Genomic DNA, 72,089 nt, shown 5'->3' on the forward strand with positions numbered 1-72,089 from the left:
ACCCCTGAGAGGAATCTCTATTTGCAGGAGTCAGTTATCAATTCCTTTAGTCTGGTCCTGAGTTCTCCAGAGCAATACGGATTCCAAAAAAGCAGGATCCAGTGAGTATGATCACCAAAAGGAACCTCTTGTCAAATGAGTACTCCTTTAAGGAGAGTCCCAAAGGAATATCTGGGTTATTTTGTTTGCTTGTTTGTTTAGTTTGTGCTGGTTCTGGGGCTTGAACCCAGATGCTGGACCCTGTCCCTGAACAATTTTCTTTCCTGCCCACCTGTCCCCAAAGCTAGTACTCAACTGCTTGAGCCAAAACTCTACTTGTGCTTTTTTGGTGTTTAATTAGAAATGAGTTTGACAGACTAACCTGCCCGGGTTAGCTTTGAACTAAGATAGTAAGAAAGCTAAGTGACATCAACTGAATAGACTTCTCTTTTGAAACAACTAATATTTGATGAAATTTTTTGTAAAGGTAATATTTGACTATTTTTAAAAGTAGAGAATATGTCCAGCAAAGAAGCCATAAAGTAAATAATTCAGCAAAAGTAGGTGCACTGAATCATTTTGGAATTTATTTTAATGCTTGGGAAGATTATTAATCTTGTCATTCCTTTTGGGGAAACAAAGTCATATTTCACTTTATTTGTTGGTCGTGGGGCTTGAACTCTGATCCTGGGTGCTGTCCCTCAGCTCTTCAGGTCAAGTTGAGTGCTCTACTACTTTTTCTGCAGCACCACTTCCGGGTTTCCTGTGCTTAATTGAAGATAAGGGTCTCATAGGCTTTCCTGACCAGGCTGCCTTTCAACCACAATCCTCTGGTCTCAACATCCAGAGTAGCTAGTATTACAGTCGTGAACCACCAGCACCTGGCTCATATTTGCATTTATGTGCTCTGAATGACACTATGTAGACAAGCAATGGAAATTTGAACCAAATGATGCCATTGCAGCTTTTCAGAAAATTTGAGGTAGCAATAATATGTCCTCATAATATGACTCATTAGCTATGGGATCCCTCCATTAGCATCCTCTACCGTCTGTATAGGTGTATTTAGTATCAGGAAATGTTCATAGGAAAATATAGAAAGACAGATTTTTAGAAAGCAAAGGATATCGAGTATGAAAGAACAGCATAGAGAGAGATACATTTATCACACAAAGATTAAGAACTAGCCTAAGAGATTTAGAATGCTAAAGGCAATGAGGAATAACCCTAGTTGAAAACTAGTTCTTCAATAACCAAAATTGTTTTCTAGAACAATTTCTGGTATACCCTAGTTACTATCATTTATTCCTTCCATCTGGAGTTATTTTTTCTCTTGTGTCACAACTGTTAATTAGCCTCTGCCTTTTTGTTGCAGTCATTGACCATAAAGGTTTCCAAATGTCACTTAGATTACCCTTCTCTTTGTGATTAGCAGTGACCACACAAAATCCTGGAATCTTTGAATTTCCAGAATTAATCTTCACCTGACATCTAAGCACATTACTGGCATTAATTGCTGTGACCTAATGACCAAAACTTTTTTTTCAGCACAGTATTATAAGTAAAATACATGAATTAGGGACTATTGTCAGGTTTCAGTTTGGAAGGAGCAATTATATATTCAAAGTAGGGATTCTTTATTTTGCATTTACTAATTTTTTCTTTTTATATTGTGAAAATACTGTACAGAATGGTTACAATTACAGGGGCAAGATGAGTACATTTCTTATCAAGCATTGTATCCTCCTCCTTTGGTTCCCCTTCTGACCCCCTCCCATCCTCCACCTGCCCCCAGACCCAATCCTCCTTCCCAACCCCCCTACCAAAGTTGTAAAGTTCGTTTTTGACATAACGACTTGCATATCTCATTGATGCAATGGGTCCACCTCTATCCCTATTTAAATGACGTGTTTTTTCCCTTCCCCTCCACAAATTATAACATTATCAATTACAGTGAAAGCAAGGGTTATACTCTGGGTGAGGGGCATACAAAACAACAAAGAAATAATTTTATAAATGTGTTAGAAAGAATCACAGGAAAAAAAAAACATTTAAATACATATCTTAGGGTTCATTTCCCTAACAGCAACTTGTCTGATCTTTTCTGCTTGACTCAGACATACACTATTGCAAATAAGGGAAACCCAGGGCTTCCTTCCTTCCTTCCTTCCTTCCTTCCTTCCTTCCTTCCTTTCTTTCTTTCTTTCTCTCTTTTTCTTCCTTTCTTTCTCCCTTTTTCTTTCTTTCTTTCTTTCTTTCTTTCTTTCTTTCTTTCTTTCTTTCTTTCTTTCTTTCTTTCTTTCTTTCTTTCTTTCTGTCTTTCTGTCTTTCTTTCTTTCTTTCTTTCTTTCTTTCTTTCTTTCTTTCTTTCTTTCTTTCTTTCTTTCTTTCTTCCTCTCTTTTTCTTTCTTTCTGTCTTTCTGTCTTTCTTTTTTTGCTCAAGGCTAGCATTCTACAACTTGAGGCACAGCACCACTTCCAGTGTCTTTTTGTTTATGTGGTAATGGGGAATTGAACCCAGGGTTTCATGCATGCTAGGCAATCACCTAACCATGAAGCCACATTCACAAAGCCCTAAATGACTTTCTTAAGATGGCATTATATTTTCATTCCATAACTATATCATAATTTTGGACAGGTGCTAGAAATGATGTAAAAACAATACAATACAATAAGTTCAGGAAGGTTGGATGGAAAATGAATAACCGTCATGGTCTACCCAGGGCACAGAGGGGCTTACGTCATGGAACTGTTTCAATAGTCTGAGCTAGACAGCTCCTGACCCACAGCCCACCTCCTGAATGAGAAGGCTACCTTGGGTTCCAGGCACATAGGGACACTGGGCCACCTCATCCAGAAAACATTCAACCAGTTACTATGCGAGAGACGAAGAAAGAAAATAAGAATTATGCTTAAGTTGGGTGCCAGTGGCTCAGAACTCTAATTCTAGCTACACAGGAGGCTGAGATATGAGGATCACGGTTCATAGCCAGTCCGGGCAGAAACGTCTGTGAGACTCTTATCTTCAAACAACCACCAGAAAACCGGAAGTGCGCTCAAGTGGTAGAGCACTAGCCTTGAGCTGAAGAGCTCAGGAACGGCGCCCAGGCCTAGAGTTCAAGACCCACAACTGACAAGAAGTGGATTCTCACATGAAGTGGACTGAATAGCACCCATTGTCCCAAGGAGCATGGTAGAGAAGTTAGGCTGAGCTTCCTGTGACCTTGAGGTCATAAGTAGGTCACCCAGCTTCTCCATGCATCTGTTTCTCAGCTGCAAAAGTCAACAGAGTGAAGGATCCCCTTCCTCATGGGGATAGGGTAATGATGAGAGCCATGTTTTGTTTCATAATCCCACACCTGTTGCACAATTAATAACAGACCCCACCTGAGCCCTTTCCGGGTATCTTCCTGTCATATGCTCACAGAATTGCTGATAACCTTATCTGAGGTATGCTCCCTCTCTGCCTAGCCATGCTCCACAGAACCCTCTGTATAAATCCCTTGTTTCCTCACAACTGCCCTCTGAGGAGACTGAGGTCTGATGGTTTCGGCACTATCCAGAACTTCAACTGTGGTCAAGAATCTGCTGGCATGGACTAAAAGTTTGGGATAATCTATCTAAACCAATAACTGAGCATGGCACTACATGTTTACCATCCCAACTAGAGAGGACCATGCTTGGTGGAGCATACCTGTCCCAGATAGGAGGATCCCGATCCAGCACAGCCTGAGTATTGAGTCTCTCAGAAATGTCCAAGACAGAAAGGTGGCTCCTCAGAGCCAGGGAGAGGAAACAAGCAGGGGGTCATGGGGACCCCAGCAGAGTGTCTGACCAGCGGCAGGGGTAGTGTTGGGTCAGCCACTCACCTGTGCTGCTCAGAGAAGCTGTTGGCAGCTGTTCCAGGTGGAAAGAGCAGTGATGGAGGTGGCATTGTGGACACATGGGCACAGAGCAGAAGACCAGGGGCAGAGAGGTTTGAATCCCAGCACCGCAAGAAGCGGGGAGGCAGCTGGGGCGCTGGTGGGAGCATCAATTTCCTACTATACTCCAAACTCTCCTCTAGTCTCTTGCTGATCACTCAACCACCTCTACCTTCCTCAACTTCTGGTAGTGTTGTAAACAAACAGAGGGAATCCTGGTGCTCCCCAGCATCATGGAATGTGGGCGTGGTCACCATTCTTGTATCCCATTGGTCAGAAAGGAACATGAAAGAATGGGGGTGTGGCTGGAATCCAGTGATGCAAGCAGTATGGGCAGAGCAAGATGACAGCGGCTCCCCTAGCCTTTTCCCCAGGGAACTCTGTCCAATGCAGTTGGGGACAAAAGGGTAACATGCTTTAGCTGGATGGCTGCACAGATTGTTGTGTATGCCTGTTTGTTGCCAGTCCTGGACCATGAACTCAAGATCTGGACACAGTCTGTGAGCTGCTTTTGCTCAAGGCTGGCCCTCCACACTTGATATGTTGGCACTGAAGTTGGAAAGGGGTCTCAAGGACTTTCTTGGCTTGGGTGACTTTGACCATGATCCTCCTTTCACAGTCTTGTAAGTATCAAGGAGGACTGCTGAGAGCCACTGGTGCCTGCCTAATCATTGGTCTTGCTGATGTTCTTGGACAGACTGGTGAGTACCCTATTCTCGTGGTGAAGTGGTGGGAGCTGGGGCCCACAGTTTGAATCCTGATCCTGCCACCTCCAAATGGCAGGAGATCCTAAGAAACTTGTTCCTATCTATATGATACCCAATGGAATATTATGTATGTCATGATTGAATGGGCAGTTCTTAAATGCTTCTATGATAAAATTATACACAATTATATTATAGGACACTAATCAATTTTAGTTAATACTTTATTAAGCATTTAAACAATCAAATTCATAAAATGGTGACATAATGAAATACCTAAGAATTGGGCCACACATACTATAAAGGTTCCATTATTTTTCTGCCAGGACTGGGATTTGAACTCATGGTCTGGTAACTATGTTGCACTGTGTGGGAAGTGGAAGTTTGCCTCCTTGAAATTCAAGTCAAGAAATTCAAGTCTGTTCCTTAGACCTGATATCGATCCTCAGCACTAGAAAACATTCTATTCATGTACAATTTACATATATGATTTATATTTACATACATATGTTGACTATATTGCACTCAGTGGAGTTATTTTATTTTTTTGTTTTGTTCATGTATTGACCATTTATTTTATTGACTATTATGGCACATAGAACATTGATTACATAAGGACATAGGTCTGCATATATATTCCACTTCATACCTGACACCCAGGACATTCACAGAAAAGGAAAACATGTGTTACCATCAGCTTCTTACTGGCATCTGAACTCATGGCCTACAAGGCCAAATTCATGAATGGGTGAGTGTCAGCATGCCCTCCTGGGGCAAATTGAGCTGACAGACTGTTCACAGGACTTGAGATTGAGCCCAGGAGTTAACAAAATAGGAACAGATTGACATGCAGATGGCAGTAAGCAAATAAATATATATCTTTATAGAGTGCCAGAGATGTCTATATATTATTTAGTTATATAGACTACATTGCTACCAATTCTTGGGTATTTATTATGTGTCCATGTAAGTAATGTAATTGTTTTCTTTCTTAAAAGAAATCAGTGTCCTGAAATTATTGTGTTCCTGTAAGTAATAATAATCTTTTAATGCTTCATATATATTAAATAAAATCAATCAGCCTTCTGAAATCATGCTGTCTAATTTTATAGGAGCACTATTCATGAACAACTCATTCTGTGACACTGACAACATTCCATTGTTATTCCTATGGTTGGAAACCTATTTCTTAGTATCTCCTGCCATTGGATGGTCAGGGCCTATATTGCCACGTGGGCCTAAAGCTTCCCCAATAGTCTGCCAGCCTTCAGCAATGCAAGGTGAAGTACTCTTTGCAACAGTGTATTTCAGACTCAGGAGGGTCACGTGCAAAGGAAGAAAACCTAAAAAGGTCACAGTTTTTCTGTACATTGTTTTCCCTGCAAGGCCTGGGGGTCGAGGATCCCAGGAACAGCTGTGAGTCCAGTGGCTGCACCCCAGCCTAGGGTGATCGAAGCTGAGGCAGAGTTACCACGACCTGAGTTCAAACCCCGTGCTGAGAAAAAGTTTTAAAAAAATTAGCTCCCTGGCTTGCAATTCCAGCTATTTATTCTGCCAGGTGTTGGATTTGAACTAAGGATCAGGGTAAATCTGCAGCAATGTGGATGAAGGGGAAGATCACCGTACTTGAAGAAAAGAAAGTCAAGCCTGTTCACTAGTCCTGAATTCAAGCCCCATCCCTGGAAAAGATACTATTTATATACATTGTAAAGATAGGATTTATACTTACCTATAGATGTTCAGTCCATACATGTTTGGTGTGGTTGTTCCTTGTATTTTTTGTTTTATTCATTTATTTACCATTGATTTTACTATATGAAACCCATTTTGTTTATTACATTGATGACATCCTATCACAGAGCACTAGGTTTGTAGAAATGTACTCCATCATGCTTGACACCTAGAATTCTCAGAGAAAAGGAAAACAAGTTTCACATTCAGCTTCTTACTCGACGATCCACTTGTTAATATTGCTGGGATCTGCACTCAGGTCCTAGAAGGAACAATTGGCCAATAAATCAAGGTGAACACACCAACCTGTGAGCAACCAAGGAGCTAGGTCATTCCCAGGATCTGACATTGATCCCCAGGGTGGTCCAATATAAGTTCATAATTTCATAAGTTCATAATTTAAGCATAGGATCAACATTGACATACATGTGTGGACAACATCTTGTGTTTGGTCCACTTCTCCTTATTTTGTCTCTAATTCATGGAGGTATTGTTTATTTTACTAAGAATGGTGACAGGTATAACTGTGCTGACATGGACGACAACCTGTTCCCATGGTTATAGGGTTGCCTATGCATTCTCCATCCTCTTCTTTCACAGGAGAGGAAAACGTGTGCAACAACTGGCTTCTGACATCAGAATGAATCTTTTGTCAGTGCTGGGATTTGAACTCAGGTCTGGGTAGCTCTTTTGCACTGTGGGAGAATTGATGCTCGCCATCCTTGTAGACTAGAATGTCAGGCCTGGTCCAGGGCCTGATTTGAAGGCTCAGCACTGGACAAAATAATAAGCCCACCTTTTTTAAACATAAGATCTCTCTTTACCTACAGGAGAGGTATGCATCTTGAGTTCATTGTAGTTATTCTTTTTAATTTGTGTCTTATTCATGGATGTATTGTGTATTTTATTGAGTATGGTGACAGATATAACTGTGCTGACATGGATGACAACCTATTTCCATGGCTATAGAGTTGCCTCTATAGCATTCTCCATCTGTGCTGAGACCCAGGACTTTCGCAGGACAGGAAAAAAGGTGGATCAATTGGATTCTCACATCATGTTGAATATTTTGTCAGTGCTGGGATTTGAACTCAAGGGCCAGCAGGCCCAATCAGTGAAAGGGACATGTTGAGAACACCAGCCTGTGAGCCACTAAGGAGCTAGGCCATTCCCAGGATCTGAGATCCAGCCCTGGTGGGGGCCAATATAGCCATAAATTCATAATTAAACAGAGGATCTATGTTTCTAAACATTGGTGGGCGGCATCTTGTGTTCGGTGTAGTCATTCTCTTTATTTTGTGTCTTATTCATTGATGTATTGTGTATTTTCTTGAGTATAGGATGACAGATATAACTTTGGTGAACTGGATGACAACCTATTCCCATGAGTATTGACTTGCCTATACATTCTCCATCCTAGCTGAGACGCAGAACTTGCACAGCCTAGGAAAACAGATGCAACAACTGGCCTCTCACATCAGGGTGAACTTTTGGCAGTGCTGGGATTCGAACTCAGAGCCTACGAGGCCCAACTTCCCAATGGGTTCACATGATCACACCAGACTGTGAGCCACTAAGGAGCTGTGTCATTCCCTGGAACTGAGTTCGAGCCCCAGGGAGGCCTCAATAGTCCTCAATGCATCATTGAAACAAGGGACGTATATTCACATCTGTGTGTGGACTTCATCGTGCATTGAGTGTAGTTATTCTCTTTATTTTGCATGCTATTCATGGATATATTGTGTATTTTCTTGAGTATATAATGACAAGTATACCTTCACTGACATGGATAACAACTTATTCCCATAGCCACAAGGTGGCCCATTTATTCTCCATCCTAGCTGAGACCCATGACTTGCACAGGAAAGAAAAACAGGTGCAACGATTGGCTTTTGACATCAAGATGAATCTTTCGGCAGGCCTGGGATCTGAACTCGGGACCTAGCAGGCCCAACTGGTGAATGGGTCCACATGAGCACACCAGCCTGTGAGCCACGAAGGACCTAGGCCATTCCCAGGACCTGAGATTGAGGCCCCCGGCAGGGGGAAACTGGGGAGGATAATAGTCACCCACTCATAAGCTGAAGGTAGTATGCAAATAAGTACATATTTGTGTAGAGTAGGAGAGATGGTGACTTGTAATGGAATCCATTCTGTGTGACTACCGTTTCTTCGATCTTTCTGGATGCCTCCATTTCATGACTGTGATGATAATTATCATGCTTCATCAGCTCTTCTCTACAAATAATCAATATTCCATGAGTCTTGCCTATCATTTCCTACTCGCATCATGCAGGAACTACTCATTCAGGGATGAGATCGATTGCTTTCCATGACTCCTCATAGGTTCACAAAATAGTATCTCAGGGTCTCCCACAAATCCCTCCTTGTAGGGGGGGGCTGACTTCAAGCCTCAGACCTGGAAAAGTTCATCTTACATACATTTTAAAGTTAGGATTTGTAATTCCGTACAGATGTTCAGTCCATATTGTGTTTGCTGTGGTTATTCATTTTATTTCTTGTTTTACTCATTTATTTACCATTTATTTTATTGACTCTGATGATACATGTACCATTTATTACATTGTTTACATCCCATCACAAAGCATCTAGATTTTAGATGTGTTCTCCATCAAGCCTGGCAGTGCTAGGATCTGAACTCAGTGCCTAGCAGGCTCAATTCAAGAATGAGTGAGTTTGAGCATGGCAGCCTCTAGCCAATAAGGCTGTCAGGTGGTTCCCAGATCAACCCCCAGGTTTGGCCAAAACAGTGATACATGGATAGGCAGATGGTGGTATACAAATAATTATATATTGGTAAAGAGTGTCAGGGCTGTCTATCTATGATTAAATGGCACCTACAACTTTCCTACCAAATCTTAGATATTTATTATACCGCCATTGAAGGAATATTATTCTTTTCATGCTTAATAAACTATTAATTAAGATCAATCAGTATTCTACGATTATTGCATCCAATTTTAGACTAGACCGGTGCATGAACTACACTTTCAGTCAGTATTCCTATGAATAGGAATGACTCTCTTGTAATCTCCTGCCATTGGTGTCAGGACTGGGATTTGAATCCAGGGCCATGTTGACAGGTTGGCCTATGGCTTCCTTGATATCCCACCAGCCATCAGCAATGACAGGTCAAGTATACTTTGCAGCCATATCATTCAGACCTATGATGGTCAACATGCAAAGAAAAAAACAAGTAAAACGCCAGCACTCTGCACCTCGCCACTTTTTGTGCTTTCCAGCTTTTTTTTCTTCCTAAAATCCCTCTGGGCCTAGGATCTCAGGATCGGCTATGGGTCTGGAGACTGCACCCCAGCCTAGGGAGATCCAAGCTGAGGCAGAGTTTCCACGACCTGACTTCAAGCCCCATGTTTGGCCAAAAATTAATTAATTAATTAATCATTTAACTAAATTTTAAAAAATAAAGCTCCCTGGTTTGTAATTTCTGCCAGTTTTCTTTCCTAGCCTGGGATTTAGAATCAGGGTCTTGGTAAATCTTTAGCAATGTGAGGGAAGAGTTGCCACTACATGAGTTCAAAGCCTGTGCCAACCAAAAATGGAAAACTAAGTCACTGACCTTGGCAGGGGGAGGTAGTTATGGAGATGGGAAGGAAAGGATAGTATGGGGAAAACAAAGCAGGAGTCAACAATGCTCAATAGAAAATGTACTCATTACCTTGCTCCTGTAACTGTAACCTATCTGTACATCATTTTTACAATAAAAAACGTATTTAAAAAACGGAAACAATGTAATTCTCAAAGAAGCACTCAGGGAAGGATGTCTGAATAGCTGTACAAAATTCTACACTGCTTTTTTTTTAAATGTTCAGTATGGAACTGAAAAAACATAACTGCTTCCATTAATAAAAATTAAGTCACTATCTTGGAACTGGGGCCAGTATTTCTGCCATTGCTAGGATTTGAGCTCACCATCTAGGTAACTCTTTTGCAGCATGGGTGAAGGCAGAGCTCACTGTCCTTGAGGAAAAGAAATTCAGGCTAGAATTGCCATGTCCTGAATGAAGATCCTGCAAGAGAAAAAAATATTTCTATACATATGTAATATATGATATATATTTACATATGTATGTTAATTTCATATTATGATTTTTATTATTGATTTTGTATTTTATTTTTCTTTGATTCATTTATTGATTATTGTATTTAGTATTATTATATACATATTGTTTTTTACATTTTGCACATATATTATAATATTAAACAATAATTTAGGATATTGACTCATTTTTCATTAATATTTTATTAAGTGTTGAAACACAGTACATAATTAAATGGAAGCATTTGTCACAGTCTTCACATGTTTAGAGTCTGCCCCAAGTATGAGCTTTGTCTTATCTTTGGACATCTTCCCATTGGGATTTCTTTAGAACGTTTATAGTCAGAAACCTTTTCTTGAGGATAGGCAGGTGAGGGATAAAATTGGGAGGGTGGCTTAGAAATGTGGCTTAGTGATAAAGAGCTTGCTCAACATGTATGAATGACTGGGTTTGAATCCTCAGTGCCACATACTCAGAAAAAGCCAGAAGCTGTTGAGTGGCTCAAATGGCTAGACTTGAGAAAAAGAAGCTCAGGGACAGTACCCAGGCCCTAAGATAAAGCCCCAGAAGTGTCTAAAACAATAGGCCAGATGACAGTGGCTCACACCTGGAACCCTAGTTTCTCAGTAGACTGAGAGCTGAAGACCAAAGTTCAAAGACAACCTAGGCAAGGAAAAGCCTGTTAGACTCTTATCTCCAGTGAACCACCAAAAGACCCCATGTGGTGCTGTGGCTAAGGTGATAGAGTGTTAGCCTTGAGCTGAAGGGATCAGGGATAGTGCCCAGGCTTGAGTTCGAGAAATACACCTGGAAAAAAAAATGAGGGTTTATCAAAGTACTTTTCCTAATTACTAATTAGGAGAACATTCTCTGGAAAATGAACACTGATGTACACCAGAATTGGAGTTAGAGCTCCAGGTTCAAGTGTAGCAGATCCATATACCTAGCCTCTCAGACTCCAGCATTGTAACCTTGTGTCCTACAGGGTTCTGAACGGTCCATTGTTGAAAGGCATAATATGCTCGCCAAACACTTTGCGATAAGCATTTGACTTCCATTGTCAATGTCATTACAGTTCTGAACCTACCAGAGCACCAGTAGCTCATGCCCATCACCCTAGCTCCAGAGGTTGAGGTCTCAGGAACACAGGGTGAAGCCAATCAGGGCAGGGAAGTCTATGACACTCTGACTTCCACTTCTGAAAGGTCAGATGTTCAAGAGCTTCTTGTGTTTCCCTTGGTGATGAGAATTTACTTGCACTCTAAATGTTCTTAGAGTTCCTGAGCTTTAGAAGAAGGAAAGAAATATCAATGACCCATCTGGGGTTCAAATGAAGTTCTCAGGATCCAAGCTCTAGCCCTGTTAGCAGGATGAACTCCAGTGTAACACTGTATCTGAAGGACAGAAAACAGTTGCAAAAGCCAGGCTAGGTGCAGAGACCTAGGCCTGCAGGATTAGGAGGCAGAATGTACACACTAAACAGGGAAGTGAGCTGCAAAACCACTTCATTCATTCCAGGAACAACCAGCAATGAAGGGAAACTTGAAATATTTGTTAGAGTTACACCAGGGTCAGGCTTTTCTCAGCCTCTTCAAACAATGACTAATTAACCTTCCTTCCTCAGATGAAGGGAGCCTCAGGCTATCTTTAGGTTACCAATAGAGAGCCAGTTTTGTGGGAGAGAGGGGAGGAACAGAGTAGAAAAACCCTGCTCTCTCGTCTAAGGGAGTTGGTTTTTGACTCTCCATCTGTCAGATTTGAAGCCCTTCTTCTACCTCTGCCAGTCTATTCTCCTTACTTCATTCTCCACTTAATGCAAATCCCCAGACCAACTAGAGGCAGGGCTGTTTCTCTTCTGTCTCCAAGCCCCTGAATTAGAACCTAGCTCTGCCCTCGTGGCTCTGGGACCTTTGGCTACCTTAGAAGTGGGAAAGAGACAGTGTTCCTGCTCTGTAATTGTGTGAAGGTGATGCTGGTGGCCTAGTACACTGCAGAAGGCCTCATGAATGGGAAGTGTTCCCTTCTTTCCTCCTGATATCCAAGACCAGATTTATCTATCAACTTTCTATCTATCTATCTATCTATCTATCTATCTATCTATCTATCTATCTATCTATCTATCTATCTATCTATCATCTATCTATCTATCTGATCTACCTACCTACCTATTTAGGTATCTCTTTGCCAGTTTTTGGGTTGAACTCAAGGTCTGGGCACTGTCTGTAGCACTCTACTGCTTAAGCCACAGCATTAATTCTGGCTTTTTCTCTGTATGTGATACCGAGGAATCGTACCCAGGACTTCTTGCATGCTAGGCAAGCACTCTCTCACTAATCCACATTCCCAGCCCCTTCATATTTTCCTTAATGGTAGTTTTTAAACATAAGTATGCTACCATTTTAAGTCCCCTAGGTTAATTTTCTGAATACTGGTTACTTCTACAAAACCTGATATTCTTTTCCCCTGCCTGATTTGTGACTGGTCCTGCATTGGCCTCATAATTAATGTAAATAAAGGCTGCTAAGAGCTGCTGTGTGCATCATATAATGACACAGGACTGGAAACCTGGAAGAGAAAAGCCATGGGTCTGAAATGAAGAAAATGGTGCAGTATGCACTAGGAGCATATTTGAAAAAATGAATGAGTAAATAAAAGAAAAAGCATTGCATACAGTCTGTTTGTACTCATGGAGGTAATATACACACATTAGTAGGTAGGGCATTGATAAATAAACTTGGCCTTCTCTTTTGAAAATTTTTTGTGGTCATCCCAGGGCTGAAACTCAGGGCCCGATGCGTTCCTTGGCAGTTTTTCCCAAGGCTGAGGTGTTACCACCACCACAGCTCCACTTCCAGCCATCTGGTCATTAATTGGACATAAGCACCTCCCAGGCTTTCCTGCCAGTTCTAGCCTGTGTTTCCTGCTTGGCTTTCTCTCTCAAAGCTGGAACTCTTCCCTCTTGACCACTGCTCCACTTCTAGTTTTCTGGTGGTTTATTTGAGATAAGAGTCTCACAGACTTCCTGCTCAGGCTGACTTTGAATGGCGATTTCCTGAAGAGGCTTCAAGCAGCTTTTCTCAAGGATACACAGAGGAGCTGCTCCACACAAAACCTTATTGTAAATCTCAAGAGGCACTAGAGGAAAAGAGATACATGAAGATGCTTCTAGGGTGTTCTAGATACTTAAGGTTGGAGACACAAAACACTCATAATTATTAGATCATTTTATTGGCAAAAGGAACAATGCAGACATTATGAGAATCATTGCAGCTTTCAGTCCTCTCATCCTGAGACAGTAAATTCACTGCAACTCAATGCTAAGTGACACAACTGGCATGTCCTGCGGATATTTTCTCCCAATTCCTGTGACACTCATTTCTCACTTTTGGATTCAAACCTGTGACCAGAGGGGAAGATGAGGCGAGAAAATCCTTCTCAGTGAAAACAGCCATAAAGATCATTGGGTAGTTAACTTATAAATTCAAGACATTGGAATGACCCTGTTAAGAAGTCAGATTGTCCAGATTAAAAAATGAAGAAGAAAGAAGGTACCAATGGCTGCTGACTGTAATCCCAGCACCTTAGGAGGCTGAGATGTAGAGAATCTTAGTTTGAATCCAGCCAGCATAGGAAAGTCCATGACACTGTTATTTCTAAGAGATCACAGAAAAAACCAAAGTGGGGCTGTGATTCAAGGTTAATGCACTATCCTTGAGCAAAAGGAGCTCAGGGACAATGCCTAGACTCATAGTTCAACCCCAGGAACTGCCCCATCAAGGAGCCTGTACCTGCATATCTTTGTGTATGTATGGACGTATTCCTAGAGGTGAAGCTCCAGAGTAGCTATGATGAACGGCACCAAGCTAGGAAATTTGTATTCAATAAAATGATTTCATAACAGAGACTGCTTTCATGACACTGCATGTTCCAGGGCTCCCTTCTCTGGTCCCAGTAAACCTGTGGGTTTCTCTGCATCCCAGGCCTTGTGGACGAAATCTCATTTCCTGGACAGGCAGAAAAAAGGCCTCATTCCTGTACTGTTGTGTAACAAACAACTGCATCCGGGTCAGATAGTGAGAAGGAGTGCAGGCGGGCTCCGAAGGTCAGGAGAGAAAGGTCACTATGTACTCGCAACTATCTCTCTCCACAGTGCTCTGTTTTGACAGGAAGCTTTCATTTGTGCCACCTCCCATGGCAGGCCAAATACTGTGAACTTATCCTGCCTTTGTGAGACTATATACCAGTGTTCAGATACAGTTCTCAATGTAACTTAAAAGTCCTTCTGGCAGACAACTAGGGCACTGAAGCTCATGAAATGTTTCATTGACGGCAATGTTGGGCCTACGATGCATTTCCTAGGTTTTTGCAAGCTTGGGAAATCCAAGCACATATCTGACATCACAAAGCTTCCTGTCTTCTAGGGCTGGTGAATCTCATCAGGTTTTGAAACTTTTGACCTCTCCTAGTTGGGCCCTGGGTGGCTAGCTCTTGGGGACACTGGGCTAAGGTGTTGACCATGATCTCAGTGAAGAAGCCTGGTACCTTACCATTTTGTGTAACAGCATCACTCATAATCTGTGTGTGTGTGTGTGTGTGTGTGTGTGTGTGTGTGTGTGTGTGTATACGCGCGTGCGCATGTGGGCCCATTCACCATTCTTGGAAGTTGAACTCAGGACCTGAGCACTGTACCTAGATTCTCTTGTACAAAGATAGTCCTCTCTTACTTGAGCCACAGAACCACTTCAGGCTTTTTTTTTTTTTTTATTGATGTGGTCCTGAGAAATCAAACCCAGAGTTTCATATATGCAAAGCACTCTACCCCTAAGGCACATTCCCAGCCCTCTATTTCAGGTTTGTTAGTTTCTTTCTATCATTTTTTATTGTTGTAGTAGTTGATATCTAGGCATGGGTGCTGTCCTTGAGCTATTCAGCTCAAGTCTTGTGCTCTACTACTTGAGCCAAAGCGCCATTTCAGCTTTTCTGGTGGTCCATTGGAGCAAAGTGTCTCAAGGACTTTCCTGCCCAGGCTAGCTTTGAACCATGAACCATGAACCTCAGATCTCATCCTTCTGAGTAGCTAGGATGACAAACATGAGCGTCAAGCAATCAGCTTCCACTTCAGGTTTCTTAGTGGCGAATTGGAGATAGTCTCATGGTACCTTTTTGCCTGGGATAGTTTGGAACCCAGATCCTCAGATCTCAGCATCCTGAGAAGGAAGGATGACAGACTTCAGCTATAGACCCCTAGGCCATGGCTTCTGGTGCAAGGGGCTCCTTGGCTCCACATGGTGGAGTGCTAGCCATGAGCCGAAGAGGTAAGGGTCAGTGCCTAGGCCCCTAGTTCAAGGTTCATGACTGAGAAACTACAAAACAAAACAATTGTCCGCAGGAGACAACTCACTTGTCTTCAGTAATAGATAATTTTGTTCCTGCCATGGGGACCTATCTGAGCCTCAATATTCTTGTCTGCATAATCATCTCAGTTATGGAGCTCTTACAAGGACAAGTTGAAAGAATGTACCCTGTGAAAGACACTGCACATGGCACTCTTTGCATGACTCAGCACACAGCATCTTGTGAGAGTCTCAGCACCCAGCACCCAATGCAGGACTCAGCACACTCCATCTTGTGAAGGACTCAGCATATAGCACCATGGCATGTGCAGGACTCAGCACAGATCACCCTATGGAGGACTCAGCACAAAGCTCTGTTCCACAAGCTATAATTAGAATTAAGGTGGTTTCACATTCTTCGAGGATCATTTCATATCTATTGGTTTAGTGGGGTGTTTTTATTTTGGGGGAGGTTAGTTATGCCGCTTGAGCTCAAAACACGGGGATACTATTCTAATAACATTTGCTCAAGGCTAGTGCTCTACCATTTCAAGCCATATTTCAAAGATTCTAGCAGACTTCCTGCCAGGATTTAAAGCCCCCAAGCAGCCAAGATGTCTGGGGTAAGCCAGGGTAAGCCAAAATGATGGGGGTAACCCATGGAGCTGGGTTACAGCAGTTTACATCTGGCTAAGTCAGGTTAGGTGACAGCTGTCAGCACCAGACTCATAGCTTTCTCTGTGATGAGGTATTTGATGTCCTATCCTTCTATAGTTGCAGTGAGTATATTCTACCTTTTTTTTTTTTTATCTTTTGGCAGTCCTGGGACTTGAGTAAGGGCTTTGACACTGTCCCTAAGTGTTTGTGCTCAAGGCTAGCACTCAGTTGATTGAAAGACAGCAGAACTTCTAGATTTACTTTTTATGTGACACTGAGGGTTCGAACCCAGGGTTTCGTGCTTACTAGTCAAGCACTTAACCAACAAGCCCCAGGAGTGAAAGAGTTATAAATAGATAGAGGTTGCTGTGTATAATTTTCTATACACAAAAGATGTCTGTACATTATTAATTTGTAGATAATATTACTACCAATTTTTAGGTATTAAGTTATGTCTCCATTTAATCATTTGTCTCAGTTAACAATTAATAAAGCATTAATTAAAATTATAAGTACATACATCTGTACATTAATTACATATTTTATAGAATGCGACAGATGTCTATATAATTAAATTATGCATCATGTGTTACTACCAATTATTAGGTATTTATGTTTCCAAGCAATTTTCTTTCTATTAATGCTTAACAAAATATTAAACTTAATCCATGTCCTATAATTAGTGTGTCTAATTTTATCCTAGAATGATTCACTACTAATTCAATCTGTTTTTCATTTATTGTAGTGACAATTCTTCCACCAATGACATTTTTTACATTTATGGCATCCTATTACTAGCATATATATTTGCATCTGAATTATACATCCTGTCACTGAGCACTTTAAAAGAAAAGAAAACATGTGTCATGCTCGGCTTCTTCCTCCTCGATTACATTTTTGGCAGTACTGGGATCTAAATTCAGGGCCTAGAAGGCTCAATTCATGAATGGGTGACTGTCAGCACAGAAGACTCTAGCCAATTCATCGGCCAGGCAGTTCCCAGGCCCTGAGATCGAGCCCCATATGTTGACCACATATTGCACTTAGTGTAGTTATTCGTTTTATTTTTTTTATTAATTTATTTATTATTTATTTTATTGGCTGTTATTACACATGAAATATTTACTCCATATATTACATAAGATATAGATTTGCCTATGTATGAAACTTCATACCTTACACCCAGGACTTTCAAAGAATCAGAAAACATGTGTCACCATGGGATTCTTACTCCATGATTCAATTTTGTGAGTGCTGGCATTAGAACTCAAAGCCTATAAGTCCCAATTCATGAATGGTGAGTGTCAGCACGCCAGCCTGGGGCATATTGAGCTAACAAGCATTTCTAGCACCTGAGATTGAGCCCCAGGGGTTGACAAAATAAGAACAGATTGACATGCAGATGGTAGTACACAAGTAAATATAGACCTTTATAGAGTGCCAGTGATGTCTATACATTATTCCTGTATATAGACTGCATTCCTACCAATTCTTGGGTATTTATTATGCCTCCATGTAATTAGTATTCTTGTTTTCATCTTTAATGAATTATTAATAAAGCAACAACTGTCCCAAAACTATTGCATCCATGTAATTAATACTATTCTTTGAATGTGTAAAAAATATTCATTAAAATCCATTGGTCACCTAAAATCACTCCATGTAATTGTATAGTAGTATTCAGAAACAACTAATTCAACTTTGCCATTCATAATCTTCCATCGGTAATCCTATGAATAGGAACGAGACTCTTAGTATCTCCCTCCATTGGTAGGGGTCAGGACTGTGCTTCAAACACATGGCCTATGTTGCTGTGTTGGCCTAAGGCTTCCCTGGTGGCCCACCAGCCTTCAGCAATGCCAGGTTACCAACATTTTGCAGCCGTGTCATTCAGTCCCAGAATGGTCACTTTGCAAAGAAAACAAATGTAAATCTGGTAAGTTGCCAGTTTTTATTTTTCTGTGTCGCATTATTTATTATTGTTTTCCTGTCAGCATTTGAGGCTCAGGAACCCAGGTTTGGCTTTGGGTCCAGTGGTTGCACCCCAGCCTAGAGTGATCAATGCTGAGGCAAAATTGCCACTACCTGAGATCAAGCCCTGTGCTTGAGAAAATAAAAATACATGCATACATACATATTTAAAATATTTTAATATTTAAAATATTATGAGGCTCCTTAGCCTGGAATTCAGGCCATTGTTTTTGCCAGGCCTGGGATTTGAACTCAGGATGTGGGTAAATCTGTAGCACTGTGGGGGATGGAAAGATCACCGGGCTGGAAGACAAGAAAGTCAGGCCTGTTCCCAGGGCCTGAATTCAAATCCTAGCACTTGAAAAAATAATATTCGTATATATTTGAAATACATGATTCATACTTACATACACATGTTTATTGCATATTGCAGTTAGTGTATTCATTTTATTTTGTGTTTTATTTCTTATGTATTTGAGAGTGAGCATGATTACACATATAACATTTTGCATCCTATTACATAAGACATAGCTTTGCCTATGTATTCTACATCATTCCTGAGACCCAGGACTTTCATCGGTACAGAAAACAAGTGGAACAATTGGCTTTTCGAACAGGATTAAGTTTTTGGCAATTCTCTGACTTGAACTCAGGGCCTAGCAGGCCCACTTCATGAATGGTTAAATGTTAGCACACCAGTCTGATGCAAGTGAAGTTGGCAGGCCAATTTGAGAACCTGAGATCAAGCCCTAGGAATGGCCAATATATAAACAGGTAGATGTTTAGATTGCAGTGTGTGTGTGTGTTTGTTTGTGTGTGTGCGTGCATGTGTGTGTGTATTTACATATGTATATGCATCTATAAATATATACAGAGAGAGACAGATAGACATTTATGTAGAATCTAGTGTATAACCCAATATAAAGGGTGTTGTCTGTACCTTATTTTTATATATTCTATTACTACCAATTATTTGGTATAAAATTATGCTTCCAATTATCATGGTAGAAGAATTAACAAAGTATTAATTAATCAATGACCTATATTTATTGCATACAATCTTATACTGGAATGACTAGCTAGTTAGTAATTCAATTAATAAATTTCAAATATTCTATTAATGTTCCTATAGATAGGAATGAGTTTCCTAGGATCTTCAGCTGTGTGTAGGTGGCAGTCCTAGGATCGATCTCAGGGCCTAGGTGTCTGGTTTGGCTCAGGCTTCACTGACAGCCCCTCAGCCATCATCCATGCAAGGTCACATACAATTTTCAAGCCAAGTCATTGAGACTCAGGAGGGTCACAGTGCTAAGGAAACAAAAGTAAAAACTGTTGTGTAACATTTCCTGGTTTTTCCTCCTCCATTTTTGTTGGTTTAATGTATTTTTGCCAGTGCTGGGAGTTGAACTCTGGTCCTAGGATCCCTGGATCATCTGTGGGTGTAAAAGTTGCACCACAGCCTAGGGTAATCATGGTTTAAGACACAATAAAATGTTTCCTTGAGCAAAAGGAGCTCAGGGAAAATGTCTAGGCTCACAATTCAAGCCCAGGACCTGCCACAAAAAAAAGAGCCAGTAACTCCATGTGTCTGTGTATGTATGCATGCATTTGTGTCAGTGAAGATCCAGAGTTGCTATGAAGAACGGCACCCAGCTAGGAAATTTGCTTTGAATAGAATGATTTCATAGCACAGAGTGCTTTCAAGACAATCCATGTTTCGGGGCTCCCTCAGTGTTCCCAGTGTAGCCTGAGGGGTCTCCATACCCCAGGCTGCCCGAGGAAGTCGGCTTCATTGTTGGAACAGGCAGACAAAAAGTTTCACTTCTGTAAAGCTGCATAACAAACAATTCATCCGGGCAAATTAATGAGGATGAATGTGCGCAGGTTCTGAAGGTCAGGAGAAAAAGCCCTGTTTGTACCCCAAGCTCTCTCTCTCCCCAGTGGTCTGTTTTGATAGGAAACCTTCATTTATGCCACCTTCTGTGGCAGGCCAAGTTCCCTGCACTCATCCTGTCTTTGTAAGACTATATTTCCGTGTTGAAACAAACTGCTACAATTAATTCAAGAGTCCTTCTGGCAGACAATTAGGGAGCTGAACATAATGGAATGATATATTATTGGCAAAGGTGCCTCCATGTGGTGTGTGTGTGTGTGTGTGTGTGTGTGTGTGTGTGTGTGTGTGTGTGTGTGCATACACCATTCCTGGTGTTTGAACTCAGGACCTAACTGAAGAGCTAAAGTAATTCCATTTTAAGTTCAAGCCCCCTGAGCTGTGCTGCCCTCAAAGTAACCCCCAAAGAGAGCTGTGCTGCCAAAGAGAAAAATAGTTCTCAGAAAAACCGCAGGTTGCCACCAACCCTGCCCACCTTTAAAGAACAGAACAGTTGCCCAGGAGTTCCAGCTGAAAAAGGGAAGTGTGATCAGGGTGGACATAAACCCCCTGAACTTGTGAACTTGCTTGTGTGGAAACCCCCTAAACTTGTTTGTTTGATACTATAAAAGCTGTGTCAATTTTATGCTTGGGGCCTCTTAGCATCACCAGTTACCAAGTACACATAGGACCAAGCTCCAGCTTGCAATAAATGACTCTTTGCTGTTTGCATTGATCATGGTCTCTGGTGGTCTGAGAGGGGGCGTCCGAAATCTGAGCACTTTATGTGGGAACTTGTCCGGGATAGCCCCACCATAAGCCACACAGATACCTGATCAGCGAGTCATCCAGCTAGCCGGTAAGAGGGGGTGCAGCTGCTTTATGTTGCGTGTTATGTGTTTGATTTGCAAGTAGGGTTTTAGAGCTGGCAAGAAACGTTGGTAGATGTGCTACAAGGTAGCCAGCAGGAGAGTTGAAGAAATTCCCTGGGCCCTTGGGGAAGCCTTCCCCAGTGGAGTCTCGCTTCACTCTGTCGTCTTTTGGACCATGACTTGTCCGGCCTCTGCTACTCTGGGTTAAGGGTAGATTATCCACCTCCCGGGTAGGGACTCATTGGCCTCCGCCATCCTATGGGACAGGAACTCGTCTGGCCTCCACAACCGTGGCTTAGAGGTGGATTCGAGCTCGAGATCAACATGCATGCTCTCTTTGTCTCATTTGTAGTTGCCATTTTAATTCCTTTCCTTGTTCATTTAACTTTCATTTTCGGATCAGCGGGCATCCTGGAGCCCCCCGATTGGGGTGGCCAGATGCTCCTTTCACCTCAGCCGCTCTCCCGTTTTAATACTTTTGGAATTTTAGGATGACATCAAAGGTTGACTTATTCTCTAGAAGAGGAGGCAGTGGGGGAAGGGAGAACCTGCAGGATCTAGCAATAACTTTGAAAGGGGCCTGCAGGGAAAACTCTAAGCCAGATGAATCTGCCACTGACCACCAAGTGCCACCAGCAAGATCTTAGCCTCGGGCCTTGGCCCAGAGGGTCTGAGTATGGGGAGGAGACTGTCAGTCTGAGGGGATGGCTTCCAGGGTCTTTTTCCCTTGCCCCAAGATGACTGAGAATTCTCCTCCACCTTGGAAGGCCTCTGGATCAACATTTGCAGGAATCTAAAAAAAAAAAAAAGAAAAAAAGAAATCCTCTGGTGGTAAGATGTTGCCCAATTCATGGAGATCTGATTTTGTCTTTGTGGCCACTTGTCTGTCTTGTTTACTTTGGTGTCGTTTCTGTTCTATTTTTGAGGTGGGGAAATTCTGGGTGAGGGTGGCCAGCTCACTCAACAGATTCTGAATTCAGCTTGCTGATTGAGAATGGCGCAGTTCTAGTAGGAATGAACTGAGGGCCCATTAGTCCCCAACTCAGCTTTTGGCTATTGTCTAGTTCTGTTTTAGAATTGGTACCTGTTTTAAGTGTGGATTCTTGGTTTTTGTGTTTATTTATATTTTTGTTATTTATTTGAACATCTCTGAGGAAATAAAAGTTCTAGCCTCTGGCTGGGCTCAGCCACAGACCTGCTAGGCTCGCGTCACTGTGAGATATGTAAGGTTGCTGGACTAGTCTGGTTCCTTTCAGGTCTTGGGCTGAATTTTCTCCTTGTGGAGGCTGCCTGAGCAGAGAGTGTGGAAGGCTATGTACCTGGTTTGGATTTTTCAGCGAGTCCTGACAATGTAACAATTTGTAAAGTGCTCTTGTCTAAAATTGGATAAAATTCAGGCCAGTTTAGTTTTAGGTGACCCCTTCAACCAGCCCTTCTCCAACAGGTGGGATTCAAAAGATCCGTTGATGAATTGCCTTGCTAAACAAGCGAGCCCTGGGAAAATGAAGCTTAACAAAGGTACTTAGTTTAAAAAAATACTGTCTTAAATTTTTTTTAAAAAACTTTGAAAAAATCTATGTAAAACTGATTTTGATTTATGCACGCTTTAAGATCTGTGTGTTTTCTATGTGTTTGTAAACATGTTCAAGATAAAAATTGTCAACATGCTGTAAAAATTGGGTGAATTTAAGTTTAAAATGTAAAAGGTTAAGAGGTTTAGACATTACTAAAAATTTAAAAAACTTTCACATTGTTTTAAATGGCTTTTTAAGGATTCTTTAACATAAAAATTAGAAAATCTGTTATTTTAAATTTTAATATTTTTAAATGCTTTGGCAGTTTGGGATTTAGTTCCCTTGGCTAAAATTTCAGGATAAATATTAAAAATTTAAATGGAAAGGTCAATTTAGCACTGTTACAAAACATGACATGTTCTGTCTGTCTAAAACTGTATTTTATTCAAACCTCCCTACCCCCCAAAAAAGGGAAAATTTAGAAGACTACCTAAGATCTATATTTAGGGGTGAGGCTGAATAGGCAGAAGTGTAGTTAAGCTGGTCATGCGTGGTGGGACCGACCTAGGGGGGGGGGTGCTTCATAGATGGTGGGACTGGCCCTGGGAGGAGTCCACACATGGTAAAAGAGGGCAAGCTGGCACAAACGCAGTTCATCTAACCTTAAAGAGTCAGATTGGGTGCAGGCACATTCCATAGGAGGGGCTGAGTTGCCCATCTTTGTTCTGTCCCTTTTCCCTGCAGATAGACCCTGAAAACATGGTTAAAATGAGTGATGTGATGATCTGATTAGTATTGCTAAAACTGCCCCTTGTATGTGTTAAAATTAAAATTAAAACGGCCTTCAAAAGAGGGTTAAAAAGTTTATTTGTATAATGTAACTTGCTTTCAATGATGTTCTACAATTAGGATGTTTTTAAAAGTTATAAAGGTGTTAAGCCTAGCTTCTTGGCAGAGTAATGGTGATTGTAATTATTTTTTTTCTAGATTATTATTTGTTTTTATTGTGAAAATACTGTACAAAGGAGTTACAATTACATGGGCAAGATAATGAGTACATTTCTTATCAAGCATTGTAACATCCTCCTTTGTTTCCCCTTCCCATCCCATCCTTCCCCTATCCCCCCATTCAAGCCTCCATTCACCCCCCACAAACTTTACAACCAAAGTTGTAAAGTTCGTTTTCGACATAACGACTTGTACATCTCATTGTTGCAATATTTCCACCTGTATCCCTATTTAAACGATTCGTTTTTTCCCTTACCCTCCACAAATTATACTAACATCAAATACAGTGAAAGCAGGGGTTATACAATGGGGGAGGGACATACAAAGCAACAAAGATATCATCTTATAAATGTGTTAGAAACAATCGCATGAAAGAAAACAGCATTTGAGTACATATTTAGGGTTCATTTCCCTAACATAAATTTATCTGAGCTTTTCTGCTTGATTCAGGCATATACTATTTATTGGAAATAAGGAAAACCATGGGACCTATATTTCTTTGGGCCTGGCTTACTTCACTTAATATAATTTTTTCCAAGTCTTTCCATGTACTAACAAATGTGGCAATGTCATTCTTTATGATGGACGCATAGAATTCCATTGTGTGTGTGTGTGTGTGTGTGTGTCGCATTTTCTTGATCCATTCATCTACTGAGGGGCATCAGGGTTGATTCCATATCTTAGCTATGGTAAATAATGCTGCAATAAACAGATCGTGCTGGTACCTTTAGTGTGGTCTTGTTTGTGAACATTTGTGTAAATGCCCAAAAGTTGGATTGCTGGGTCATAGGTGAGCTCTATGTGGAGTCTTTTGAGGAACTTCCATACTCCTTTGCAAAGAGGTTGAACAAGTTTACACTCCCACCAACAGTGCAGTAGGGTTTACTTCTGTCCACATCTCCTCCAGCATCTGTTGTTATTAGAGTTCTTGATTATAGCCATTCTACCTGGGAGGAGGTGGTATCTCAATGTTGTTTTGATTTGCATTTCTTTTATGGCTAGGGAGGTTGAGCATTTCTTAAAGTATGTATTGGCCCTTTTTCATTCCTCTTCAGAGAAGTTTCTCTTTAAGTATTTAGCCCACTTATTTATTGGGCAATTGTTTCTTTGAAGATTTGTTGTTGGGGGATTTAATTTTTTGAGTTCCAGGTATGTTTTAAATATGAGACCCTTGTCCGTTGTTGTATGGCTAGTGAAGATCTTCCCCCAATCCGTGGGCTTTCTATTGATCTTGCAAGCTATGTCCTTTGCTATGCAGAAGCTCTACAATTTCATGCAATCCCATTTTGTCCAACCTTTCTTTAATTTGTTGTCTTTCTGGGTCTCTATTAAGAAAATTTCAGCCTGTGCCAAGGAGACAAAGGGTTTCTCCTATTCCATCCTGTAATGTTTTCAGTGTCTGCTTTGACTCTGATGTCTTTGATCCATTTGGACTTGATTCTCATGCAGCGTGATATATAAGCATCTAGCTTTAGTTTTCTACAAGTAGTTAACCAAGCCAGCACCATTTACTGAAGAGGCTGTCTTTCTTCCATTCTATTTTTTTAGCCCCTTTATTGAAGATTAAATGGCTATAGGTCTGTAGGTTCATTTCTGGGTTTTCAATTCTATTTCATTGCTTCTGAGGTCTGTTCTTGTGCCAGTAGCAAGCTGTTTTGATTACTATGGCTTTATAGTCGAGTTTGAAATTTGGTATTGATATTCCTCCAGCACTGTTCTTTCTGTTGAGGATAGTTTTAGCTATTCGGGTTCTTTTATTGTTCCATATGACTTTTTGGATTGCCTCTTCTATTTCTTTGAAGAATGAGATGGGAATTTCGATAGGTGTTGCATTGAATTTGTAGATAGCCTTGGGAAGTATTGCCATTTTCACGATGTTGATCTTTCCAATCCAGGAGCATGGGAGTTTTTGCCACTTCTAAGTTCTGTTTTGATTTCCTTTTTCGTTTTTAAAGTTTTCATCATTGAGGTCCTTCACTTCTTTGGTTAAGTTAATTCCTAGGTATTTTATTTTTTTGTGGGGCTATTACAAATGGAGTTGCTTTCCTAATTTCAGCAACACTTTACTCATTGTTGGCATACAGAAAAACCATTGATTTTTGGGGGTTAATTTTATACCCTGCTACTTTGCCAAAGTTTTAAATCAACTTGAGTAAATTGGGAGTGGAGTCTATGGGATTCGTTAAATACAAGATCATGTCATCTGCAAAGAGGAAGAGTTTTATTTCTTTTTTCCCTATTTGGATCACCTTTATGTTTGCATCTTGTCTTATTGCTGTAGATAAGAATTCTAATACTAGATTGAAGAGAAGTGGTGATAGTGGACATCCTTGTCTTGTTCCTGAGTTAAGAGGAAATGACTTTAGTTTTTCACCATTAAGTATAATGCTGGCTGTAGGTTTGTCATATATAGCCATTATTGTATTGAGGAATGTTCCATGGATTCCTAATTTTTCCAGAACCTTCATCATAAAGGGGTGCTGGATCTTGTCAAATGCTTTTTTTTTGCATATATTGAGATAATCATGTGGTTCTTATCCTTGCTCTTGCTTATGTGATGAATTATATTAATTGATTTGCGAATATTGACCCAGCTTTGCATCCCTGAAATGAATCCTGTTTGATCGTGGTGTATGATTTTCTGGATGCATTGTTTAAGACGACTGGCCAAAATTTTGTTGAGAAGTTTTGCATCAATGTTCATCAAAGTAATGGGTCTACAGTCCTCTCTCTTTAATGAATCCCTGCCTGGTTTTTGGATGAGGGTTATCATAGCTTCATAGAATGAGTTCAGTAATGAACTTTCTCTTTCAATTTTATTTAAGAGTTGGAGAAATATTGGTGTCGGCTCTGTTTTGAGGGCCTTGTAGAATTCCACTAAAAAACCATCTGGTCCTGGGCTTTTCTTAGATGGGAAGTCTCTTATTGCTGTTTCTATGTCAATCCTTGATATGGGCCTGTTAAAATGATTTAACTTATCTTGGTTCATTTTTGGCATGTCAGTATTTGCTAGGAAAAGTCCCATTTCTGCCAAGTTTTCAAACTTATTAGCATAAAATTTTGAGAAGTATTCCCTTATAATGTTCTGTGTCTTGGTTGTTTCTGTGGTGATGTTTCCATTCTTATCACTGCGTTTATTTATTTGGGTGCGTTCTCTGATAAGATTTGCTAAGGGTCTGTCAATTTTATTAATTTTTTTTGAAGAATCAACTCTTCGGTTTGTTGATTCTTTCTATATTTTTTGGATTCTAATTCATTTAATTCTGATTTAATTTTAATTATTTCTTTCCATCTACTGGATTGGGGTTTATCTTGCTCCTCTTTTTCAAGAAAGCTCAGATGTCTCATTAAATTGTTGGTTTCAGATCTCTCCAATTTGTTGATGTAGGCACTCAGAGCTATAAACTTGCCCCTGAGTATTGCCTTTGCTGTGACCCAGAGAAGCTGGTAATTTGCATGTTCATTGTTGTTGAATATCATGAACATTTGAATTTCCTTTCTCATCTCTTCCATGACCCACTCGTGAATCAGCAGTGTGTTGTTCAGCCTCCATGTGTTACAGGATTTTCTTTGGTGGCTTTTGGTGTTGAGTTCTAATTTTATTCCCTTGTGGTGTGAGAGAATGCAAGATATAACTTCAATGTTTCTGAATTTGGACAAGTTTGCTTTGTGGCCTAAAGTGTGGTCTATTTTGGAAAATATTCCTTGTGCTGCTGAGAAAAACGTATATTCTGATGCTGCTGGGTGGAATATTCCATAGATGTCTGTTAAATCTAGTTGATCTATGCAGTTTTTTAGATCTCCATTTTCTCTGTTGAGTTTTTCTGAGTTTATCTATCTAGTCGGGAAAGTGGTGTGTTAACGTCCCCAACAATTCAAGTCTTTGGAGATATTGGGATTTGGGGGAAAATAGTGTTTTTTGCATAATTTTGGGTGCTCTGTTGTGTGGTGAATTGTGATTGTAATTCTTGCATTAAGAATAAATTCCATATGATTTTAAAAGTTTTAATGTGTATTGGTTTTAAAACAAGCAGCCATGAGACTTCCAGATTTTTCTGTGCATGTGATAGTGTAGAATTGAACCCAAGGCTTCATATATATGGGGCAAACCCTCTACCACTGAGCCCAGGAATGACAAATGTAGAAATACATATGTAGATTGTTACATATATATATATATATATATATGTATGTAAGCACATATATATATGTATAAAACAAGACACAGATGTCTGTATATTATCTAATTTTATATACTATATTACTACCAATTATTGATAAGTTATTCCTTCATTTATTTAAATATCACGGTTAAATACATAACAAAGTATTAATTGAAAATTAGTCAATGTACTATAATTATTGTGTATAATTTTATAATATAATCATAAACTAACTACTAATGTAATTATTACTTTACAACATTCCATTCGTATGGATGTATATCGGAATGTGTTTCTTAGGATCTCCTTCCATTCATAGGTGGCAGTCCTGGGATTCGCACCCCAGGCCTAGGTTGTTGGTTTGGGCTATGGCTTCCCTGATAGCCCACCAAACTTCAGCAGTGCAAGGTCATGTACACTATCTGGGCCGTGTCATTTAGACCCAGGATGGTTGCAATGCAAAGGATAAAACAATGTAATACCACCTTCTGGAACTTCCCAGTTTTGTACTTCTTTTTTTCCCCCTCTGCATTTTTTTTCTTTTTTTTCGGTTTAGGGGCCAGAACTCTGGCTCTGGTGTTGTACCTCAACTCTTCAGCTCAAGGCTATCACTCTACCACTTAAGCCATAGCGCTACTTCTGGCTTTTTTCTGCTTATGTGGTGTTGAGGAATCGAACCCTGGGCTTTATGCATGCAAGGCAATCACTCTATTACTGAGTTTCTTTCCCAGCACTTCTCCTTTTTTGCCAGTCCAAAGATTTGAACTCTGGTAGTAGGATCTCAGGATGGGCTGTGTGTCCAGAGGCTGCACCCCAGCCTAGGATGATCGAAGCTGACGCAGAGTTGTCACAAGCTGAGTTCAAGCCCCAGTCCTGGCCAAAAAAATCAAGGCTCTGGCTTGGAATTTGCACCAATTTTCTTGCAGGCCTGGGATTTGAACTCAAGGTCTGGGTAACTCTGTGTCACTGTTGGGGAGAGTAAGCTTACAGTCGTTGAAGACAAGAATTTCAGCCCAGTTTCCAGGGCCCGAATTCAAGCCCCAGCACTGAAAAAAAAATATTCGTATATGAGATCGATTTACGTACATGGGTTTATTCCATATGATATTTATTACCCTTGTTTTTTATTTTATTTAGTATTATTACATATATAATATTTATTTCATTTATTACATTTTATCACATGGATGTATTTGCATAAGGATTATAGATCATACTGAGACCCAGGACTTTCACAGAGAAGGAAAAACATGTGTCAAAATTGTCTTCTGACTCCACATATAAACTTCTGGCAATGCTGAGATTTTAATTCACAGCTCACGATGCCCAATTCATGAAAGGGTCAGTTGTACTACAAAAGCCTTTGGCAAACTAAGCTGCCAGCCAGTTCTGTGGAACAAGCCATAGTAATGGCTGATAGCTATAGATAAAGATGTGGATATAGATATATAGACAGACAGAGAGAGAGAGTGAGAGATAGATAGATAGATAGATAGATAGATAGATAGATAGATAGATAGATAGATAGATAGATAGATGTGTAGTTTGCAATATATATGAGAGAGAAAATGTGAGGATATGAAATTATACATTTTATGAATTATTATTAAATTATGCCTCCATTTAATGAAGTAGCATTAATGTAAAAGTAGTCAGTATTTTTTAATTAGGAGAATCATACAAAGTAGCTAGAATGGAAGACATAATAAAATATTTTTCATGTGGCATTCTATAAGAGAATCATGAACTAATTGCAAATTTATTTGTTACTTTTATAACAATCCATTAAGCATTCACATGAATAGGAAAGATTTTCTCAAGATCTCCCTCCATTTGTAGGTGGCAATCCTGGCAATCAAATTCCAGGCCTGGGTAGTTTACTTCGAAATGCAAACCATTAGCATGACACTGTGAAGATTTCAGTTTGTCACAATGAAAAAAAGAACAAGAATAAACGAAAGCCAGGTGTTATTTACTCCTGCCTTTAATCCTAGCTCTTCAGGAATCTGTGAGGTAGAGAATGCCAGTTTGAATTCAGCCTGGACAGGAAGTCCACAGCACTCTTATTCGAAGTTATCAAAGGAATAAAAAATCTCCATGAATGGAGCTGTGGCTCAAGGGCAGAGCTCTACCCTTGAGCAAAAGGAGCTCAGGCACAGTGGCTAGGCTCCTAATACAACCCCCGGACCTGCCTAAAAAGAAACAAACAAAAAAATCAAGTGACTCCATGTCTCCCCATATATGTATGGATGTACTTTTATCGGTGAAGGTCCAGAGTCCCTAAGATGAAAGGCACCCAGCTAGGAAATTTGCTTTGAATAGAATGATTTCATAGCAGAGACAGTGCTTTCAAGACAGTGCATGTTCCGCGGCTCCCCTCACTGTTCCCATTGTATCCTGAGGTTTTCTCGGCACCAGGGACTGCTGAAGGAACTCTGCCTCATTGTTGGAACAGGCAGACAAAAGGCCTCACTCTTGTACAGTTGTGTAACAAGCAACTCCATCAAGGCCGATTAGTGAGGAGGAGTGTGGTCGGGCTCTGAAGGCCAGGAGAAAAAGGCCTCTTTGTACCCCAAGCCATCTCTTCTCCCCAGTGCTGTTTTCACAGGAAGCCTTCATTTGTGCCACCACCCATGGCAGGCCAAGTTCCCTGCACTCATCCTGTCTTTTTGTTAGACTATATTCCAGTGCTGAAATAGCCTGCTACAATTAATTCAAGCGTCCTTCTGGTAGACAACAAGGGAGCTTAACCTAATAAAATGCTTCATTATTTGCAATGGTGTATTCCTAGGTTTCTGGAAGCTTGCTAAATCTAAGCACATGTTTAATATCACAATGCTTCCTGTTATTTAGGGCTGGTGAAGCTCATCAGGTTTTGAAACCTTTGACCTCTCCTAGTTAGGCTCTGGATGGCTAGGTTTCAGGGTTGAACACAGGGCCTGGGTGCTGAGCATGACCTCAGAACTGGAGCTCAGTGCTTTAACAGTTGGTTTCAGAGCTTCACTTCTGGTATCTGTGTGTGTGTGTGTGTGTGTGTGTGTGTGTGTGTGTGTGTGTGTGTGTGTGTGTGTGTGCATACACTTGTCCTGGAGCTTGAAATCAAGACCTGAACACTGTACCTGAGTTGATCCAGTACAAGGATAGCACTCTACCACTTAAGCCACACAGGCACTTCAGACTTTTTTCTAGTGATGTGGAACTAAGGAATCAAACCCAGGGATTCATACATGCAAAGCACTCTACCCCTAAGACACATTCCCAGCCCTCAAATTCAGGTTTATTTCTTTCTTCTCTTGGAAGTTGGAGGAATTGATGTCTAGGCCTGGGTGCTGTCCTTGAGCTCTTCAGCTAAAGCCAAGTGATCTATCACTTGAGCTACAGCACCCCTGCAGGTTTTTGGTAGTTCAGTGGAGAGAAACCTTTCAAGGAATTTCCTGCCCAGCCTGGTTTTGGGCTGTGATCATCAGCTCTCAGGCTCCTGAGTAGCTAGGATGACAGGTGCAAATCACTGGCGCCCAGCTTCCATTTCATGTTTCTAAGTGGTGAATAGGAGATAGTAGTCTCTTAGGACCTTTTGTGTCTGGGATAGTTTGGAACCCAGATCGTCAGGTCTCAGCTTCCTCAGTAGGCAGGATGACAGACCTAAGCTGCAGATCCTAGACTGTAACACTCTGTTGCAAGGGGGTTCTTGGCTCCACGTGATAGGGAGCTAGCGATGAGCCCAACAGGGAATGGTCAGTGGCTAGGCCCTGAGTTCAAAGTTCATGACTGAGAAAAATAAACCCAAACAATTGTCTGTAGGAGACAACTCACTAGAGTTAGGAAATACATAATTTTGGCCTTGATATGGGGATATATCTGAGCCTCAAATTTCTCATCTGCACAATCATCTTACTTGTGGAACTCTTATAAGAACCAGATGAAAAAAATGCACAGTGTAAAGGACTCAGCACACAACACATCATAAAGGACTCATCAAATAGCTGTATCCCACACACTGTCATTAGAATTAGAGTGCTTTCATCAGTATCACCATTCTTTCAGAATCACATCACAAACCATACGAAGTTCACATCTAATGATTTTGAGGGGTGGGGTTTTTTTGGAGGAGGTGGAGTCAGCCACAGGGATTGTATTGAAAGTTTGGGGGTACTGTCCTACGATCTTTTGCTCAAGGCTAGAGCTCTACCACTTTGAGCTACAGCTCAGAGTTTTGCTGACTTCCTGCCAGGGCTGGATTTTAAACCCATCAGGGTCAGATCTCAGTCTCCACGTACCTTGGATGACAGGGGTTAATGAGCCAGTGGCATCTGGTTCTGTGGAGCCATTTACCTCTGGCTAAGTCAGGTTAGATGGCAGCTGTCAGCAACAGACTCCTGGCTTGCTCTATGATGAGGTATTTGCAGTGCTATCATTATATAGTTGCAGTAAAAATATTCTATCTTTATTTGGTGCCATTCCTGGGTCTTGAGTAAGAGTCTAGACACAGTCCCTAAGCTTTTATGCTCAAAGCTAGTGCTTTGAGTGGATGATTGTTGTAATTTTTCCTGTGGTATCTCTGATATTATTGATTTGGGTCTCCTCTCTTTTGTTCATTACTCTTGCCAGTGGTCTGTCAGCTTTATTGATATTTTTTTAAACAGCTTTTTGTTTTATTAATTTTATTAATAATTTTCTTTGTATCTCATTAATTTCAGCTATTTCAGTTATCTTTTTCTGTCTAGCAACTTTAGGTTCAATTTTTCTTGCTCCTCTAGCAGTTTTAGTTGCATCATAACATTGTTTACTTGGTCTATGTTTTCTTTTTTTTAATTTTTTAATTTATTTTTATTGTGAAAATACTGTACTGAGGGGTTACAATTACATGGGCAAGATGATGAGTACATTTCTTATCAAGCATTGTAGCCTCCTCCTTTGTTTCCCCTTCACATCCCTTACCATCCTCCCCCTGACCCCCCACCCAATCCCCCCTGCTCCCCCTCTTCCCCCACCAAAGTTGTAAAGTTAGTTTTCGACATAACAACTTGTATATCTCATTGTTGCAATGGGTCCACCTGTATCCTTACTTAAATAATTTGTTTTTCCCCTTCCCCTCCACAAGTTATACCGACATCAAATACAGTAAAAGCAGGGGTTATACTGTGGGGAAGGGACATACAAAGCAACAAAGAAATATTCTTATAAATTTGTTAGAAACAATCGCATGAAAGAAAAAAAAAACATTTGAATACATATCTTAGGGTTCATTTCCCTAACATCACCTTATCTGACCTTTTCTGCTTGACTCAGACATATACTAGATATTGCAAATAAGGGAAACCATGGGACCTATGTTTCTTTGGGCCTGGCTTAATTCACGTAACATAATTTTTTCCAAGTGTTTCCATTTCCTAACAAATGGAGCAATGTCATTCTTTCTGATGGAGCATAGACTTCCATTGTGTATATATACCATATTTTCTTGATCCATTCATCTACTGAGGGGCATCTGGGTTGGTTCCATATCTTAGCTATGGTAAATAATGCTGCAATAATCATACTCGTGCTGGTAGCTTTAGTGTGGTCTTGTTTGTGATCATTTGGGTAAACACCCAGAATTGGGATTGCTGGGGCATAGGGGAGCTCTATGTGGAGTCTTTTGAGGAACCTCCATACTACCTTCTAAACTGGTTGAACAAGTTTACACTCCCACCAACAATGAAGTAAGGTTTCCTTCTGTCCACATCCCCTCCAGCATCTGTTATTATTATAGTTCTTGATTTTAGCCATTCTAACTGGGGTGAGGTGGTATCTCAATGTTGTTTTGATTTGCATTTCTTTTATGGCTAGGGAGGTTGAGCATTTCTTCATGTGTCTATTGGCCATCCATCTTTCTTCTTCAGAGAAGTTTCTGTTTAAGTCTTTAGCTCACTTATTTATTGGGCAGTTGTTTCTTTGAGGATTTGTTATTGGGGGATTTAATTTTTTGAGTTCCAAGTATATTTTAAATGTGAGACCCTTGTCCATTGTATGGCTAGTGAAGTTCTTCTCCCAATCCGTAAGCTTTCTATTGATCTTGATATGCATGCTGAGAGCAATAAATTTGCCCTTCAGGACTCCTTTCACTGGGTCCCTTTCTGATGTATTTTCATTTTCATTGAATTGTAGGAACTTTTTAATTTTTTCTTTAATTTCTTCTGTAACCCATGTATTGTTCCAAGAACGTTGTTTAATTTCCATATGTTTAAGTTTTATCTACTTTATGCCTTGTTATTGAGAACCAGTTTGATTCCAGTATGGTCAGATAGAATACAGGGTACTATGTCGATCCTCTTGTATTTGCTTAAATTCCTTGTATGAACAAACAAATGATCTATTTGAGAAAAAGTTAGGGAGTTTGCAAGAATAAGACCCTGCTGGTGGGAATGCCTGTAATTCTAGCTACTCAGGAGGCTCACATCTGAGTATTCAGTTTTAAAGCCATCCCAGGCAAGAATGTTCATGAGGATTTTCTTGGGTAGTTCAGCACCACACCCTGCCTCAATTCTGTGGCTGTTCACCACCTTTGCCAGCATGGGCTGGGCTGAGCAGCTTATGCAAGCCAGTATGGAGAGATGCTGCACCCCACTGTACGTCTGTAGTTGTTCACAGCCGCTGTCGATGCCACTGCTGCTGCCACAACTGATGCACTGCTTGAGCTGCTGCCACTGCCCCAGGATCAGCTGGGCCACATATGCAAGCCAGACACTCCCCCACGAGTCAGGTGTTAGACACTGCTCTGCCTCTGGCTTGGCTGGGCTGCTTATGTGGGTCAGTATGGAGAGGCACAAACCACCAGGGGTCTGGAGTTGTTCACTGCAGCTGTAGTCACCTTAGCCACCGCTGCCGCCCTGGGCTCGTCTGGGCTCTTCCTGTGGGCTAGTGCCAAGAGGCATCGTGCCCAGAGTCTTGGTGGTTTGCTGCCACTGCCAGTTGCTGCTGCTGCTGCTCCAGGTTAGGCTAGGCTGTTTACACCAGCAGGACAGAAGTACCACAGTGTGAGTCTAGGGTCATTCACCACTGCTGAAAGCTGCTGCTGTTCCAGACTGGATTGGGCTGCTTGCACCAACCAGGCAGAGGCGCCGTGCCAGGGCCACTGAGGGAAGTCTTCATGCCGGCTCTGCATTTGAGATTTCTGTTTGTATTCTCTGGGTTGGCACTGTACCTTGGGAGTCTTCTGGGAGCCTTGGGATGCTTGCCTGTGTGTGGTCTTTGGAGGGTCCAGAGCCAGGATACTTAAGCAGCCTGGCACGAATCCCCACAACTTAAGCTGCTCAGCACAGAGCCCCATCACCAACAAGGGGTGGGGGAAGGGTCTTCCCACTTTACTGTCTGTGTAGGTTTTTCCCTTTTCTTTTATCACTTCCTATATCTCTCTCAGCAATTGCATTTTTTTTGGGGGGTGGGAGGGTGTCACTTGGTGAAACAGAGCATTGAAAGCCAAACACTGTTTTTGGTTGGAGAGAGCTGTGGTGTTTCCCTGCTGTTCCATTGCCATCTTGGCTCCTCCTTGTCAGGTGGAATTTTTCTTAGGCGGCAAGTGGGCCTTGGTTACCAAAGGATAGGTACATAAAAGAATATGTTGTAAAGCCAGCAATTTGTAGTTAGACATTTCTGTTAATATAGCCTTCACAAGATTAGGGAACAAAGTGGGTGGTCTATCCTAAAGTATTTCAAAGGGATTAAATTCTTTAACATAATGGCTACATCTTGCTTGAAGAAGAGCAAAGTGAAGGAGACTTACGTAGCCATGGCCAGTCCCTGTATTTAATTTAGTTAAAGTTTCTTTAAGGTCATACTCATTCTTTCTAGTGCCTTGAACTCTGAGGTCTATATATGGATTGTAACTTCCAATTTATTCCTAGGGCATTAGTTAATAATTGAGAACTTAGGCCATGAATGCAGTGCCAACTTCAGACCCCACACCTAAGGGTAAGTCAAATCAAGGAATTATTACATGCCTCAGCTCAGCCTGAAAAAGTGTCCACTATTATAATAGATACCAATACCCATACTTTCCAGGCTTTACCTCTATGAAGTCCACTTGCCCAATTCACCATCTGAGGTTCCTCACATATGAATTCTTTCCATATGTTCCAGCTTTTCAGCTTTTACCTGTTGGAAATTACCTACACACATTACAAAGGATTGGTAGGCTGAGGCCCTACTGGTTTTCAGAACAGTGTTAGGCAGTAGCCTCGGGCAATTTACCTTGGTGCAAATATATACATATAAACTGACAGCTTAAGCCTGTATGCATTTTTCCCAAGTTTAGTTTCAAAATTTGCACACTTATTACCACTGTTTTTGCTTCTTCCTTTAATGTTAACAACTAGTAGCTCTAGAGACCCCGTTGGTTTTAGAGTGGTCTCCCAAGCTACCTAACCAGCTCAGATGTTTCTCTGTATCTTAGGGTCTCTAGTTTCTTTAACTCCTGTATAGTACTCTGAACCTTGGATACTTCTTCCATTTTATTCTCCTCCTTTTCTCTCAAACTTGCTTTCATGATCCCACTCTCCTTCTCAATGTGCTCCTTAACCTGCAAATGTTTTGGTAGGGTCACATGAGAGTTCCTTTGACTGGCCAACTGCTGTTCCTTCTCACAACCCCTTTGCTTGCTCTTCAGCTCCTTCCTTAAGTTCACAAAGGTGCTATTGAGAGGTAAATTTTCCCACCTCCACCTGTTCCATTGGGACATGATATTTCTGCATTACATTTATGGTGAAGATCTCAGCAGTCTTTTTGGCTTTTTACTCTAGTAGTTTCTCTTTCTAGTTTTCCACTTCACCGTATTTTTGTGACAGATCTTTCAACTGTTTGTTTAGCGCTTCTGTTTTTCTTCCCAATGCTCTTTTCCTTTCCCCGGCATTCTTTATCAGACCATGTGGTCCTTTAACTCTTACTGAAGAGTAACAATCTCTTTCTTGAGCCTGATATTTCCTGTTCACTTTTCTTGGCCTCATCTTCTATGACATAGCACTTCCTCGTCTTTCTCTATATCTATTCTTATCTTCTTTCTCTGTTGTTTTGAATATCTGGTGACACTCTTCAAAGCTTATAATCAACATGTACTTCAGCCTAATACATTCTTATATCAGGTCCAGCTCTTTTATTATGTCCACTATTTCTTAATGAAGCATCAGGATCTCTTCTTGGCCTCACTTGTGGTTAGCAAGGATGGTAGCATTGCTGTCTTGTGCTTCTGTTGGCCTCTGACCTGTGGTCCCCTAACTTGCCTCATGCTCACCCAGGCTAATGTACTTGAATTTCATTTAATTCTGACTGTTTTCTAGGTTCCTTTTGAGGATTTTCTTCTCATTTTTGACTCTCAAAAGTTCGTAGTCTATATCTTCAAAGCTTTTCTTCACGTCAATAATTCTCTGGTTTCTCCAGTGTACTCTTCTATTTGCTTTTAACCTCTTAGTGGGTTTTGTTTAGCACATATTGGAGATTCAGTATTTTATAAACTGTGTTTTGAGATAGAAGTGTGTGAATTTTTTCTTTGCCACATTTCTTCTTAATTTTATAGGGCTGTTTTTAAATTGAACACAGTTGGAATTCAGAGCCTCAAGCTCCTTTGCATGTTTCTCCAGAGATACAATCACATTTTTCAGGTGTTAATGGGATTACATAACCTGTCATTTTCAATCTTTCTCCCCCTTGGACATTCCTTTTTCCAATGTCCATTTTTCTTGCAATAAGCACACTGATCTAGTCCTAGAGGTTCCCTACTGCCATTTGCAAATGAATTGTACTGTCTTTGCCAAGGGTTTCTTGATCCCTATTCTGGTGCTCCTACCAAAACTCAAACTCCCTTCTTACTCTTTTTTTTTCCAGGGTACCTCTGTTGTCAAACACCCACTGGGCAACCACTTCCAACTCAAAATACACCTTTCCCTCAAAACTTTATAACTTTTGAAACTTTCTTCTAAGATATGGGGCTGACTAACAAAAGCCATATTTAGGGCTCTTTGATTCTCCAAGGCTTCAAGATCTATAGGCCTATAGGTCCTATAGGCTTCTGGGAGAAGTTTCAGAAAAGCATTAGGGTACTCACTGGGGAACTCTCCCATCTCACTCACCTTTCTGGCTTTCCAGCCTCTGCGGTATCACTGCTAACCAAACCTGGCAATAATTGGTAAGCACCTCCATACCTCAATTGCTGTTAGTCTCAGCTTGGATAAATCTGGGGAAAGACTTTATCCAAATGGTCTGGTTCAATAGTGGAGCTACTGTCCGGTCCAGGGACCACATTCAAGTTACTGAGCAGTATTCACTCCCTTTTCTACCAGGTGAAAATCATCTGTAAAGTTTGCTGGCACTCATCCCAGTTGTGCGTGTGTGTGAAAATTACTGTCTCTAATGAGGTAATGAGCCCTGGTTGTTGTTTTTTTCTGAAAAGGATGGATTTTGCTGTTTCCAGTAATACAGGTCACTAGTTGTAAAGGGACCATATATTAAAAAGGGGACCTGCCCACCATCTCCTCCATGTTCCCGTCTCAAGGGTAATAAGGGTAACATACCATACTGTACCACCTCAGGATGGTACAAGTAACCAATTTTCGCATGGGAGGACTTAACATTAGAGGTGCTGATGGCAAAGAATAGGAGAAAGAGTACATCAGTGCATCTTCCTCTGAGGGATTCTGTAACCCTGGGGGAGAATATTTTTTGGATATGACAAATTTAGGCCTTGTTCTCCCATCCTGAGAAAAGGAGTAAACAGAGGGTCATACAGGACACAGAACTATCAGCATGCACACACAGAACAATAGCCACAGACACTTAACCCACATGCCCCAAACCTCTCAATGTTGACCTCTATAGGATGTCCCAGATGACAGAGAGGACATTCCAGATTGCCTCTTGAGGAGGTCGCGGATGACCTCTGGAGGATGTCACATATGTCCTCCTTAGGAAGCCCTAGATGACCTCTCATGGATGTTCCAAATGGCTTCCCAAGGAAGTGTCAGATGACTTCCAAAGGAGGTCCCAGATGTCCTCTCAATGAGGCTGAGATTACCTCACCAGTAGCTCCCAGATGGCCAGTCAAGGAGGCCACATATGAACTCCAGAGAAGGTTCAAGATAACCCTCTTGAGAAAGCCACAGATGACATCCTATATGGCTTCTCAAGGAAGTTCCAGATGATGTCCGAAGACAGCCATATATTTCTTATCAAGGTAACCTGAGATGACCTCCAAAAGAAGCTCCAGATGACCTCAGGAGGTGGTCCTAGATTGCCTCTTAAGGAAGCCCCAACCCAGATGCCCCTCAGTAGATGAATGGATCAAGAAAATGTAGTATATATACACAATGGAATTCTATGCCTCCACCAAAAAGAATGACTTTGCCCCATTTGTTAGGAAATGAAAAGACTTGGAAAAAATTATATTAAGTGAAACAAGCCAGGCCCAAAGAAACTTAGGTCCATGGTTTCCCTTATTTCCCAATCACTACTTTTATAGAGGTCTCAGCTGACCTCCTGAGGAAGCCCCAAATGACCTCTGGAGAAAGTGCAAGATGGCCCCAGGAGAAGGCTCCAGATGACCTCCAGGGTAGGTCTCAGATGGCTTCTCAAGGAAGTTGCAGATGTACTCTTGATGAGGTTCCAGATGTCTTCCCAAGGAAGGGCTACATGACCTCTCAAGGAGGTTCCAGATGGCTTCCCAAAGAAGCCCTGCATGACCTCTCAAGGAGTTCCCAGATGGCTTCCCAAGGAAGCAACAGATGACCTCCAGAGGGGAGTCCCAATCAGGCTGGCAAGCTTGCCCACACACCCCTAGAGGACCTTAAATGACTTTTTGTCCATGATTCTCCTCCGGAGACAAACACTTGAGGTAGACTCTCAACCCTGAGTGCTGACACTCTCACCTATGGGGATTTTTCCCTGAGGCCAAGGCCTGATGCCATCCAAATGGATTATCTCGATGGGAGTCTCCAAAAATTAAGACCTCTATAGTTCAAGAGAATCCATAGAGACACATTTAATATCATAAATGTTCTCCTAACCACCAACCCCCAAAATTATGAAATCCAAAACTCCAAACATCAAAGGGCCAGCCTTTTTTACCCTTTCTTTTGTCTTTCCACTACAGAACTATACTTCCTTCGAGGTCTTTCCCTTTCTCCCTTCTACCAGTTCCTTCTTCTCTTCAGGCCTCTTCACTCTCCACAGGCATGAACTGCTTTGAATGGGTCGTCAGTTGCCCTCCTTTACCTCCTGCCCTCCCTCAACTTCTTCTCCTCCCAGGTCTTTCTCCTTCTGCTATCAAACCACTTCCTTTCTTACAGGACTTTTCCCTTTTTCTCTCTCCTTCTATTGCTCTGAACCAGAAGCCTATATAACGTCTGTACCCCTTCTTCACTCCAACTGCCTAACAGTTTTCAACTATCAAATCCCAAACTGCCCACAGTCAAATTACTTCTCCACAGCTCAGCACATGATGATTAATGCCCCAGCCCCTCCCACAGAATGCCCCACCGTCTTTGGTGGCATACTTCATCCTCTCCAGCTGGCCAGGAGATGGGGCCACACTGGTTATCTAAGCCTGTAGATTATCGGGGCCCTGCTGATTATTACAGTATCCTCCTTGTGAGCTAGTAGCAATTGAAATTGGAAATTTGATTGTGATATTACAAATTCGTTGTGACATCACAAACACATGTTGACATCATCACCACCACGACATCACAAACCCATGGTGACAACATTGTCATTGTGACAACATGATTCCCTTGTGACATCTCAAACCTATTATGATCTCTTACCTTCTTTGAAAAATCACATGCCCTTTTCAACATCAGTCCCTTTGTGTACCCATATCCTTGTTGTTAACTAATGACAATGGAAAGCAGACATGCCATTATAACATCAAAAAGTGTTTGTGACATCCTCAACAGTATGACATCACATTTTCATTATAAGCGCATCACCTCATTGTGACATAATCAAACTCAATGACATAATCATATTATGACAACAATTCTCATTTTGACATCATAGACACATTGTGAATTCCTATTCTGTGATTTCATTGTATTTAATATGTGGCATGAGAGTTGCTATCAGAAACGCATTTTTGTGCCTAAATAACCATTTTGACATCATAATCACTTTGTGCCATCACAGTGCCATTGTGATGTCACTCGCACAATGTGACAGCACAAACTTCTCCTCTCCTCCTAACATTTGTGACATGCTGACATTGTGATATCAAACTTTTTGCCCTCATAATTTGTTTTCAACCTCATATTTCATGTATGACATTAGATACCAGAAATCCACTGTGACATCATGACCATTGTGACATCACACTGACAGATGTAATGATCATAGTGTCATATTGTGGCATCACAAAAGGTATTGATGTCACAATTAATTGATGATGACCTACAGGTAAGGGGTCAGAGTAGGTCTATGATGTCACAGTTGGTTGGTGATATCCAAATGGCATAAAGGATCTCATTTATCATGAAATCACAGAGAATATGAGTTCCAAAACAGACTGTGCTATGTCCAAAGGCATGTGTTGTCACAAATGTGATGAAGTCCTAGGAGGATTGTGATGTCACAGTGTGACACAATATTTATGATATCTGTCAGTTTGATGTCACAATGATCATGATGTCACAGTGGATTTCTGATATCACATATCGTAACTGAAATATTATAAGGTTGAAAATAGATTACGAACTCATAAAGGGCCTAAGACATCACAATTGCAGAACATCACAAGACTTATGAGGACAGGTCAAGTTTGTGATGTCAGTGTGTTAGTGATACCACCATGGCACTGTGATAACACAAAGTGATTGTGATGCCATACATTTATGAGATCACAATGGTTTTCTGATATCAACCCACAGGCCACATCATTTGAAAGAGAATGAAATAGAATAGACATTTACAAGGTAACTATGACATCACAATGATAATATAATGTCATAATGCTATGAGGTCATTGTAAATTGGTGATGTTGCAAGGAGATAATGGTGTCACTCTGATGATGGGGTAACAAAGGTTTGTGATGTTACAATGGCATATATGAATACAATTGTCGTGTTCACAATGAGGATATGGGTATACAAAGGGACTGAAATGTCACAAATGTCATGTGTGTTTTCAAAAGTACTTAGGGGCCATGATAGCTTCATGATACACAGTTGTGATGAGTTCACAATAGGTTTTTGATGTCATGATGATTTTGTAATATCTTAAACACATGTCCAATTTCAATTGCTTTTTCACAATGTGCATACAAGTTCACAGAAGGAGCTTGAAGTCCTAATGGACATGAATTTTTAAAAATGTTATGAGGCCATATTAGGTTTGTGAATACACAATGGGACATTAATATCACCATGGCAATGTCAACTCACTGCATCATGTCAAAATATTATTTTGGTGTCACAATTAGTTGATGATGCCACATTGATGATGAGGTCACAAAAGATTGGTGATGTCACAATGTGTGGGGCATGTCAAAATGACATAATGTTTCTCAATTGTCTTTAACTTACAATGAGTATCTGAGTTCACAAAAGGACTGTAGTTTTTCCAAAAGTATGTGTTGTCACAAATATATTGAAATCCAAAAAGGTTTGTGATGTCAGAATTTGACGCAATGGTTATGACATCTGGCAGTGTGATGTTACCATGGTCATGATGTCACTGGGAATTTGTGATATCAAACGTCATATGTGAAATCTAATGAGGTCCACAACAGATCATGAGGACAAAAAGTCTTAAAAAAAATTGCAGCATGTCACAACATTTATGATGACAGGATAGGTTTGTGATGTCATGGTAGGTTAGTGATATCACAATGACAATGTGATGTACAAAGGGGTTGTGATGTCACAAAGGTTATGATTTCAAGATTTGTTTATGATATCAACCTACAGGCCACATTTGAAATGCAATGAAATCACAGAAAAGGCATTCATAATGTGTCTATGATGTCACAATGACAATGTGAAGTTATAATTCTATCATATTATTTTACTTTTGTGATTTCAGAATGAGCAGATGGTGTCAAAACTACAATGTGATGTCACAATTGTGATGATCTCACAAACTTTTTGATGTTAAAATGTCATGTTTGATTCTCAATTGTCAATATTTCATGGTGGGGATTTGGGTACACAAAGGGACTGTGATGTCACAAAACTATTTTTTTCAAAGGTTATAAGAGGTCATAATAGGTTTGGGATGTCACAATGTGATCCTGGTGTCAAAAACAGCAATGTGATGTTACAATGTGTTTGTGATGTCACAGTGTTGGTGAGGTCACAATGGGTTAGTTATATCATGAGTTTGTAATATCACAAATTTGTCCAATTTCAATTTCTCCTAGATCACCATGATACACTTAATAACCAGCAGTGACCCTATCATCCATGGGAACAGATAGTCATCATGGCCTCCTGGTCTGGACCACAGGAGAGGCGGGTGCATGCAGCTGAAGGGAGCAGCACATGCTGCTGAAGGAGATAGGTTGTCAAGCCCCACATTGTGAGCTGCCATGAAGTGATTGGGCATGGACTTTTGGGAAGTGATGATTGAAAACTGTTATGCAGGAAACATACTGCAGTGGGGGAAGGGTACAGCCTATACATAGGCTGCATGTTCAGAGCAACAGAAGGGGAGAGAAAAGAGGGAAAGGCCTGGAAGGAAAGAAGTAAAGAGACTGCAGGAGGGTAAAAACCAGGGAGAGGAAATTGAGGGAGACCAAGAGGTGAAGGATGGCAACTGGCCACCTGGACAGGGCAGGGCAGGCCTGTCAAGAGTAGAGAAGCCGGAAGAAAAGAAGGGAATGGTGAAAGGAAAAAAATGAAAAGACCTGAAAGGTAGGACAGGTCTGTAGAGAAGGAGGATGAATAGAAAGAAAAAAACCTTGTCCTTTGAAGTTTGGAGCTTTGGAGATCATTATTTTTGGGGTTGCTTATTTGCAGGCCAGATAACAAATGGTTGGGCTGCTCTTTGGAGGTCTGAGGGTTCATGGTTGAAGCTGCATTTAGCTGTGGGCATCTAGCCCAGGTCAAGGTAGACACTTGTTACAAAATTTATGAGGACGAGAGGTTTGTGATGTTACATTGCATTAATAATATCACAATGTCAATATGAGGTCACAAAGGGATTGTAATATCACAATGGTGATGTGGTCACAATGGGTTTCTGAAATTAACCTATATGTCACATTAGAGATATAATGAAACCACAGAATAGGCAATCACATTGTCTCTATGACCTAACAATGAAAATGTGATGTCATAATGCTATGACGTCATTGTCATTTTGGGATGTCACAATGATTTGATGGTATCATAACAACAATGTGATCTCACTCTGGAGATGATGTGACAAAGTGTTTGTAATGTTACAATGGCATGTCTGATGTCAGTTGTCCTTTGTTCACAATGAGGATATGGTTACCCAAAGGGACTGTGATGTCACAAGTACCATGTGCTTTTTCAAAAGTGCTAAGAGGTCACAACAGATTTGGGATGTCACAAGGTGACCGAGATATCACTGTGGCAATGTGATGTCACAATGGGTTTGTGATGTCACAGTGGTGATAAGGTCACACTTGGATAATGGTGTCACAATGAATTTGTAATATCACCATTACATGTCCAATTTCATTCTACTAGATCACGATGAAGATACTAGTTCACATAAGGAGCTACAAGTCAGAAAGGCCATAAATTTTGTAAAATATTATGAGGAAATAATTGGTTGGTGAAAATGCAATGGTGAAAATCCCATTGGTAATGTGATGTTACCATTACATGGGATAGTATTGTTTTGAAGTCACAAATTGTTGGTGATGCCATACAGGTGATGAGGTCACATAGGTTTGTGATTTCCCAATGAGATGGTGATGTCAAAATCTCATGCCAGATCTCTAATTGACAATGAATATATAAGTTCAGGAGGGTTAATAATGTATCCAAAGGCATATGTTGGCACAAGTGTCATGAGTCTTAACAGGTTTGTGATGTCACAATGTGAGTCAATGGTCATGATATCTGGCAGTGTGTCACAGTGGTCATGATGTCACAGTGGATTTCTGATATCACATGTCATACCTGAAGTATCATGAGTTAAACAATTTATGAACTCAGAGAGGCCAAAGGGATCACACTGGAAGCATGTCAAAAATTTATGAGAATAAGAAAGTTTGTGATGTCACAGTGGGTTAGTGATATCATAATTGCAATATGGTGTCATCAAGGTATTGTGATGTCATAAACATTATGTGGTCACAATGTATTTCTGATATCAACAAACCTGGCACGTTTGAAATAGAATGAAATCACAGAATAGGCATTCCAATGTGTCTGTGGCATCACAATGACCATGTGATATCATAATGCTATGATGTCATTGTTTTATGATGTCATGATGGGCTGATGTTGTCATAATGACAATGTGATATTACCCTGGTGATGATGTCATAAAGGTTTTGCGATGTTAAAATGACATGTCTCATCTCAATTGTCATTAGCTCAAAATAAGGGTATGGATACCAAAAGGCCTGTGATTTCGCAAAGGCCATGCTTTCTTTCAAAGCTTCTGAGGTCATAATAGGTTTGGGATGTCACAATGTGATCATGGTAGCACAATGTCAGTGTGATATCCCAATGAGTTTGTGATGTCACCACGGTGATTAGGTCACAATGGTTTAGTGATGTCTCATCAAGTTTGTAATATAACAATGACGTATACAATTTCAATTTCTTCTAATTCACTATGAGGATAATGTAATAACCAGTGGGGCCAGAATTATCTGTCTGAGCTGATAATCATTGTAAATTCTTGGTCTGGCCCACCGGAGAGTGTGGGGAATGCCGCCAAAGGTGAAGTGTCAAGCCTCACATGGTGAGCTGTCAAGGAGTGATTGAGCTTTGGGCAGTTTGGGAAGTGATTGTTGAAAACTGTTAGGCAGAAGACCCGTTAGAGTAAAGAGAGGTAAACCTATATATAGGTTGCATTTTCAGAGCATTGGAAGGGGAAATAAAAATTGGTGCTACCAGGATGGAATAAAGAGAAAAATCTGAGAAGAGAGGAAGTTGATGGAGAGCAGAAGGTTGGCAAGTGGTCACGGGGGCAGAGTAGGGCAGGCCTGTGGAGAGTGGAGGAGAGTGGAAGAGAAGAAGGAAGTGGTGGAAGGGATAAAGGGAAAGACCAGGAAGGAAGGACAGCTCTGTAGTGAAGGAGGGAGGAATGGAAAAGTAAAAAGCCTTGCCCATTGAGGTTTGGAGCTTTGGAGATCATAATTTTTTGGATGGTGGTTTGCAGACCAATTAAAAAGGGTGGTGATGCCCATTGAAGTTCTGAGGTTTGTTGGTCAAGGATGATCTTGGACCTGGGTATCCAGTCCAGGATAAGGTAATCACAGTCCCCTTTCTATTGTAAATTGTTTTATTATATTAAATTTGACTCAATGGCTTGTGTCCTTGCTTTAGGGGTCATAAGTACATGAGTTCACAGAAAAAAGCTTGAAATCTCAAAGACCATGAATTTTCTAAGATGTGATGTCGCCATAGTAGATTTGTAAAAACACAATGGAACAATGATGTCACGACGGCAATACCACAATATAATGTCAAAATAATGATTTCATACCACAATTAGTTGTTGATGCCATTCTCGTGATGAGCACAATAAATTTGTGATGTCACAATGAGTTCATGATGTCAGAGTGGCATGGCAGATCTCAATTGTCATTAATTGGGAATGAATATATGAGTTCAAAAAGTGACTGTAATGTCTCCAAAAGCATGTGTTGTCACAAACGTAATGCTGTTCTAACAGTTTTGTGATGTCACAATGTGAAACAATATTCATGAAATCTGGCAATATGATGTCACAGGGGATTTCTGATATCACATGTCATACCAGAAATATGAGATTGAAAACAGATTATGAGCTCACAAGGACCTAATATATAAGGAGGGCAGCATGGCACAAAACTTATAAGGACAGGACTGGTTTGTGATGGCACAGCAGATTAATGATATCACAATGGCAATGTGATTTCACAATGTATTGTGATATCAGAATGGCTATATATTGTCAAAATGGGTTTCTGAAATAGAATGAATTCATACAATAAGCCTTTACAATGTTACGTCTATGATGTAACAATGTCACTGTGATTTATACTGCTATGATGCCATTGTTGTTTGGTGATGTCACAATGAGTTGATGGTGTCATAATGACAATTTGATGTCACTGCTGATTTATGATGTTACAATGGTTATGATGTCACATTATGTTTCTGATATCAACACATATGTCAAATTTGAAATAGAATGAAATAGCTTTGCACTGGTGGCTCACACCTGTAATCCTAGCTACTCAGGAGGCTGAGATCTGAGGATCGCAGTTCAAAGCCAGCTCAGGCAGGAAAGTTCATAAGACTCATCTCCAATAAAAACAACTAGAAAACCAGAAGTGGTGCTGTGGCTCAAGCGATAGAGTGCTCACCTAGAGCAGAAGAGCAGGAACAGCAACCAAGCCCAGAGTTCAAGCCCCACAACCGGAAAAAAAAACAATTAAAAATAAACATTCACAATCTATCTGTAACTTCACAATGACAATGTGATCTCATAATGCTATCTTGTCATTGTACTTTTGTGATATCAAAAGTAGTTGACGCTGTCATAATGAAAATGTTATGTCACACTGGTGATGCCACAAAGGGTTCGTGATATTACAATGGCATGTCTGATACCAATTGGAAGTTCATAATGAGGGTATAGTTACACAAAGCGACTGTGATGTCACAAAGGTCCTATGTTTTTATCAAATGTGCTAAGAGGTCTTAATCGGTTTGGGATGTCAAAATGTGATAGTGATGTCAAATGGTAATGAAAGTTCTCAATGGGTTTGGATGTCAAATTGGTAATGAAATCAAATAGTTTTGTGAAGTCATACCTCAAAATCACATGTCCAATTTCAGTTGCTACTATTTCACAATGAGGATATGAGTTCACAGAAGAAGAATGAAGTATAAAAGACCATGAATTTTCTAAAATGCTATGAAGACATACTAGGTTTTAGAAAACACAATGGAACAGTGATATAATAATGGCAATGTGATGTTGCAATATGATAACTTAATAAGGTTTTCATATCACAATTGGTGATGCCACACTAGTGATGTTTACAAGAGGTGTGTGATGTCAAAATGGGTTGGTGATATCAAAATGACACATGTGATCTCAATTGTCATTAACTCACAATGAGTATATGAGCTCATAAAGGGACTGTGGTATCTTCAAAGGCATGCGTTGTCACAAAAGTGATGAAGTCCTAACAGGTGTGTGTTGTCAGAATGTGACAAAATGCTCTTAACATCTATCAGTGTGATGTCACTATGATCTAAATGTCACACTGGATTCGGGTATCACATTTCATACCTGGATTGGGTGTGAGAGGATTGGAATTTCACAGTGGGTTAGTGATATCACTATGGAAATGTGGGATCACAAAGGTATTGTGCTACCACAATGGCTATTAGATAACAATGTGTTTCTACTATAATAGGTTTGTGCTGTCACAATTTTTTTGGGAGGGGGTTTGTAATGTCTTGTGTTTTTTTTTATTGTGAGAATACCGTACAGAAAAGTTACAATTACATGGGCAAGATAACGAGTACATTTCTTATCAAGCATTAATGCCTCCTCGTTTCCCCTTCCAAACTCTTCCCATACTCCTCCTCTCTCCCCACTCAATCCTCCTCCCACCCCCCACCAAAGTTTTTAAGTTCGTTTTTCGACAAAACGACTTGTACATCTCATTGTTGCAATGGGTCCTCCTGTATCCCTAGTTAAATGATTTGTTATTTTTTTCCCTTCCCCTCCACAAACTATACCAACATCAAATACAGTGAAAGTATGGGTTATACTGTGGGGGAGGGACATACAAAGCAACATAGAAATCATCTTATAAATATGATAGAAAAAATTGCATGAAAGGAAAATAAACAAAAAAAATTGGAATACTTATCTTAGGGTTCATTCCAGTAACATCAACTTATCTGACATTTTCTGCTTGACTCAGACATATACTAGTGATTGCAAATAAGGGAAACCTGGAACCTATGTTTCTTTGGGGCTGGATTACTTCACTGAATATAATTTTTTCTAAGTCTTTCTAATTCCTAACAAATGGGGCAATATCATTCTTTCTGATGGAGGCATAGAATTCCATTGTATGTATGTGTGTATATATATATATGCCACATTTTCTTGATCCATTCATCTACTGAGGGGCATCTGGGTTGGTTCCATATCTTAGATATGGTAAATAATCCTGAAATAAATATAGTCGTGCTGGTAGCTTTAGTGTGGTCTTGTTTGTGTCACAACTGGTTGGAAATGTCACAATGGCATGCTGGATCTCAAATGTCATTAATTCACAATGAAGATATGAGTTGACAAAGGGACCGTGTTATCTTCAATGTCATGTGTTGGCACAAATGTGTTGAAGTCCTAACAGATTTGTGAGTTCACAATGTGACACCATGGTCTTAATATCTATCCATATGATGTCACAATGGTCATGATGTCAGTCAATTTCTGATAGATATCATATGTCCTACCTGAATTATTATGAGTTTGAAAACAGATTCTAAGCCTACTGAAGGACTAAAATATCTTAATGGCTGCATATTACACAAGTTATGACTAAAAACACATGGTCTTTGGAGCTTAAGATTCTTTCTTTGAAATTGTATCCTCATTGTGAACTAGTAGAAATTAAAATTGGACATGTCATGGTGATATTACAAACTCATATTGACAACACAAACTCATTGTGACCTCATCACCACTGTGACATCACAACCCCATTGTGACATCACATTGCTGTTTTGCCTTCACAATCACATTGTGACATCACAAAGCTATTGTGAGCTCTTAGCACCTTTAAAGAAACACATAACCTCTGTGGCTTCACAGACCTTTGTGTAGCCATATCCTCATAGTGAACTAATGAAAATTGTGATCACACACAGTATTGTATCATCACAAATACTTTCTGCAATAATTATGACTGTGAAATCACATTGTCATCATAACACCATCATCTCATTGTGACATCACCAAACCCCAATAACACCATACCATTTTTCTCTTTTTTTCTTCTGTGTCTTTTTTATTATAAGTACAGTGTACAGAGGGATTACATTTACATGAGCAAGGTAATGAGTTCCTATCCTATCAAACATTGCTGTCTTAACATCACTTTGTCATTTTGATGTCATCGACCCATTGTGAATGCCTATTCTTTGATTTCATTCTATTTCAAATGTGCCATGTGGGTTGATATCAGGAAACCACTGTGAACTCATAACTTTTGTGACATCAAAATCTCTTTGTCACAGCACATTGCCTTTGTTATATCACTAACTCACTGTGACATCAAATACCTCTCCTTTCCTCATAACTTTTGTGGCATGCTATTGTGATGTCTTAGGCCCTTTGTGAGTTGAAAGTCTGTGTTCGACCTCATATTTCAGATACGACATGAGATATCTAAAATCCAGTGTAACATAATGATATCACACTGCTGGACATCATAACCATTGTGTCACTTTGTGACATCTCAGATCTTTTAGTTCTTCAGCTTTTTGACTACATATACATTAGTGACATCAGAATCCCTTCCCAAACTCATATTCTCATGGTGAGTTAATGACAATTGAGATCCCATATGCCATTGTGACATCATGAACCCCTTGGGACATCTCCAATCTATTACGACCACCTCATCAGTATGGTGTCACCAATTGTGACATCAAAACATTATTATAACAAGATATTGAGACATTACATTGTGTTTGTGAAATCACTGTCCCATTGGGTTTTCTCATAATATGACCTCATACTATGAAGCTTCTTCTATCTCCTGGTATCCTCATATTGAATTCTAAGTAATTGAAATTGGATATATCATTCTGATATTACAAACAAATTGTGATATCACAAAACCGTTGTGATCTCATCCCACCACGGTGACATCAAAAACACAATGGGACATCTCATTTCCATTGTGACATGATGAATCACATTGTGCCATTCAGATTAGGACCTTTTACCACCTTTGAAAACACACATGGCCTCTGTGACATCAGAGAACCTTTTTTGTATCCATATTCTTATGGGGAACTAATGACAACTGACAGACATACCATTGATACATAACAAATCCTTTCTGACTTCATCATAATTGTGACATCATGTTGGCATTATGACACCATCAGCTCATTTTGACGTGTAAAACTACAATGACATCATAGCATTGTAACATCACATTGTCATTCTGATGTCATACACACATTGTGGTTGCCTATTATGTTTTTCATTCTATTTTTAATGTGGCATGTCAGTTGATATCAGAAGCCCATTGTGAGTTCATGACCATTGTGATATCATGATGCCTTAGTAGCTTTACATTGACATTGTGATGTCACATTGCCAAATTGATGTCACAATGGGATTTTGATGTGACAATGGTTATGATATCACAATGAATTTCTGATATCAACCCACATTTCAAATACAATGATTAGGCATTCATAATGTGACTATGATGTCATAATGTCATAATGGCAAATGCTATAATGTCATAAGCTAAAGATGTTATAACAACATTTTGATGTCACACTGGTTATGACGTCACACAGAGTTTGTAATGTTACAATGGTTATGAGGTCACAATGTGTTTCTGACATCAACTGATATGCCACATTTGAAAAAGAATGAAATCACAGGATATACATTCACAATGTGTCTATGACAGCAAAATGGCAATGTGATGTCATAATGCTATGATGTCACTGTGGCTTGGTGATGTCACAATGAGCTGATGGTGTCATAACAACAGTCGGATTTCACATTGGTAATGATGTCACAAAGGGTTTGTGATGTCACAATGGCATGTCAGATCTTAATTGCCACTAATTTATGGTGAGGATATGATATTGAAGTCACAACATACACAAATGAAGTATGATGATGCAAAGGCCATGTTTTTTGTTACAAGTGCTAAAGTTGCTAACAGGTTTCGTTTGTTCAAGTGTTAATGATATAAAAATGATATAATTATTGATATAAAAATGAGTTAATGATGTCCAAACTAGTTTGTAATAAATGAGTTAATGATGTCCAAACTAGTTTGTAATGTGACATCTTATTTCACATTTGAATTGCTAGAAGTTCACAATGATACAATTCACAGAAGGAGCTTGATATCCCAAAGGCCATGAATTTTCTTATATGTGATGAGATCATAATAGGTTTGTGAAAGTATGTAATATCACAATTGCAATATGATGTCAAATTATAATGTCATAATAGTGTTGTTATATCACAATTATTTGATGATGCCATAATAGAGATGAGTTCAAACTAGTTTTGTGATGTCGCAGTAGATTGGTGATGTGACAATGGCATTCCAGACCTCAATTGTCATTAACTCACAATGAGTATATAAATTTAGAACGGGCTTGTGACGATTCCAAAGCATTTGTTGGCACAAATGTGATGAAGTCAGAACAGATTCGTGATGTGACAATGTGACACAATGGTCATTAAATCTAGTAGTGTGATGTCACAATGTTCATGATGTCACAGTATATTGCTAATATTTCATGTCATACCTGAAATAATATGTCAAAAATAGATTGAGCTCTCAATGAGCCTAACACAGTGGCAACATGTCACAAAACATGAGGACAGGACATGTTTGAGTTGGCACAGATGTTTAGAGATATCACAGTGGCAATGTTATGTCACAAAGGGATTGTGATGTCACCATGATTATGAAGTCAGAATGTGTTTTTTATATGAACCCACATGCCACATTTGAAATATAATGAAATCAAATAATTGGCATTCATAATGTATATATGATGTCACAATGACAATGTGATATCATAGTGGTGTGATATCATTACATATTTGTGATGTCACAATGAGCTGATGTCATAATGACAATGTGACATCACACTGATGATTATATTGTAAATCCTTTGTGACATCCATACATCATCCATCCATACTCAGAGACATGGAGTTATTGCCTTCTTTTTTTTTCTTTGGCAGGTCCGAGGTTGAAATATGAGCCCAGGCCCTATGTCTGATCTCCTCTTGCACAAGAGTAGTCCTCTGCCCTTGAGCCACAGAACCAACCCATGGGGATATTTTCCTGTGATCTCTTAGAAATAAGAATGTCGTGGACTTTCCTGCCTTTGCTGAATTCAAATTGGCATTCTATACATCTCAGCCTCCTGAGGAGCTAGTATTACAGGCAGGAACCACTGACAGCTGGCTTTCTTTTCTTCTTGTTCTTTTTTTCATTGTGACCATCTGAAACCTTCACAGTATTATTCCAATGGTTTTCATTGGAAGTAAACTACCTAACCCTGGAGTTCGAATGCCAAGACTGCCACCCACAAATGGAGAGAGATCCTAAAAGACTAGTTCCTATTTATGTGAATGTTAATGAAATGTGTAATAACAATTAATTTTGCAGTTAATTCGTGATTCTATTTTATAATGCCACACAAAAATTATTGGATTTATATCTTCCATTCTAGCACCATGGTATGATTCCCCTAATGGAAGGATATTGACTAATTTTTATTAAAATTTTTATAAGTATTCAACCATGATACTTCATTAAATGGAGACATAATTTAATAACTAATAATGGGTGACTATATTTATATAATTTAATGATATCCTCACATTCTCTCTCTGTATATATATATGTGTGTGTGTGTATGTGTGTGTATATGTATATATATATGTATATATAGCCTTCTACACATCTATCAATATATATATAGGGCACTACTGTGGCTTGATCACAGGTCCTTAGAACTTCCTGGCAGCTCAGATTGCCAGAGGCTGGTGTGCTAAGACTGTGACCCCATTTATGGATTAGCCATTATGGGCCGTGAGTTGAAATCCCAGCATCGCCAAAAATTTATTCATGTAGGAAGAAACCACTTTTGACACATTTTTTTCCTGAAAAAAAAATCCTGGGTCTCAGTATGATGTATAATCCATACGCAAATATATACTCGTGATAGGATGTAATAAATGAAATGTTATATGTGTAATAATAATAAATAAATAAGGGTAATAAATGTCATACTTACTAAACCCATGTATGTAAATAGTGATCATATATGAATATTATTTTTTCCAGTGCTGTGGCGTCAATTCAGAGCCTGGGAACTGGTCTGAATTTCTTGTCTTCAAGGACCGAGAGCTTCCCCTTCACCCACAATGCCACAGAGTTACCCAGTCCCTGAGTTCAAATCCCATGCCAGACAGAAAAATTCCAAAAAATTCCAAAAAAATTCCATCCAGGGCTTTATTTTATTATGTTTTTTGGCCAAACATGGGGCTTGAACTCAGGTCTTGGCATCTCTGCCACAGCTGAGCTTGGGATCCTAGGACCCAAGTTCAAATCTCGGCGTTAGCAAAAAATAAAAAGGCGAAGGATAAAACAGAGAAGTTCAAGAAGGTGGTTTTACATTTTTTTGCTTTGCATTGTGACCATCCTGGGTCTAAATGACAAGGCCCAGAATGTGTACATGATCTTACATGCTGATGTTTGGCTGGCTATTATGATAGCCATAGCCGAAACCTCAACTTAAGCCTGGAGGTCAAATCCTGGGACTGCCACTAATGATTGGCGGGAGATTCTAAGAAACGCATTCCAAAATACATCCATACAAATGTTATAAAAGTAACAATTAAATTAGTAGTTAGTGTATGAGTATACTATAAAATTATACACAACAACTACACTACATTGACTAATTTTCAATTAATAATTTATTATGTATTCAACCATGATACTTAAAAATGGAAGGAATAATTTTTCAATAATTGGCAATAATATAATTTATGTAATTTAATAATATACACTCATCTTTGTCTTGTTTTATACATATATATATATATTTATACATCTACATATATATGTAGACATATATATATGCCGATCTACACATTTATCTGTTTATACACATCACTCCTGTGGCTCAGTGCTATAGTGATGGCTAGCACATACAAAGCCCTGGATTCGATTCCTCACTACCACATGCACATAAAAATCCGGAAGTTGTGCTGTCGCTCAAGCAGTCGAGCACTAGCTTTGAGCATAAAATCTTAGGGACTGTGTCTAGAGCCTTACTCAAGACCCAGGACGGGCACCAAAAAAGATTGAATGTTGTGACTGCAACTCTATAAGAATAGGACTTCAAATACCTCATCACAGAGCAAGCTGGGTGTCTGATGCTGACAACTGCAATCTAATCTGAATAGCCAGATGTATACCACTGCAACCAAGCACCATGGAACCAGATTCTGCTGGCTTGTTCACCCCTGTCATCCAAGATACATGGGGGCTGAGACCTGACACTGGTGGGTTTAAAACCCAGCCCTGGCAGGATGTCTGTGAAAATCTGAGCTGTGGCTCAAAAGGGTAGAGCTCTAGCCTTGAGCAAAAGATCTTAGGATATTACCCCCAACATTTTAGTGCAATCCCTGTGGGTGACTCCCCCCCAAAAAAATACCCCTCTAAATGATTAGATGTGAACTTTGTGCAGTTTGTGATGTGTTTCTGAAAGAATGGTGATGCTGATGAAAGCACTCTAATACTAATGACAGCTTGTGGGATACAGCTATGTGATGAGTCCTTCCTGGGGTTCTGAGTCCCTCACAGGGTGCTGTGTGCTGAATCCTGCACAGGATATGTGCTGAGTCCTTCACCGAGTTCAGTGTGTTGAGTCCTGCATTGGGTGCTGGATGATGAGTCTTTCACAAGATGCTCTTTGCTGAACCCTGTAAAGAGGGTTATGTGGAGGCAGGCACCGGTGGCTCATGCATGTCATCCTAGCTACTCAGGAGGCTGAGATCTGAGGATCGCAGTTCAAAGCCAGCCCGGGCAGGAAAGTCAGTGAAAACCATATCTCCAATAAACCACAAGAAAACCGGAAGTGGTGCTGTAACTCAAATGGTAGAACACTAGCCTTGAGCTGAAGAGCTGAGGGACAGAGCTCAGGCCAAAAATTCAAGCCTCACGACAGAATAAAAAAGAGTGTTATATGTTTTGTCCATCAAAGGGTGTATTCTTTCATCTTGTCCTTGTAAGAACTCCACAACTGAGATGATTATGCAGACAAGAATATTGACACTCAGATATGTCCCCATGGGAGGGGCAAAATTATGTATTACTGAAGACTAGTGAGTTGTTTCCTGCAGACAATTGTTTTGTTTTGTTTTGTTTTTCTCAGTCATGAACCTTGAACTCAGGGCCTAAGCACTGACACTTACCTCTTGGGCTCATGGATAGCACTTCACCACGTGGAGCCAAGGAACCTCTTGCAACAGAGTGTCACGGCCTAGGGTTCTATAGCACAGGTCTGTCATCCTGCCTTCTCAGGAAGCTGAGATCTGAGGATCTGGGTTCCAAACTATCTCAGACACAAAAGGTTCCATGAGACTATTATATCCAATTCACCACTAAGAAACATGAAGTGATAGCTGGGTGCTTATGGCTCATGCTGATCATCCTACCTACTCAGGAGGATGAGATCTGAGGATCATGGCTCAACGCTAGCCTGGGTAGGAAAGCCCTTGAGACACTTAGCTCCAATGAACCACAAGAAAACCAGGAGTGGCTCTGTGGCTCAAGTGGTAGAGCAACAAGATTTGAGCTGAAGAGCTCAGAGACAGCCCCCAGGCCCAGCTTTCCACTCCTCCAACCGACAATAATAAAAAAATATATATACACACTAACAAACTGAAGTAGAGGGCTGGGAATGTGCCTTAGGGGTAGAGTGCTTTGCATATATGATTTCTCAGGACCACATCACTAGGAAAAAGCCTAAAGTGCCTCTGTGGTTCAAGTAGGAGAGGGCAATCCTTGTAGACGAGAAACTAGGTACAGTGCTCATGTCCTGAGTTCAAGCGCCAGGACTAGAATATGCACACACAAACACACACACACACACACACACACACACACACACACACACACACACACAGAGAGAGAGAGAAAGCAGAAGTGAAGCTGTGACACAAAATGGTAAAGCACTAGACTTCTGTTCTGAGCTCATTGCCAGCACCCAGGCCCTGTGTTCAACCCCAAAACCTAGTCATCCAGAAACCAACTAGGAGAGGTCAAAGGTTTCAAAATCAGATGAGTTTCACCAGCCATAGATGACTGGAAGCTTTGTGATATACAACATGTGCTTGGATTTCCAAAGCTTCCAGAAAACTAGAAAAGGCATCATAAACCCATCATTGCCCTCCGTGGAACATTTCATTAGGTTCAGTGCCCTAGTTGTCTGCCAGAAAGACTCCTGAATTATATTGAGCACTGTATATGAGCCCTGGAATATAGTCTCACAAAGACAAGATGAGTGCACAGAACCTGGCCTGCCATGGGAGTTGGCACAAATGAAGGCTTCCTGTCAAAAAACAGCACTGGGTAGAGAGATAGCTTGTTGTACAAAGAGGACTTTTTCTCCTGACCTTCAGAGCCCGCCCACACTCCTCCTCACTAATTGGCCCAGATGGAGTTGTTTGATACACAGCTCTACAGGAGTGAGGCCTTTTGTGTGCCTGTCCAGGCAATGAAAGAGACTTCTCCCAGCTGGCCTGGGATGCAGAGAAACGCTCAGGCTACACTGGGAGCAATGAGGGGAGACCTGGAACATGTAATGTCATAAAAGCAATCTCTGTGTTATGAACTCATTGTATTGAATACAAATTTCCTACCTTGGGTGCCATTTATCATAGCTACTCAGGAGCTTCACTTATAGGAATGTATCTATACATACACAAAGACATGGAGGTGTGCAGGTTCTTTTTGAGGGGACAGGTCCAAGGGTTGAACTATGAGCCTAGGCCTTGTCTCTGAGCTCCTTTTGCTCAAGGGTAGTGCATTAAGGTGGAGTCACAATCCCACTTCTGGATTTTTCTGTGATCTCTTTGAAATAACAGTGCCATGGACTTTCTTATGCTGGCTGGATTCGAACTCAGAATCTCTACATCTTAGCCTCCTGAGGAGCATGGATTGCAGTCAGCAGATACTGGCACCTTCTTTCTTTTCTTCTTTGTTTTATAATCTGGACAATCTGACTTCTTAATAGGGTCATTCCAATGGTTTGGACTTATAAGTCAACTACCCAATGTTCTTTATAGCTACGTTCTCTGAAAAGGATTTTCTCTACTCATCATCCCCTCTGGTCACAGGTTTGAAACCAAAAGTGAGAATTGAGTGTCACAAGATTCATGAGAAAATGTCCACAAGACATACCAGTTCTGTCACTTAGCATTGAGATGCACTTAATTTACTGTCTCAGGGTATGAGGACCGAAATCTGGAACAATCCTCATACTGTCTGCATTGCTCCTTTTGCCTAGAAAGTGATCTAATAATTATGAATGTTTTGTGTCTCCAAACTTAAGTATCTAGAACACACTAGAAGCATCTTCCTGTTTCCGTTTTTTTCTAGTACCTCTCGAGATTTAGATGAAAGATTTGTGTGGAGTGGCTCCTAGGTGAATCCCTGAGGAAAACCACTTGAAGCTTCCTCAGGAGATCATGATTGAAAGCCAGCCCTACCAGGAAAATCTGTGAGACTCTTGTCTCCAATAAACCACCAGAAAACCAGAAGTGGAGTAGTGGCCTAGAGGGTAGAGCTCCAGCTTTGAAAGAGAAGGCCAAATAAGAGATACAGGCCAGATCAGTCAGGAAAGCCTGGGAGGCGCTTTTGTTCAGTGAACGACCTGATGGCTGGCAGTGGAGCTGTGGCAGTGGTAGAGCCTCAGCCTTGAGCAAAATAGCTGAGGAAAGTATCACACCCTGAGTTTAAGCCATGGGATGGCCACCAAAAAAATTTCAAAAAGCAAAGGCCAAGTTTATGTATTAATATCCTACTTACATGTGTATACTACCTCCCTGAGTGCAAACAGGCTGTATGCAATGCTTCTGCTTTTATTTACTGATTTATTTTTCAGATATACTCATTGCGCGTACTGCATCATTCTGTTCATTTCAACCTCATCATTTTTCTCTTCCCAGATTCCAGGCCTGTGTCCTTATATGATGCATACTAAAGCTCTCAGCAGCCTTTATTTACATTTTATTGAGGCCAATGCAGGAACCGTCACAAATCAGGCAGGGGAAGAGAAGATCAGGGTTCATAGGAATAACCTGTGTTATGCAAAATGCTAGCATACTTATGTAAAACTACCTTTAAGAAAAAAGATGAGGGGGCAGGGAATGTGGATTAGTGAGAGAGTGTTTGCCTAGCATGCAAGAAGCCCTGGGTTCGATTCCTCAGTAGCACATACACAGATAAAAGCCAGAATTGGTCCTGTGGCTCAAGTAGTAGAGTGTTAGAGACAGTGCTCAGGCCTTGAGTTCAGCCCAAGAATTGTCAAAGAGATAGCTAAGGTGGTAGGTAGGTAGGTTGGTAGGTAGGTGGGTAGGTAGGTAGGTAGGTAGTTATTTAGGCAGGTAGGTAGGCAGATAGGCAGATAGATAGATAGATAGGTAGGTAGATAGATAGATAGATAGATAGATAGATAGATAGATAGATAGATAGATAGATAGATAGATAGATAGATACATACATACATACATACATACATACATACATACATACATACATACATAGAAACATAGATACATAGATTAGATAGATAGATAGATAGATAGATAGATAGATAGATAGATAGATAGATAGATAGATAGATAGATAGATAGATAGATAGATAGATGGATAGAGAGAGAGAGAGAGAGAGAAAGAGAGAGAGAGAGATACATAGATACATAGATACGTAGATACGTAGATACATAGATACATAGATACATAGATGCATAGATAGATTAGATAGAGAGAGAGAGAGAGAGAGATACATAGATAGATAGATAGAGAGAGAGAGATACAGATAGATAGATAGATAGATAGATAGATAGATAGATAGATAGATAGATAGATAGATAGATAAATAGATAGATACATACATACATAGATACATAGATACATAGATAGATAGACAGACAGACAGACAGACAGACAGACAGACAGACAGACAGACAGACAGACAGACAGACAGACAGACAGACAGATAGATAGATAGATAGATAGATAGATAGATAGATAGATAGATAGATAGATAGATAGATAGATAGATAGATAGATAGATAGATAGATAGAAAAATGGTAGATGTATCTGGTCTTGGACATCAGCAGGAAAGAAGGGACCAATTCCCAGTAACGAGGCCTTCTGCAATGTGCCAGACCACCAGCATCGCCTTCACACAACCACAGAGGAGGAAAACTGTCTTTTTCTCAATTTTCAGGTAGCCAAAGGCCCCAGAGACAAGAGGGCAGAGCCAAGCTCTAATTCAGCTGCTTGGAGACAGAAGAGAAATAACCGTGCCTCTCCTTGAACTGGGGATTTGCATTAATGATGTGGAGAATGAAGGAAGGAGAATAGACTGGCAAAGTTAAAAGAAGAGCCTTCATATCTGACAGATGGAGAGTCAAAAAACTACTCCCTAAGACCAGAGATCAGGGATTTTCTATACTGTTCCTCCCCTCTCCCCCACTATACTGGCTCTCTATTGGTAACCTAAAGATAGCCTGAGGTTCCCTTCACCTGAGGAAGGAAGGTTAATTAGTCATTGTTTGAAGAGGCTGAGAAAAGCCTGACCCTGGTGTAACTCTAACAAATATTTCAGGTTTCCCTTCATTGCTGACTGTGCCTGGAATGAATGAAGTGGTTTTGCAACTCATTTCCCTGTTGAGTGTGTACATTCTGCCTCCTAATCCTGCAGGCCTTGGTCTCCTTACCTAGCCTGGCTTTTGAAACTGTTTTCTGTCCTTCAAATACAGGGTTACACTGGAGTTCATCCTGCTAACAGGGCTAGGGCTTGGATCTTGTGAACTTCATTTGAACCCAGGATGGGTCAATGATGTTTCTTTCCTTCTTCTATAGCTCAGGAACTCTAAGAACATTTAGAGTGCAAGTAAATAGTTATATATACAGTGGACTATACATATATATATATATATATATATAGATGTATATGTATTTGTAGCAATTTCCACACCTATCTATTTATATATTGGCCACTCCTGGGGCTAGAATTAAGGTCCTGGGAACTGCCTGGCAGTGAATTTGTTTGAGGCTGCTTTGCTTACACTGACCCCTTGATGAATTGGGCATTCCAGGCCCAGAGTTCAAATCTCAGCAATGCCGAAAGCAATAGGTAGAGTAAGAAGCCAATGTTGACCTGTTTTCCTTTCTGTGGAAATATTGTGTCCTAGGTAAAATGTGTAATATCTATACAAATACATATATATGATATATAATATACATGTATATGAATATTATTTTTGCCAGGTCTGGGGCTGGAATTCACGCCCTGGGAATTGACCCTGAATTTTTTTTCTTCCAGGAGGTTAGCTTCCACTTCACCCAGAGCACAATAGAGTTATCCAGTCCCTGAGTTAAAATCCCAGGTATGGCTGATAAAATGGCCCAAATTCCTAGCCAGGACTTTAACATTTTGCGGGGGTAGGCACAGGGCTTGAACTCAGGTCGTCACAACTCTGCCTCAGCCTTTGTTACCCTAGGCTGGGGTGCAGCTTTTATCCGGGAATCCTAGGACCTGAGTTCAACTCCCAGCTCTGGCAAAAAAAAAAAACCAAGACGGGGGAGGAAAAACTAAACCAGGAAGTTTTACACAACAGTTTTACTTTGTTTCCTTTGTACTGTGACCATCCTGGGCCTCAATGAATCGGCTTGAAAATTGTATGTGACCTTGCAGAGCAGAAGGATGGTGTGCTGTCAGTGAAGCCTGAGCCCAAACCAGAAACCTAGGCCCTGAGTTCGATCCTGGGACTGCCACCTACTCATTCCTATCTATAGGAATAATCTATAAATTTATTTATAGAAGCATATACATATGTAAATACACATACACACACACTGCAATCTACACATCTATCTGTTTATATATTGGCCACTCCTAGGGCTTGATCTCAGGTCCTCAAATTTTCCCGACAACTCCACTGGCATCAGACTGGTGTACTAACATTAACCCATTCATGAAGTGGGCCTTCTAGGCCCGGAGTTCAAATCACAGAACTGCCAAAAACTTAATCCTGGTGGAAGAAGCCAATTGTCCCGCTTATTTTCCTTGTAAGTGAAAGTCCTGGGTTTCAGGAATAATGTATAATACATAGGCAAATCTATGTCCTATGTAATAGGATATCAAAAAATTTATACATGTAATCATACTCTCTAAAATATATAATAATTAAATAAAACACAAAATAAAATGAATGCAGTAAACATGTGCATATAAATAGAAATCATGTATTTAAAGTGAATACAAATATTATTTTGTTGAGTGTTAGGGCTTGAATTCAACTCCTGGGAACTGGCCTGTCTTTTTTGTTTTCCAGCACTGTGAGCTTTCCCTTCCCCCACAGTGCTGCAGATTTATCCAGACTCTGAGTTCAAATCGCAGGCCCGGCAGAAAAAAGGCATGAATTCCAAGCCAAGGAGCCTCATAATTTTTTAAATATTTTTAATGTATGTATGTACGTATGTATGTATGTATATATATATATGTGTGTATATATATATATATATATATATATATATATATATATATATATATGTAGGTAAGTAGGTAATTTTATTTTGTGAAGCACAGGGCTTGAATTCAGGGCATGGCAACTCTGCCTCAGCTTTGATCACTCTAGGCTGGGTTGCAGCCACTGGACCCACAGCCGAACCTGGATATCTGGGCTTCAAAGGCTGACAGGAAAAAATAAATAAAATGACACAGAAGAAAAATCCGGCAACTTGCTGATGGCTGCTGATTTTACATTTGTTTTCTTTTCAAAGTGACCATACTGGGTCTGAATGACACGGCTGAAAAGTGTTAGTAACCTGGTAGTGCTGAAGACTGGTGGGCTTCCAGGGAAGCCATAGGCCAACACAGCAACATAGGCCCTGTGTTTGAAGCTGGGTCTTGACCCCTACCAATAGAGGGAGATCCTAAGATTCTAGTTCATATTCATAGGAATACCGATGGAAGGTTATGAATGTCAAGGTTGACTTAGTTGTTCCTGAATGATACTAATGATAAAATTAGAGAGTGATTTTAGGAGGCCAATGGATTTAATGAACATTTTTGACACATTGAAAGAATTCTATTAATTACCTGGACACAATAGTTTCGGGACAATGGTTGATTTAATTAATAATTCATTAAGGATGAAAACAATCATATTAATTACATGGAGGCATAATAAATACCCAAGAATTGGTAGGAATGTAGCCAATATAACTGAGTAATATATAGAAATATCTGACACTCTATAAAGATCTACATGTATTTGTGTACTATCACCTACATGTCAATCTGTTATTTTGTCTATCCCTGGGGCTGGATCTCAGGTGCTGGGAATTGCTTGTCAGCTCCATATGCCCCAGGCTGGCATGCTGACACTCACCCATTCATGAATTGGGCCTTGTAGGCTGTGAGTTCCGATGCCAGCACTTACAAAAATTGAATCATGCAGTAAGAAGCCCAGGGTGACACATGGTTTCCTTTTCTGTGAAAGTCCTGGGTGTCAGGTGTGAAGTTTCATACATAGACAAATGTATAATCTATGTAATAAATATAGTAAAAAAAATCCACGTGTTATAGCAGTCAATAAAATAAATGGTTAATGAATAAAACAAAAAATAAAATGAGTAACTACACTAAGCACAATTTGCAGTCAACATATGGGGCTCCATCTCAGGGCTTGAGCACTGCCTGGCAGCTGAATTGGCTAGAGGCTGCAGCGCTGACAGTCACCCATTCATAAACTGAGCCTTCTAGGCCCTGAGTTTAGATCCCAGCATTGCCAAATATGTAATCGTGGAAGGAGGACTCGAGCATGACACATAAATTTTCCTTTTCTGTGACAGTGCTCGGTGTCAGGTAGGATGTATAATTTGGGTGCAAATCTATATACTATGTAATAGGATGTAATAAAGGTAAAAAATGTCATAGGTGGAAGAATTGTCTCTACAATAAATGATAAACAGATTGAATTAGTAGTGAATTATTCTAGAATAAAAATTAGACACAATAAGTATAGGATGTGCATTAAGTTTAATTAATATTTTATTAAGCATTAACAAAACAAATATTACATGGAGACATAATTAAATAACTAATAATTGGTAGTAGCACATGATGCAGAATTTAATAATATATCATCCTCATTCTATGAAATACGAAATATGTATGGATATATGTACATATGTGATAAAATAATAGGATATTGAGTAATTATTAATTAATGCTTTATTAATTGTTAACTGGAACACATCATTAAATGGAGATATAATTTAATACCTAATAATTGGTAGTAATATCTATAATATAATAATATGCAGCAATCTCTTTTGTGTATATACTATTTATATACAACAATATTTATACTTCGTTCACTCCTGGAGCTCAGTGGTTGAGTGCTCACCTAGTAAGCATGAAGCCCTGGGTTCGATTCCTCAGTGCCACATAAACAGAAAACCCAGGAGTTCTGTTGCCTTTGAATAAATTGAGTGCTAGCTTTGAGCACAAACGCTTAGGGAGTGTGTCTAAGCTCTTACTCAAGCCCCAGGACTGATGCCAAAAAAAAAATAGGATGTTCTAACTGTAATTATAGAAGGACAGAACTTCAAATATTTCATAATAGAGAAAGCTAGGAGTCTGGTGCTGACAGCTGCCACCTAACATGACTTGCCCACATGTAAACTGCTGTAATCCAGCTCCATGGGTTACCCATGGCATCGTGGCTTAGGCCTATTATCCTAGCTACTTGGGGGCTTTAAAACCCAGTCCTGACAGAAGTCTATGAGACACTGCAAAATGTGGGTCCAAGTGGTAGAGCTCTAGCCTTGAGCAAATGTTATTAGAACAGTATCCCAATGCTTTGAGCTCAACCCCCAGGGGTAACCTCCCTCCCCAAATAAAAACACCCTACTAAAGCATTAGATATGAAATTGTGTGGTTTGTGAAATGTTCCTGAAAGAATGGTGATACTGATGAAAGCACCCTAACTCTAATGACACCTTGTGGAATAGAGCAATGTGCTGAGTCCTTCATAGGGTACTCCGTTCTGAGTCCTGCACAGGGTACTATGTGCTGAGTCCTTCAGAAGATGCAGTGTGCTGAGTCCGACATTGGGTGCTGGGTGCTGAGTCTTTCATAGGATGCTGTGTGCAAAGAGTGCCATGTGTTGTGTCCTTCCCCGGGTGCATTTTTACATCTTGTCCTTATAAGAGCTCCACAACTGCGATGATTATGCAGACAAGAATATTAGGGCTCCAATAGGTCCCCATGGCAGGGACAAAATTATGGATTACTGAAGACTATGAGTTGTCTCCTGCAGACAATTGTTTCATTTTGTTTTTTCTTGGTCATGAACCTTGAAGGTGGGGTTTAGGCTCTGACCCTTACCTATTGGGCTCATGGCTAGCACTCCACAACGTGGAGCCATGGACCCCCTTCCAGCAAAGGTCGTGGCCAAGGGGTCGGTAGCTGAAATCTATCATCCTGCCTTCTCAGGAAGCTGAGATCGGAGGATCTGGGTTCTAAACTATCCCAAACATGAAAGGTCCCATGAGACTATTATCTCCAATTCACCACTAATCATCTGAAGTGGAAGCTGAGTGCTTGTTGCTCATGCCTGTCATCCTAGCTAGTCAGGAGGATGAGATCTGAGGATAATGGTTCAAAGCTAGCCTGGGCAGGAAAGTCCTTGAGACACTTAGCTCCAATGGACCATCAGAAAACCTGAAGTGGCGCTCTTGCTCAAGTGGTAGAGTGTAAGACTTGAGCTGAAGAGCTCAGGGACAACACCCAGGCCCAGACTTCAACTCTTACAACTGACAACAACAACAACAATAAAAAAGACAGAAATAAACTAACAAAACTGAATTAGAGGGCTGGGAATGTGCCTTAGGGGTAGAGTGCTTTACATATATGAAATCCTGGCTTTGATTTCTTAGGACCACATCACTAGAAAATGTCTGAGGTGGCTCTGTGGCTCAAGTGGGAGAGGGATATCTTTCTACAAGAGAAACTAGGTACAGTGCTCAGGTCCTGAGTCCAAGCTCCAGGACTCATGTATGTGTGTGCATGAATACACACACACCAGCACACACACGCGCGCGCACACACATACACACACATTCACAGACCAGAAGTGATGTTGTTACACAAAATGGTAAAGCACAGGGCTTCTGCACTGAGCTCATGGTCAGCACCCAGGCCCTGGGTTCAATCCCAAAACCTAGCCACCCAGCCTTCAACTAGGAGAGGTCAAAGGTTGCAAAACCTGTTGAGCTTCACCAGCCCTAGATGATAGGAAGCTTTGTGATATCAGACATGTGTTTGGATTTCCAAAGCTTCCAGAAACCTAGGAGAGGCATCATAGGCCCATCATTGCCAGCAATGAAACATTTCATTATGTTCAGTGCCCTAGTTCTCTGCCTGAAGGACTCCTGAATTATATTGAGCACTGTATCTGAACACCGGAATATAGTCCACAAAGGCAGGATAAGTGCACAGAACTTGGCCTGCCATGGAAGGTGGCACAGATGAAGGCTTCTTGTTAAAACAGAGCACTGGTGAGAGGGATAGCTTGGGGTACAAAGAGGACTTTTTCTCCTGGCCTTCAGAGCCCACCTACACTCATTCTCACTAACTAGTCCGGTTGGAGTTGTTTGTTACCTAGCTGTACAAGAGTGAAGCCTTTTGTCTGCCTGTCCACACAATGAGAGAGACTTTTTCCAGCAGGCCTGGGATGCAGAGAAACCCTCAGGCTACATGGGAACAGTGAGATGAGCCCCAGAACATGCACTGTCTTGAAGGAAGTCTCTGTGTTATGAACTCATTATATTGAATACAAATTTCCTAGGTTGGTGCCATTCATCATAGTTACTCGGGAGCTTCACCTATAGGAATATATCCATACAAAGACAAAGACATGGAAGTACAGGCTCTTTTTGAGGGGGCAGGTCCTGATGTTGAACTATGAGCTTAGGTGTTGTCCCTGAGCTCCTTTTGCTCAAGGGTAGTGCATTAAGCTTGACAGCCTCACTTTTGAGTTTTTCTGTGATCTCTTAGAAATACCTGTGCCATGGACTTTCCTATATTGGATGGAATCAAACTAAGATTCTCTACATCTTAGCCACCTGAGGAGCTGGGATTACAGTAAGCAGCCACTGGTACCTTCTTTCTTTTCTTCTTCATTTTTTACTCTTGACAATCTAACTTGTTAACAGGGTCATTCCAAAGGTTAGAATTTATAAGTAAAGTACCCAATGTTTATTTTCTTTCCTCATCTTACCATCTGGTCACAGGTTTGAGGCCAAAATTGAGAAATGAGTGTCACAGGATTTGGGAGCAAATATCCAGAGGACATGCCAGTCTGTCACTTAGCATTGAGCTGCTGTGAATTTACTGTCTCAGGATGAGAGGACTGAAAACTGGAGCAATCCTCATACTGTCTGCATTGCTCCTTTTCCCTATAAAATGATCTAATAATTATGAGTGTTTTGAGTCTCCAACCTTAATATCCAGAACACACTAGTAGCATCTTCATGTTTCCTTTTTTTCTCTAGTACCTCTCAGGATTTATACGTAGGGTTTGTGTGGAGAGGGCTCCTCGGTGAATCCCTGAGGAAAGCCACTTGAAGCCTCCTCAGGAGATCGTCATTTAAGCTGGCCGAGCAAGAAAGTCTGTGAGACTCTTATCTTCAATAAACCACCAGAGAACCAGAATTGGAACAGTGGCCCAGAGGGTAGACCTCCAGCTTTGAGAGAGAAAGCAGAGCAGGAGATGCAAGCCAGACCAGGCAGGAAATCCTGGGAGTTGCTTATGTCCAATTAATGACCAGATAGCTGGAAGTGGAGCTGTGGTGGTGGTAAAGCCTCAGCCTTGTGCAAAACAACTCAGGAACACATCAGGCCCTGAGTTTAATCCCTGGGATGGCTTCAAAAAATTTCAAAAAGAGACGGCCAAGTTTATGTATCAGTGCCCTACCTACTTATGTGTGTATTTATATTACCTCCCCGAGTGCAAACAGACTTATGCAATGCTTCTGCTTTTATTTACTGGTTTATTTTTCAGATACGCTAGTTGCTCATACTGAATCATTCTCTTCATTTCAGGCCCATAGCTTTTCTCTTCTAGGGTTGCAGGCCTGTGTCCTTATATGATGCACACTGAAGCTCTCAGCAGCCTTTATTTACATTTTATTATGAGGCTAAGGCAGGAACAGTCTATAATCAGGCAGGGGAATAGAACATCAGGTTTCGTATAAGTAACTCCTATTCAGAAAATTAAACTTGAGAACATAAAATGGTAGCATACTCATGTAAAAACTACCATTAAAAAAGATGAAGGGGCTGGGAATGTGGATTAGTGAGAGAGTGCTTGTCTAGCATTCAAGACACCCTGGGTTCGATTCCTCAGGCACACGTACACAGACAAAGCCAGAATTGGTGCTGTGGCTCAAGAAGCAGTGTGCTAGAGGCAGTGCCTAGGCCTTGAGTTCAACCCAACAACTGGCAAAGAGATAGTTAGGTAGGTAGGTAGGTAGATAGGTAGAGAGAAAGAAGGAAAGAAAGAGCAAAAGAGCGAAAGGGCAAGAAAGAAAGAAAGAAAGAAAGAAAGAAAGAAAGAAAGAAAGAAAGAAAGAGAGAGAGAGAGAGAGAGAAAGAGAGAGAGAGAGAGAGAGAAAGAAAGAGAGAGAGAGAGAAAGAACGAAAGAGAGAAAGACAAAAGAAAGTAAGAAAGAAGGGAGGGAGGGAGGGAGGGAGGGAGAGGGGGAAGAAGGAAAGAAAGAAAGGAAGGAAGGAAGGAAGGAAGGAAGGAAGGAAGGAAGGAAGGAAGGAAGGAAGGAAGAGAGAGTGAGAAAGAAAGAAAGAAAGAAAGAAAGAAAGAAAGAAAGAAAGAAAGAAAGAAAGAAAGAAAGAAAGAAAGAAAGAAAGAAAGAAAGAAAGAAAGAAAGAAAGAAGCCAAGAAACAAAGAAACAAAGAAACAAAGTTGATAGATGAATCTGGTCTTTGACCTCAGAAGGAAAGAAAGGAACACTTCCCAGTCATGAGGCCTTCTGCAGTGTGTCAGGACACCAACATCACCTTCACCCAAACACAGAGCAGGAAGAGTGTCTCTGTCCCACTTCTCAGGCAGACAAGAGCTTCGGAGTCAAGAGGGCAGAGCCAGGTTCTAACTCAGGTGCTTGGAGACAGAAGAGAAATGGCCCTGCCTTTTCTTGGACTGGGAATTTGCATTAATGATGTGGAAAATAAAAGCAGGAGAATGGACTGGCAGAAATAGAAGGGCCTTCAAATCTGACAGAGGAGAGTCAAAAACTCACTCCCTAAGACCAGAGAGCAGAGTTTTTCTACTCTGTTCCTTTCCTCTCCCAATTAAACTGGCTTTCTATTGGTAACCAAAGATAGCCTGAGGCTCCCTTTACCTGAGGAAGGAAGGTTAATTAGTCATTGTTTGAAGAGTCTGAGAAAAGCCTGACCCTGGTGTACCTCTAACAAATGTTTCAGGTTTGCCCCCCATTGCTGGCTATGCCTGGAATAAATGAAGTGGTTTTGCAGCTCACTTCCCTGTTCAGTGTGTACATTCTTCCTCCTAATCCTGCAGTGCTAGGTCTCTGAACCTAGCCTGGCTTTTGCAACTGTTTTCTCTCCTTCAAATACAGTGTTGCACTGGAGTTCTTTCTGCTAACAGGGCTAGAGCTTGGATCCTGAGAACTGAATTTGAACCACGGATGGGTCAATAATGTTTCTTTTATTTTTATTTTTTTGTGAACATACTGTACAGAGGGGTTACAAAACATGGGCAGGATAATGCGTAAATTTCTTATCAAGCATCACAGCCTCCTCCTTTGTTTATCCTTCACATCCCTTCCTAGCCTCCCCCAACCCCCCCACCCAATCCTCCTCCCCCCACCCCCCCACCCCCGCACCAACTTTGTAAAGCTCATTTTCGACATGACATCTTGTACTTCTCATTGTTGCAACAGGTCCACCTGTATCCTTAAACGACTTGTTTTTTCCCCATCTCCTCCACAAGTTATACTGACATCAAATACAGTGAAAGCAGGGGTTATACTGTGGGGGAGGGACATACAAAACAACAAAGAGATAATCTTATAAATGCGTTAGAAACAAATGCATGGAAGAAAAAACATGTTTCTTTCCTGCTTCTATAGCTCAAGAACTCTAACAACATTTACAGTTAAAGTAGCTTCTTATCACCAAGGGAAACACAGGAAGCTCTTGAACATCTGAACTTTGAGAAGTGAAAGTCAGAGTGTCATAGACTTTCCTACCCTGGCTGATTTCACCCTGTGATCCTGAGACCTCAGCCTCCTGAGCTAGGGTGATGGGCATGAACTCTTGGTTCTCTGCTAGCTTCAGAAGTGTAATGACATTGACAATACAAGTCAAATGCTTATCACAAAGGGCTTGGGGAGCATATTAAGCCTTTCAACAATGGACCTTTCAGAACCCTGTAGGACACGAGTTTATAATGCTAGAGTCTGAGAGGCTGGGCATATGGATCTGCTACACTTGAACCTTGAGCCCTGACTCCAATTCTGGTGTACATCAACCTTCATTTTCCAGAAAATGTTCTCATAATCAGCAAATAGGAAAAGTACTTTGATTATCCTTCACTCTATTTCCAGTTTCGTGTCTCAGACTGAAGCCTGGGCTCAGTGCCTGAGCCCTTCAGCTCAGGGTGAACATTCTACCACTTGACCCTCAGCACCACATGGAATCTTTTGGTGGTTCATTGGATTTAAGAGTCTAACAGGCTTTCCTTCCTTCAAACTCTGATCTTCAGATCTCAGCCTGAGAAGATAGGGTTCTAGGTGAGAGCCACCGGAATCTGGCCTATTACTTTTGCCAGACCTGGGGCTTAGGGCTGGGTACTGTCTCTGAGCTCTTTTTTCTCAAGCCTAGTACTCTACCATTTGAGCCATTCCACAGCTTCTGGCTTTTTCTGAGTATGTGGCAATGAGGATTCAAAACCTGGTTTCATGCATGCTGAGCAAGCTCACTACCACTAAGCCACATTCCCAGCCCCAACCTTACAATTTTATCCCTCCACTTGCCTATCCTCAAAAAAAGGCTTCTGAGTATAAATCATCTAACGAAATCCCTATAGGAAGTTGTCCAAAGATAAATGAGATAAAGTTCATACTGGGGATAGACTCCAAATATGTGATGGCTATGACAAATGCCTCCATTTAATTATGTATCATGTTTCAACACTTAATAAGTATTAATAAAAAAGAGTCAGTGTCCTAAATTATTTTGTATAATTTTATATTAGATGTACAAAACATAATAAATAGTATGTGTATTGTACTAAATACAATAAACAATAAAATGAATAAAATAAAAATAAAATTAATACAAAATCAATAATAATAATAATATGAAATAAGCATATATATGTACCTATATATCATATATTACACATGTATACAAATATTTTTTTCCATTGCAGGGCCTTAATTCAGGCCCTGGGAACTCTAGCTTGAATTTCTTTTCCTCAAAGACAGTGAGTTTCCACTTCACAAATGGTGTAAAAGAGTTACCAGGATGGTGAACTCAAATCCCATCAATGGCAGAAATACTGGTCCCAGTTCTGAGACAGTGAAATAATATTTGTAATGGAAGCAGTTATGTTTATTCAGTTCCATATTGAACATTAAAAAAATATCAATGTAGAATTTTGTACAGCTATTAGACATCCTTCCCTTACCCCCAAAGTGCTTCTTGAGCACTACATTATTTTTTGTATGTTTTTTATTGTAAAAATGTTGTACAGAGGGCTCACAGTTGCATTAGCAAAGTAATGAGTACATTTGCTATGGAGCATTGTTGCCTCCTCCTTTGTTTTCCCCCTACCACCCCTTACTTCCCATCTCCACAACTACATTTCCCTGCCGAGCAGTGACTTGATTATTTGTTTTTGGTTTGGCATGGGGTTTGAACTCAAGTAGTGGCAACTGTGTACCTTCCCTCACAATTGCTACGGATTTACCAAGACCCTGAGTTCTAATCCCAGGCTAGGAAAGAAAACTGGCAGAAATT

The 72,089-nt window shown here is 40.5% G+C and overlaps 1 long non-coding RNA gene across 3 annotated transcripts; it reads left to right on the forward strand.

The window, feature by feature from the left end:
• Nucleotides 1-22,347: 22,347 nt before the first annotated feature.
• Nucleotides 22,348-54,081, forward strand: LOC122099922. 3 transcript variants are annotated; one of them, XR_006146037.1, is made up of 3 exons: nt 22,348-22,637; nt 38,115-38,189; nt 54,057-54,081. It is a non-coding gene; the product is annotated as an uncharacterized LOC122099922 (long non-coding RNA). The 3 variants fall into 3 exon arrangements; XR_006146035.1 differs by lacking the exon at nt 54,057-54,081 and adding an exon at nt 52,946-53,080; XR_006146036.1 differs by lacking the exon at nt 54,057-54,081 and adding an exon at nt 43,182-43,333.
• The last annotated feature ends 18,008 nt before the right edge of the window (nt 54,082-72,089 follow it).

Source organism: Dipodomys spectabilis, unplaced genomic scaffold (assembly GCF_019054845.1).
Source record: "Dipodomys spectabilis isolate Male_0828 unplaced genomic scaffold, ASM1905484v1 ptg000547l, whole genome shotgun sequence".
Taxonomy (NCBI): domain Eukaryota; kingdom Metazoa; phylum Chordata; class Mammalia; order Rodentia; family Heteromyidae; genus Dipodomys; species Dipodomys spectabilis.